Source organism: Aethalodelphis obliquidens, unplaced genomic scaffold, assembly GCF_003676395.1.
Source record: "Aethalodelphis obliquidens isolate GAN/ISIS:26980383/991018 unplaced genomic scaffold, ASM367639v1 scaffold56, whole genome shotgun sequence".
NCBI lineage: Eukaryota > Metazoa > Chordata > Mammalia > Artiodactyla > Delphinidae > Aethalodelphis > Aethalodelphis obliquidens.
In genome coordinates, this window is record NW_020838000.1 from 6615378 (window position 1) to 6684453 (window position 69076).

A 69076-nucleotide genomic window follows, 5' to 3' on the forward strand; every position below is an offset into this window, starting at 1 on the left:
CCAGGTGATTTTCTTCCTAGGTTTGTTATAAAGCAGGTGCAACCGGCTAGGCCAGAATAGCCATTGGGTTTCTGAGGGCCGAGGAGTAACGGCAAGTCTTGGTCAGAGCAGCCAGCCTGTCTAGATCTGTCATTGTGGAAAGCAGGCTGTGATCAAGGGAGCAATTGCTTCTTTGAGCTTTCAAATCCAGAGCCAGAAATGATGTGAACAGACGTGTGATGCTTTCTGGGACTTCACATGCAGGGTTGATGGCTTGCAAACTTGCAAACTTAGTAACAGATTCATTCCAATGAGTCATTCCCACTGAGGTGGGGGGAGAGGAGGGGAGAAACTCAGAGGAAGATGCCTCCTGGCTGGTCCCAAAGAAGGAACCCAGGATCCACCACAGAAGGTTAGAGAAGAGACATTCGCAGACTGTGTGTTCTCTTCCCTCAGTCACTCTAAAGGGCCTATGAAATAGGGCTTCAGGGCCACCAAAAGAAAGAAAAATCTCCTGCTTGTTTCCTGATGCCTAAAATTCTTTTAACTAGGAAGTCATCCTTTATCTCACAATTCTAGGTAGGAAGTAAGAACCCAGAGGCCTGCACATATACTATTCCAACTAAATGACATTCTAGAAAAGGCAAAACAATGGACAAAGTAGAAAGACCGATGGTTGCCAGAGGGTTGGAGAGAAAAAGGGACGGATGAATAGGTGTAGCACAGAGGATCTTTAGGGCCGTGAAACTATTTTGTATGATACCATAATGGTGGATACGTGTTATTATACATTTGTCAAAACCCATAGATTATGCAACGCAGAGAGTAAACCCTCATGTGAGCTATGGACTTTGGTTAACAAGAATGTATCAATATTGGCTCATCAACTGTCACAAATATACCGCACTAATGCAAGATGTTACTAACAGGGGAAAAGAGGGGGCAAGTGATAGAGCATACGGGAACTCTAGATAATTTCTGCTCAATTTTTCTAGAAACCTAAAACTGCTCTAAAAAATAAAGTCTATTAAAAAAAAAAAAAAAGAACCCAGAGACCTGCTTGGAGTAATAACGTCACCTTGAGAATAGATGGGTTTCCGTAAAAGTGTTAGCTAATCAATACACGAGGATGGAAAGCTGAAGGAGGGTAGGAATGTCTCCCGAAGAGTTGGGAAGGGAGCAGGGGAGAAGGGCTGGGATGCCCAAGGACACACCTCAGGGCTTCGCTCTGCAGGGACATATTTTTTTTTGGCTGCACCACATGGCATGCGGGATCTTAGTTCCCTGACCAGGGATCGAACCCTAACCCCCTACAGTGGAAGCGTGGAGTCTTAACCACTGGACCGCCAGGGAGGTCCCCGCAGGGACTTTCTTTACCTGTCACCGGGTGGAGGAAAATAGCAACTATGCGCGGGTGCCTTGAGGCGCTTCTGCTGTGTAAGTGCTGCCGCTGACAGCACTGCTCTCCTGAATTTCAAGTGTATTTGATTATATTGTTAATTTCCCACAAGGCGCATCATACCTAGGGGACCTTTTAATTGTTAAGATTTAGCTTAATAGAGGTATTCTGCAGGTCTTCTATTTCTTTGGCTTTCCTATTCACGGTCTAACCTTTCTTTCCATTTCCCTCTTTGCTTCCCTCCTGTATGCTTCATAGTAAATGTCTTCCCTCTTTTAAATTTAGTTTCATTTTTTTTTTCAAATCTTTTCTTCCCTCTACTCATTCTAATGTTTCTTCTCACTACTGGTTCTTATCTTTCCTTTCTTATATTTTCCCTGGGACATATAAAGCATGTTTCTCCCCTCCCTTTATCTCTTTTACTAATTATCACTGCAGAGAGATGATTAATAACCAAAGTTTGCTGGTTTTCAATATGCTCAGATTTTAGTCTGCTCACTCGCTCGCGCGTGCACTATCTCCCCGACATTTGCACACCCCCAGCTATAATTAAAGTTTACAACAGGCCAGTTAGAGACACTCCATAAATGTTCTTTATCTTTTGGCCACGTGGCTCGTGGGATCTTAGTTGCCTGACCAGGGATCGAACGTGTGCCCCCTGCAGTGGAAGCGCACTGGACCGCCAGGGAAGTCCCATAAATATTCTTATTTTAAAGAAGAGAAACTAATACGCAAGGGGTCTAGATAACATACATAAGAGGTGACTGGGACGGAAATCAAATCCAGCAAGTCTTCTATCTTTAACTCTTTTACCCTTTCTGCTTGAATCTGGCCACCTCCCTTTAAAATAAACAGAAACACTTGGAGTTGAAAGTAATTTTATATATTGGCTAGTAGAGTTGAACACGCTCATATTCACTCATATTAGCAAAATGATTCCTGAGCTGAAAGTCCTGGAATTTTAATATTGGCTTATTATACGTAATAAGCCCTCCTCCCCCACCACACACACACATCCTCACATCTTTTTTGGGGATAAATGTCCATAGTCTTAGATATTATAAAGATATTTTTAAAAATACAAACTGAAAAACACATAAATATTAGCCTGACTTTGAAAGGTTTTTTTTTTCCCCTAGATTGCAGAGATATTATGTAACATTGGTGTCAAGCTTTCCGAGGATGAATTTGAAAATGTATGGAATCTTGCATCAAAAAAACATCACGGAGGACAAGTTTGTGTTGAGACTATCAGAACTGTTCTGAGTGAGTTACAGTACGCAGACTGGACCAAGTGCAAAACAGCCATGTGATCTTTGTGGCGTTCATTCATTTACACCAAAGAATTGTTAAATCCGTGTTCATCTAAAATGTTCAGTCCATTCTGGTTTTAGATATTATAATTCAGCAATCACTGTGGTAGGGCTTATATGCCTGGATGCGTTGCTAATAAATTAGATCTTGGACTTTAAACTTTATTTTCTTGTTTCCTATAAAGCACCAAAGAATTTGCCGAGCACTTGGAGTTAACCTTTAAGCTCACCAAAGGCATGGCCCAGAATGATGCTGGAAGTTTGTCATGTTTAGTATGCTTAAGAATGCTATGCATTTGAGTGGGTGGCCTGATATTCAAAGTCTGGTTTGTGATACCAGGGTCACAAAATTTTGACTTCAACATTTTGTTATTTTTCTCTTTAGGTGTCACTGTGACACAACTGAAGCTTAATGGGCTTTTAAGTCTCTGTCAGCATCTGAGGAAAACAGACTTAATTACAAGGAGCAGAATTTTGGGAATAAAAACTTGAGTTCCAACAACTACACGATGTCTGGTGGCTTTTCACATCCTTTTATGGCCAGAAAAGCATATTGTCCTTGGAGTATCTGTAGAGGACACAGCTGACCACACTGTTAGATGTAGCTTTAGAGAGTTATTGTTGCAGATTGTGCTGAATCATTCCCTCCCTCCTGCCTCGGCTCTTTCTTTTGTTTTGTTTTGCGGTACGCGGGCCTCTCACTGTTGTGGCCTCTCGCGTTGCGGAGCACAGGCTCCGGATGCACAGGCTCAGCGGCCATGGCTCACGGGCCCAGCCGCTCCGCGGCATGTGGGATCTTCCCGGACCGGGGCACGAACCCGTGTCCCCTGCATCGGCAGGCGGACTCTCAACCACTGTGCCACCAGGGAAGCCCTTGCCTCGGTTCTTTGATATACAAATGTGATGCCAGGGCGGGATGAGATCCAGATGGTGATGGGGAAGTGGGAGCCCAGTCCAGCGTGTTCCTTTTGTGCATCAGAAGAGCCCCAGGGTGGGTTGAATCCATGACTGAAGCTTTCTCAGCAATATCACTTGATGAATTGAATGATCTATGTATTCTACCCCGTATTTCTCTGTGATAGACCTTAACATTTTGTTGTTTGGTTTTTGTCTGTTAGTCTAAAAAAATTACTCTTTAATTTAGATATTGTGGTTATTCTGTAGTCTACTGTTACTTTAAAAAAAAAAAGAACTAAGGTTCAAAAGATTGCTTTACCCAATCCCTAGGAAAAATTTTTATAATCCATTTATTTTATAGGTAATTTATGTGAAAAATTTTAACTTTTTATTTTGAAATGATTTTAGACTTACAGAAGATTTGCACAAGTAGCACAAAGAATTATGCAGGGGTGGGCTGGAGCCTGCTCTTACTGTCCACTGTGGTCAACTGTGGGCATTTCTTCCCAGCACTGTGTCCCCGACCCCATGTTGGTAGCCTGAAACCAGCTACAGTGAGAGTATTTACACTAAGCAAACCAACACATGCTACAGATCGGGGATCCCCGCCCTTCCCAAAGAACATTTACAAGCACTTCTACATCTATCTGTCTATCTATTTCCCTGTCTATCTATCTATCTATCTATCTATCTATCTATCTATCTATCTATTTACCTATCTTCCTATCTATCCATCCATCCATCCATCCACCTACCTACATACCCATCTATGTCTCTATCCATCCATCTACCTACCTATGTCTCTATCTATGTCCCTATCTATCTATCTATCTATCTATCTATCTATCTATCTATCTATCTGATCTATCATCTGTCTATTCACCCGCCTATTGACAGAGGCAGGCTCCTTGACTGAACTTTAGTCAGGCTCCTTTGAACCCTTTTCTCAATTAGGTTTTGACCTTGGGCTTCTGTGTCTGTCCTTCCTGGGCCTGCATTGCACAGTTTTAGCAAGAATCTTGCTAAGTCAGTTTACAGAGAATCCTCCCATCGTCGATATCTGATTACCCTCCATATCTGATGAAATTCTTCATCCCTGAAATATGATGTATTAACTTTGGCCTGCTTTTTTTTGATAGCTATTATAAAATGTTTATTATTAATTTGTATTTACTTCCTGAATTTTTTCGTTTGAATTTTATTTATTTTTTTATACAGCAGGTTCTTATTAGGCATCAATTTTATACACATCAGTGTATATATGTCAATCCCAATCACCCAATTCAGCACACCACCATCCCCACCCCGCCGTGGCGTTCCCCCCTTGGTGTCCATACATTTGTTCTCTACACCTGTGTCTCAACTTCTGCCCTGCAAACCGGTTCATCTGTACATTATTCTAGGTTCCACATATATGTGTTAATATACGATATTTGTTTTTCTCTTTCTGACTTACTTCACTCTGTATGACAGTCTCTAGATCCATCCACATCTCAACAAATGACTCAATTTCGTTCCTTTTTATGGCTGAGTAATATTCCATTGTATATATGTATCACATCTTCTTTATCCATTTGTCTGTCGATGGGCATTTAGGTTGCTTCCATGACCTGGCTATTGTAAATAGTGCTGCAATGAACATTGGGGTGCATGTGTCTTTTTGAATTATGGTTTTCTCTGGGTATATGCCCAGTAGTGGGATTGCTAGATCATATGGTAATTCTATTTTTAGTTTTTTAAGGAACCTCCATACTGTTCTTCACAGTGACTGTAACAATTTACATTCCCACCAACAGTGCAAGAGGGTTCCCTTTTCTCCACACCCTCTCCAGCATTTGTTGTTTGTAGATTTTCTGATGATTGCCCATTCTAACTCGTGTGAGGTGATACCTCATTGTAGTTTTCATTTGCATTTCTCTAATAAGTAGTGATGTTGAGCAGCTTTTCATGTGCTTCTTGGCCATCTGTATGTCTTCTTTGGAGAAATGTCTATTTAGGTCTTCTGCCCATTTTGGGATTGGATTGTTTGTTTCTTTAATATTGAGCTGCATGAGCTGTTTATACATTTTGGAGATTAACCCTTTGTCCGTTGATTCATTTGCAAATATTTTCTCCCATTCTGAGGGTTGTCTTTTCACCTTGCTTGTAGTTTCTTTTGCTGTGCAAAAGCTTTGAAGTTTCATTAGGTCCCATTTGTTTATTTTTGTTTTTATTTCCATTATTCTAGGAGGTGGATCAAAAAAGATCTTGCTGCGATTTATGTCAAAGAGTGTTCTTCCTATGTTTTCCTCTAAGAGTTTTATAGTGTCCTGTCTTACATTTAGGTCTCGAATCCATTTTGAGTTTATTTTTGTGTATAGTGTTAGAGAGTGTTCTAATTTCATCCTTTTACATGTAGCTGTCTAGTTTTCCCAGCACCACTTACTGAAGAGACTGTCTTTTCTCCATTGTATATCCTTGCCTCCTTTGTCATAGATTAGTTGACCATAGGTGCTTGGGTTTATCTCTGGGCATTCTATCTTGTTCCATTGATCTATATTTCAGTTTTTGTGCCAGTACCATATTGTCTTGATTACTGTAGCTTTGTAGTATAGTCTGAAGTCAGGGGGTCTGATTCCTCCAGCTCTGTTTTTTTCCCTCAAGACTGCTTTGTCTATTGTGTCTTTTGTGTCTCCATACAAATTTTAAGATTTTTTTGTTCTAGTTCCATAAAAAATGCCATTGGTAATTTGATAGGGATTGCATTGAATCTGTAGATTGCTTTGGGTAGTAGAGTCATTTTCACAATATTGATTCTTCCAATCCAAGAACATGGTATATCTCTCCATCTGTTGGTATAATCTTTTATTTCTTTCATCAGTGTCTTATAGTTTTCTGCATACAGGTCTTTTGTCTCCCTAGGTAGGTTTATTCCTAGGTATTTTATTCTTTTTGTTGCAATGGTAAATGGGAGTGTTTCCTTAATTTCTCTTTCAGATTTTTCATCATTAGTGTATAGGAATGCAAGAGATTTCTGTGCATTAACTTTGTATCCTGCAACTGTACCAAATTCATTGATTAGCTCTAGTAGTTTTCTGATGGCACTTTTACAATTCTCTATGTATGGTATCATGTAATCTGCAAACAGTGACAGTTTTACTTCTTCTTTTCCAATTTGTATTCCTTTTATTTCTTTTTCTTCTCTGATTGCCATGGCTAGGACTTCCAAAACTATGTTGAGTCATAGTGGTGAAAGTGGATATCCTTGCCTTTTCATGATCTTAGAGGAAATGCTTTCAGTTTTTCACCATTGAGAATGATGTTTGCTGTGGGTGTGTTGTATATGGCCTTTATTATGCTAAGGTTGGTTCCCTCTATGCCCAGGTTCTGGAGAGTTTTCATCATAAATGGGTGTTGAAATTTGTCAAAAGCTTTTGCTGCATCTATTGAGATGATCATATAGTTTTTATTCTTCAATTTGTTAATATGGTGTATCACAGTGATTAATTTGCATATATGGAAGAATCCTTGCATCCCTGGGATAAATCCCACTTGATCATGGTGTATCATGGTGTTTTAATGTGTTGCTGGATTCTGTTTGCTAGTATTTTGTTGAGGATTTTTGCATCTATATTCATCAGTGATATTGGTCTGTAATTTTCTTTTTTTATAGTATCTTTGCCTGGTCTTGGTATCAGGGTGATGGTGACCTCATAGAATGAGTTTGGGAGTGTTCCTTCCTCTGCAATTTTTTGGAAGAGTTTGAAAAGGAAGGGTGCTAGCTCTTGTCTAAATGTTTGATAGAATTCACCTGTGAAGCCATCTGGTCCTGGACTTTTGTTTGTGGGAAGATTTTCCTTTTTGCGGTACGCGGGCCTCTCACTGCTGTGGCCTCTCCTGCTGCAGAACACAGGCTCTGGACATGCTGGCCCAGCGGCCATGGCCCATGGGCCCAGCCGCTCCGTGGCACGTGGGATCCTCCCAGACCGGGGCACAAACCCGCGTCCCCCACATCGGCAGGCGGACTCCCAACCACTGCGCCACCAGGGAAGCCCTTGTTGGAAGATTTTTAATCATAGTTTCAATTTCATTACTTGTGATTGGTCAGTTCATATTTTCTATTTCTTCCTGGTTCAGTCTTGGAATGTTATACCTTTCTAAGACTTTGTCCATTTCTTCCAGCTTGTCCATTTTGTTGGCATAGAGTTGCTTATAGTAGTCTCTTAGGATGCTTTGTATTTCTGCAATGTCTGCTGTAACTTCTCCTTTTTCATTTCTAATTGTATTGATTTATCCTCTCCCTTTTTTTCTTGATGAGTCTGGCTAATGGTTTATCAATTTTGTTTATCTTCTCAAAGAACCAGCTTTTAGTTTCATTGATCTTTGCTATTGTTTTCTTTGTTTCTATTTCATTTATGTCTGTTCTGATCTTTATGACTTCTTTCCTTCTGCTAACTTTGGGTTTTGTTTGTTCCTCTTTAGTTCCTTTAGGTGTAAGGTTAGATTGTTTATTTGAGATCTTTCTTGTTTCTTGAGGTAGGCTTGTATAGCTATAAACTTCCCTCTTGGAACTGCTTTTGCTGCATCCCATAGGTTTTGAATCATCATGTTTTCATTGTCATTTGTCTCTAGGTATTTTTTGATTTCCTCTTTGATTTCTTCAGTGATCTCTCGGTTATTTAGTAATGTATCGTTTAGCCTCCATGTGTTTGTGTTTTTATCCCCTGTAATACATTTCTATCTCATAGCGTTGTGGTCAGAGAAGATGCTTGATGTGATTTCAATTTTCTTAAATTTACTGAGGCTTGATTTGTGACCCAAGATATGGTCTATCCTGGAGATTGTTCTGTGCACACTTGAGAAGAAAGTGTAATCTGCTGTTTTTGGATGCAATGTCGTATAAATATCAATTAAATCTATCTGGTCTATTGTGTCATTTAAAGCTTCTGTTTCGTTATTTATTTTCATTTTGGATGATCTGTCCATTGGTGTAAGTGAGGTGTTAAAGTCCCCCACTATTACTGTGTTACTGTCAATTTCCTCTTTTTTAGCTGTTAGCAGTTGCCTTATGTATCGAGGTGCTCCTATGTTGGATGCATATATATTTATATGTTATATCTTCTTCTTGGATTGATCCCTTGATCATTATGTGGTGTCCTTCTTTGTCTCTTGTAACATTCTTTATTTTAAAGTCTATTTTATCTGATATGAGTATTGCTACTCCAGCTTTCTTTTGATTTCCATTGGCATGGAATATCTTTTTACATCCCCTCACTTTCAGTCTATATGTGTCCCTAGGTCTGAAGTGGCTCTCTTGTAGACAGCATACATATGGGTCTTGTTTTTGTATCCATTCAGCAAGCCCGTGTCTTTTGGTTGGAGCATTTTATGCATTCATGTTGAAGGTAATTATCGATATGTATGTTCCTATGACCATTTTCTTAATTGTTTTGGGTTTGTTTTTGTAGGTCCTTTTCTTGTCTTGTGTTTCCCACTTAGAGAAGTTCCATTAGCATTTGTTGTAGAGCTGGTTTGGCGGTGCTGAATTCTCTTAGCTTTTGCTTGTCTGTAAAGCTTTTGATTTCTCTATTGAGTCTGAATGAGATCCTTGCCGGGTAGAGTAATCTCAGTTGTAGGTTCTTCCTTTTCACCACTTTAAGTATATCACGCCACTCCCTTCTGGCTTGTAGAGTTTCTGCTGAGAAATCAGCTGTTAACCTTATGGGAGTTCCCTTGTATGTTATTTGTCGTTTTTCCCTTGCTGCTTTCAATAATTTTTCTTTGTCTTTAATTTTTGCCAGTTTGATTACTATGTGTCTTGGCGTGTTTCTCCTTGGGTTTATCCTGTATGGGACTCTCTGCACTTCCTGGACTTGGGTGGCTATTTCGTTTCCCATGTTAGGGAAGTTTACGACTATAATCTCTTCAAATATTTTCTCTGGTCCTTTCTCTCTCTCTTGTCCTTCTGGGACCCCTATAATGAAAATGTTGCTGCATTTAATGTTGTCCCAGAGGTCTCTTAGGCTGTCTTCATTTCTTTTCATTCTTTTTTCTTTATTCTGTTCCACAGCCATGAATTCCATCATTCTGTCTTACAGGTCACTTTTCCGTTCTTCTGCCTCAGTTATTCTTCCACTGATTCCTTAATACCTTTCTTCATATGCAACCACTGAACTTCAGACGTGGCGTAAGTGGAGCTCTGGATTTAGCGAGGGTAGGAATTTCTCCTGGTGAATAAGATGGTGGGTGGGGGGGATATAGGAGCTGAGTGCATGCTAGGAAACGATTCTAGTGATTACCACGGAAACTAAGATGGGTAAAGAGGAAGTTCAGAAGTGAAATGGTAGTGAAAAATGGCAGGGTCAATGGATCGGACCATTCCAGTGGGTCAAGAATTGTGGAGAAGTATCACAAAAAAGAAGCTAGAAAAATAGGAGACGGTGATCAGAGAGTGGAAAGCTTGCACGTGAGATCCTGGAGATGGTAGGGTTGTTGGTAACAATGTTTGGGGTGTGACAATGGGCATGAGTGACTGAAATCGGTTGGAGAACAAGATCACTGAAGGAGAGGAGTTCAAACAATGGGAAGTCTGGTGTTAAGTAGGAGACCACCTACAGGGATGTTGACGTTACCAAAAAGGGTGACAGGGAAGGTGACAGAGAGAGAGTGACCCTGGTTACATATCCCTTTGAAATATGATGAAAGCTACGCACTATCATTTTAGAAAAGTGCACATACACATATATTTTTGGTGGTGTAATATTCAAATCCCCTGCCCCCTTCATGGATGGATCTCTAGACCAGGCTGAACATTAAAGTAGCTCTGCTCCAAAATTTTAAATTTATCCTTAGGTAGAGTTATTATTTCTCTCTCCCTCCCTTCCTTCCCTCCCATTTCCCTTCCTCCCTCTTTACCTGCCTTCCATGTGACTAACCATCACTTATGTGAACTTTGGTTAAGTACTCCTTTTGGAAGAATCCTGTTCCCCGAATGCAACAGCGAAGAACCGTGCTTCCCCATTTGCAACGGTAGGGGGCACCCTAACATTTCTAAACTTCGCGATGAGGTTCAGCCCGCAGTGCAGAAGAGCAGCAGCCCGTTCAATAATGCTTTCAGAAAAAAAGGAGAATGTCAAGCTGGAGGGAGGAGACTGTTTACCACTGCACTTTCTGAAATCCAGGGTGATCCTAGCAGTTTCTTCTTTCATTATTTAGTGGCAGTAGTTAGACTGGAAAGGAACATTTTCAATAGTAAGCTAGAGGGAAAGTCTGTTTGGATCATGAAGTTCCATCTCTTAGTGAAACAGGTACAGCATTGTGAAATATTCATGTGAAATATAAATAAATACCCAAATATATCACCACGTTTTCACCTAAATCATGTTTCTACAGAGTTCAGGATGGTCTTGTTAATAGTAAAATATGTTCAACTCATAAAAACTTTAAAAAGCCACTCTTTCCTAGCCCAGACAAATAAACTCAATAAATCTTCCTCACAAAATAGCTAACAAATGGAGGAACTTGTTGGAAATATTATGGGGACCAATAAAGGGTAATTTTATTTTTTGTAATAACCACTTATGAAAACTCACTGTGGCTTGATGTGAAGAGCTGGACTCCTTAGAGGTTAACACCCCAATCATAAACCAACAATGAGGGTAAACTTGAAGGGCATTTCTTCTATTATGAAACATTTACAATAATAACCTTGTAAAAAATAATGGGATCTTTTTAAAGCTCATTTATTTCCTGGCTAAGTGGCAATTTCCCATGACTCAAAATGCCAATACTTCCTCCTGAAACCCTAGGGATAATCCAATTCATGTATGTTCGTTAAAAAAAAATCTGGTTAAAATAAGCAGGTGATTCTGTTTTAATAACATTTGTCCTGCCAGAAATAAGACAGTCTCAGGTGCAAATAAATATATAAACAAACAGATTTTCTTTAAAGCACACGGGATCTCATATCATTTCCAAATTAGCCAATTAGCATAGTGCTATTGGAAGAGATAATTAAAAAGTACATTTAGACTCAGAAATGTTTCCTGAGAGTAATCTGGAGCGTACAGTCCTTATTCCACCTGTAAGTACTTTGGCTGATTTTCCACTCTGTAGATAGAGGTGAATACACCTTCATCTGGGCAGAGGGAAAGCCTTTTTCTCGCTCTCCTGGAGTAAGCTTACATATATCAATACTTCAAACCAATCAATAAACAATTATCTTTTAACAAAAGAACTCCCCATACCAACTCTCTAAGTTGTTTGAGGAGAGTTAACTACTACAGAATTTAAATTAAGACTAAAAGTGTTGTCTTTGTCCAAAGATCCAGCCTGTAATTTGTTCTGTTAGAAATATTTTCACAATTAGAATCCCTGGTAAGTTCATCGACTTTTGTAGTAAAGGATGTCTATCAGAAAAACTGAATTATTGAACTGTACGAGGTCACTTATATGTGGAATCTAGAAAAGACAACAAACTAGTGAATATAACAAAAAAGAAGCAGACTCACAGATATAGAGACCAAACCAGTGGTTATCGATGGGGAGAGGGAAGGGGGAGGGGCAATATCGGGGTTGAAAATTGGGGTACAAACTGTTGGGTGTAAGATAAGCTCAAGGATGTATTGTACAACACGGGGAAAATAGCCAATATTTGTACTAACTGTAAATGAGAAGTAACCTTTAAAAATCGTATAACAAATTTTAAAAGATAAAAAGAAAAACCGAATTATTGAGCTTTATAGGTGAAAGAATTTTGCTGGGGAGAGGTGGGGTTTGGGGAGGACAGAGGATGAACAGACAATCTGTATTTGATAGTCATTAAGCTGGTGCCTTTTAAATTTTAAAGTGCACATAAATCACCTATAGAGCCTGTTAAAATGCAAATTCTTATTCAGTAAGTTGGGGTAGGGCCTGAGACTCTGCATTTCTAATGTTTCCACGTGATAAAGTGTTGCTGGTTAGAGGTCACACTTGGAGTGACAAAGCGTTAAGCTTTCTGGCAATTCTGTGCCTTTGCTTTATGTGTACTAGCTGTCCACCATTCACCCTCCCTGTTGGTATAGCTCTTTTACTATTTACACGCCTGCTCTCTGCTCAGGCGTGCATGCATTCCTTCTCTTTGGGTAGCATTCACTTTATTTTTAAAAATAAAATTTTAATTTTAGAACAGTATTAGGTTTACAGAAAAATTGTGAAGATAGTTCCCCGCACTGATTCCCTTATTATTAACTTCTTAATAATTAATTAAGGTCCATTACAATGAATGAACCAATACTGATACAGTGTCATTAACTAAAATCCACACTTTATTCAGATCTCTTTGTTTTTACCTCATGTCCTTTTTCTGCCCCAGGATCCCACCCAGGACACCACATTCCACTTAGTTGTCATGTCTCCTTAGGCTCCTCTTGGCTATGATAATAGTTTCTCAGACATTACTTGTTTCTGATGACCTGGACAGTTTTGAGTAGTGCTAGTCAGGTATTTTGTAGAATATCCCTCAGTTGAGAATTGTCTGATTTTTTCCCCTCATGGTTAGACTGCAGTTATGTGTTCTGGGGGGAAGACCACAGAGGTAAAGGGTTATCCTCATCACATCACATCTAAGGAACATACCCTCAACATTATTTATCACTGTTGATGTTGGCCTTGATCACTTGGCTAAGGTAGTGTTTTCAAGTTTCTCTACTGTCAAGTTACTCCTTTTTCCCCTTTTCCATACTGTTTTCTATGGCAGGCAGTCCCCATGTGCAGCCCACACTTAAGTGGGAGGTTACGTTCTACCTCTCTGAGAGTGGAGTGTCTACATAAATTATTTGCGATTCTTCTGCATGGGAGATTTGTCTACCACCCCCCATTTATAGTCTATTTCATCATTTATTTATATCATAGATATTTATTCTATACTTTGGGTTATAACCCCATGCTATTTAATTTTGTTGCTCAAAACATTCCAGTGTGGTTTTTTGTTTGTTTGTTTTTAGCACTTTTGAATTTTCTGGCACTATAAGATGCTCCAGGCTCATCTTGTATATTTTCTGCCCCAGTCATAGAATTAGCCATTTCTCTAAGGAGCCCGAACCAGACCTTTTAGTAGAGAATGCTACGGGAAACCAAGTTCTGGGCACTAAGTGTGTTAGTTGCTACAGGGGTATCTTTGCTTCTGTGCCCTCTTGGCTGATAGAGCAAGCAAATATATGTGTGAATATTAATCCATGTATATACACATATCTGCAAATATTTCTATGTATAAATATTTGTATCTACATTAAGCTAAACAAGAGTTTATATTGATGTCTCTGACTCCATTTTTTTTTAACATCTTTATTGGAGTATAATTGCTTTACAATGGTGTGTTAGTTTCTGCTGTATAACAAAGTGAATCAGCTACACGTATACATATGTCCCCATATCTCCTCCCTCTTGCATCTCCCTCCCTCCCACCCTCCCTATCCGACCTCTCTACGTAGTCACAAAGCACCGAGCTGATCTCCCTGTGCTATGCAGCTGCTTCCCACTAGGTATCTATTTTACGTTTGGTAGTGTATATATGTCCATGCCACTCTCTCACTTTGTCCCAGCTTACCCTTCCCCCTCCCCGTATCCTCAAGTCCATTCTCTAGTAGGTCTGTGTCTTTATTCCCATCTTGCCCCTAGATTCTTCATGACCATTTTTAATTTTTTTTAGATTCCATATATATGTGTCAGCATACGGTATTTGTTTTTCTCTTTCTGGCTTACTTCACTCTGTATGACAGTCTCTAGGTCCATCCACCTCACTACAAATAACTCAATTTCGTTTCTTTTTATGGCTGAGTAATATTCCATTGTATATACGTGCCACATCTTCTTTATCCATTCATCTGTTGATGGACACTTAGGTTGCTTTCATGTCCTGGCTGTTGTAAATAGAGCTGCAATGAACACTGTGGCACGTGGATGTCTCCGACTCCATTACCGCATGGCTCATTCTAGACCTCGTTCCTTGCTTATCTATAACCACCCACTCCAACAATGAAAATCCAGGCTCCAACCTCCCGCCATCCACTGAGGGCCTGCTGGCGGGTGGGGCCATGTTGCTATGAGGCTGCCTGCATGCCCCAGAGCGGTGCGAGGCTAGTGCTGGTTTGCTGGTGGGCGAGTATGCCTCTGGCGCTAATAGGCTAGATGGTAGATTCCAAAATGGCATGCGCCAGTGCTGGCATCATTGCGGTAGAGTGAACTCCCCGACATGGCTGCCACCAGTGTCTTCATCCCCAGGGGGAGTCCCAGTTGCCTCCTGCCCCTCTGGCAGGATCTCCAAGGTCAGCAAGTGGGTCTGACCCAGGCTTCTTTCCAATTACTGCCTCTGCATTGGGACTCAGAACATGTGAGGTTTTGCATGTGCATGTGTATCTTATAGTACTCTGGCACCCAAACATAAGTGCTACTAGTTTTCAAAGCCAGACGTTTTGGTGGTTTGTCTTCCTGGTGCAGGACCCCTGGCCAGGGAGCCCAGTATGAGGCTGGGGCTGCTCACTTCTTGGGGAGAACGTCTGCAATTGTGATATTTCTCCTGTTTTGGGGTCACCCACTCAGGGGTGTGGGTCCTGACTAAACTGTGTCTCTGCCGCCACTACCCATCTCATTGTGGTTCCTTCTTTATATCTTCAGTTTTGGAAAATCTTTTCTGGTTGTTCTCATAGATAGTTGCTCTGTAAGTTGTAATTTTGGTGTGCCTGCAGAGGAGGTGAGTTCAGGGTCTTCCTACTCTGCCATCTTGGTCACACCCTCAATCGCATTTTTATTTTCAATCACATGTTTTAGTTGGATGTGGAAGTTTGCCTGACAAGTTGATAATTACTGTCACTCAGCATGTTGGCAATATTCACTGTATTTTAGTTTACATTGTTATTTTAGAAATAACTGCTTTCTGACTAATTATTGTTTATTTGTTGGCCATATGTCTTTTCTCTCTGCTTGCTTTCAAGACTTTCTGGTATTTTTTGCGTGACTCTATTTTGCTCAAAACTCATCTACTCCTTATATCTGGATTCACTTCTGACAAGAGAACGAAAAAGAAAAGCCAAGAGTTTCATATGCTTTATTCTCTCAAGTTAAAAAATAAAGAATAACCCGATTTAAATTTGGTGGAGATTTTTGCTGAATGAGACTGAAGTTTCAGAGATTAGGAACAGAGCTGAAATCTAGTTTTGGGCATGGGGACTGCAGTAACACTGTTTTCCTCCCATTACTAACACATGGACCTGATGGGTAAAATACAAGAACAACAGCAGAACTAAATCATACCTTTAAAAAAAGAGATGGAAATCTGTGGGTACTTCATTTAAAGCAAAGGTAATCTGAAGTTAGAGAAACATGTTTGCAGCACGATATCCTGATAACCTAGGCCTGTGTGGTATACACGTCAGAACTGAAGCTCTTTACACCCAGCCAGGGCTCTGTAAGGGCTGCTGTGGCAGACTGCATTCTCCAGAGATGGTCATAAGAATATTTCTCAGTCCACATGGTTTTGTAGAAATTTGCCCCTCCTTCATCAAAGGTGGAATCTAATTCCCCTTCCCTTGAATCTCTTATGTCTCACTTTTAACCAATAGAATTGGTCAGTGGAAGTGATGTTCCATGATTTCCAGGTCTCGGTCAGAAAAGGTGGTGCATCTTCCAGTTGCTGGTTGGAACACTCTTGCTGGGGGCCTGTGCTGCCATGGAAGCTGTCCAACTGCCCCGAGGCCACCGTGCCATGAAGAAGCCCAAATTATCGCATGTGGAGAGACCACCTGGAGAAGCCCTGGAACTACTCTTAGAGCGATGCCTGGCCAGCGCCCATCTGCTCCTGCTGGCCTCCACCCCACCTCCCCACCCCACTTCCAGCTCCAGTCACCTAGCACTGCAAATGCTTCAGAGATATTGAGCCAGAACTGCCCACAGAGCCAGTGTCAAATTTCTCACCCCCATGAGATAAGAAAATGATCATTTATGTTATTTTAAGTCACTTAAAATTTAGTGATTTGTTATGCAGCGTTAATGACTTGAACAGCTGTTCTTTTAGTGAAAGAGGGACTAAAGGGATCCTTTCCACAGACCCACTGATGTGGCAAGAACTCTCCTCTCTGTCTGGGGACTCTGGGCAAATAGTCTCTTTTGGGAAATTAAAGTCATAAGAAATCTCTCACCTTCTGAGGTTGTAAGGTATGAAAACAAATTAAATACGGATCATTGGGGATTTTTTCATTATATGGTAACTGGCTTTTAGGAAATAAAGCTAACATGGAATGAAGTAGAGCCAAGAGTCAGAGGGAGAGAGAGTCCTGAATACAATATTTGAGCACCTAGTTCCAGCTATGCTTGATTACAGTTACATGAGCCAATTTATTTTGTTTTTGCTTTAGTTTGTTTGAGTTTCATTACATTTAACTAAAGCATTCTGACTATTACAACTCCACTTTTCTAGACCAGTTCATATCCAAAGAGATAGGAAGGGGCAGCAAGTTAGCCAATGACGTAGACTCTTACACAGTGGCTTAAATGAATCACAGCTCCTGGATTCATGTTCTCTGTGACCCCTCCCACAGTGAGTCTGGGTGTGACCATATGACTATTGGTAAGTGTTTGCATTTGGGGGCTGGTCCTCTTGGAATTCTCTCTCGTAGAACCCAGCTGCCGTGCTGAATGGATGTCCAGGATATTCTGCTGCACGTGCAAGGCCATTTGGAGAATGCCTAGAGGATGAGATACATCACTGAGAGATAAACCACGGGGAGGAACACCAAGGCAGCTCAGCCCAGCTCCTAGCTGAATGTAGCCACAAGAGTGATCCAGCCAACAACACGTGGAACAGAAAAACCACCCAGCTGAGCTTAGTTAACGCACAGAATCATGAGAAATAATAAATTGTTAATTTTTTAACCAAGTTTTGGAGTAGCTTATTAGGCACCAAAAGAGAACTGAAAGAGCCAAGGATCAAAACACCCAGTCAGAGTAGATCTTACCCAGGTGCCCAAGAAAGAGTCCATGATATCCATCCACCCATATATCCATTCGTCATCTATCCATCCATCTATTCATCCAGATATCCATCCATCCATCAATGCATCCATCTACCCATTCATCCATCCATCATCTATCCATCCATCCATCCATCCATCCATCCATCTATCCATCCATCCATTCATCCATCATCCAAACAATGCAGCATTTAATAAATGTCTACTATATACTGGCCAAAAAAAAAGAGTCATAAATGGCAAGTAAATATGCATAATCACTATGTAAATAAGGGACTTTAGAATTCAATGTTTATTTCTTTCTGAAGATTTAGGGCTTCCCTGGTGGCTCAGTGGTTGAGAGTCCGCCTGCCGATGCAGGGGACACGAGTTCGTGCCCCTGTCCGGGAAGATCCCACATGCCATGGAGCGGCTGGGCCTGTGGGCCATGGCCGCTGGGCCTGCGCGTCCAAAGCCTGTGCTCCACAACGGGAGAGGCCACAACAGTGAGAGGCCTGCGTACCGCAAAAAAAAAAAAAAAAGAAGATTTAAAATGGTCTTGACTGTGAAGGAAATGGCTTCTGACTAATCAATACTTAAAACTAAATTTTCCAGCATATATATGGAGGTAGAAGCTGTGTTTTAAGGCCACATCCTCCCAAAGTGTATCACAATTACCTACATTTATGAACAAACAAGTTATTTTAAGGTTTAAAGGGAATACGTTTTCACTGCAATGAGAAACCAGCCATCATTTTCTGCTTTGAAATTCATTCCTTCACTAAGAGGCATTTGACTACCAGAGTTCAAATCTTATGTCCATCACTTTGTAGATTTATGACCTTGTGGGCAAGTATTAACCATTCCTAGCTATGAGTTCCCCATTTGTTAAAAGACACAATAGTAGCATCTACTGTTTGTGGTAAGCCCCAAGCAAATAACTATTATTATTATTTTTTGTGTGTGTGTGTGTGTGTGTGTGTTATGCGGGCCTCTCACTGTTGTGGTCTCTCCCGTTGTGGAGCACAGGCTCCGGACGCTCAGGCTCAGTGGCCATGGCTCACGGGCTTAGCCGCTCCGCGGTATGTGGGATCTTCCCGGACTGGGGCACGAACCCGTGACCCCTGCATCGGCAGGCAGACTCTCAACCACTGCGCCACCAGGGAAGCCCAATAACTATTATTATTATGCAAGATGATTCCTGGATCATCAACTCTGTCCTAGGAAACCCCTTCGCTTTTCTTTATTTGAAAGGAAATGGTAGTCATCTTTACTTCCTAACAGGAAAAACTAGTAAATAAATCCTTATTAGTATTAACTGACTCCATCCTTCCTTTTCACTCCATGCTTTGGGTAATAAAGATTTTAGTAAATAATGTTAAACTTGAAAAAATGCATTAATGTATTAAATGATTTTTATACCCATAAGCATTACCTTATTATATGATGTCTGAAGGAGGAGCTGGTGCAATTATCTGAATATGATTAGTTTTATAATGGAATGGGGAAGCAAGGAGGGAGAACTGGGCTCATTTTTTCCTTTTTGGAAGAATGCATAAAGCTGTGTTAACTGACAAAGGAGAGAACTTAGCTTTCAGGGGATTCGGGTTTGAGGAGTGAACAGTAAGTTCTAGCCAAGCTGGGAAACTTTGGGAGGTTCTAATCTGCAGAAAGTAGAAAGCCTCCATGTACCAAGAACATGGAAATCATGGCCCCAGTTTGGGCTTTGAATCTGCCACAGTTCTGTTCCCAGAACTGCATGAAGTAGCTCAAAGGGTGTATGAGCTGGAAAAATATTTAGAAGACTCTAGAATTGCCACGATGAAAAAAATATAGTCTCATGTCTCAGTCCTCACAGAGCTTACAGTTTAGAAAGGGAGGTAGATTTAACCACACATAGAAACAAAGCTGAAGTTACGCTGTGACGGGTGGGAAGACTGGAGCCATACAGAATACCAGGAAAGCCTCTAACTGGGGAATTTGAACCTCTGTATTTCATCGAAACTTAAGAGGCAGTTTTTATATGATGCATGGTTATTCTATGTACCACTGAGAAAAAACTCATCCACAAGGGAATTCCTAAAAGGGAACCTCCACATGAAGCTGGGATGCCCCCCGCAATAAAAGGGCAAGTAAGAAATAAATGATCTCACGGAAAGGGACAGCAAGGAAATTTACTTGTCTCAATGTCGGCACTGAGCTGATGGAGGAAAAGAAAACTCTCTCGAGAATTTCAACGTCAAGTTAGTGCTTAAGTGTTCTCCATCTGAATTCACATCAGTAATATGTCCCAAAACTCAAGGAGAGAATTTAAAGTGACTTCAGACTGGTAATTCCCTGAGATGACTGGCAGAGGCAAACTGTTGGAAGAATTGACTTGCATCCGGGCCAACAGTACTCACAAGACTCCACTCACTTGTAGGACACACTCTAATCTCAGAGAGGCTAAAGTATGAAGAAACTGGGATGGAGGTTGGGTCTCAAAGATTCACAGGCTCTACCTTGGTGAGGAGGTGGGAGGACATTCCAGTCACAGGCATGAGCACATGCAAAGGGCCCCAAGGAGAGGGAGGCTCAGGGAGGTCAGGGGACAGGAGGGCCGAGTGTGCAGAGCACAGATGCAGGGAACATGGTGGTGAGTCAGGCTGGAGAGGTGGGCTCAGGTGAGACCGCACAGGGCGTTGGAGCCACATGAAGGAGTTTTGTCCAGATCCAGAGAGAAATGGGGGAGACTAAAAGGTTTTTGGAGGGAGAGTTTGAGAGAATCACATTTGTGTTTAGAAACAATGATTTTGGCTTCAGTAAGAAAAATGGATTGAGGGTAGATGGAAGCTTAGTGGATGGTGCCTACAGTATAATGGTCCAGCGGTCCCCAACCTTTTTGGCACCAGGGACCGTTTTCGTGGAAGACAGTTTTTCCAAGGACTGTGGGTTGGGGATGCTTTCGGGGTGATTCAAGTGCATTACATTTATTGTGCACTTTATTTCTATTATTATTACATCAGCTCCACCTCAGATCATCAAGTATTAGATCCCAGGGGTTGGGGACCCCTGGTAACCTATGACTCTCCTCTTTGCAAGAAGGATAACCTGGAAAGACTGAGGCTCACTTTGGACTTAACTGACTGAACGGGAATAGTCCTCAGACATGGCGAGATCAGAGAGGTCTGCGGGTGATGGGGATCCTAGGGAAGGACCCTGGTGGACTCTGAAGGTGTGGCCTGGCTTTCTCATAATATATCTTACAACACATTATTTGCCTCTTTTTTGTTGTTGTTCTCAAGTGAACTGCCAAGAAACCGTAAGTGTTTTGAAAGAGATTTTCACAGAACAGATGATAATGTTTTCTTTAAATTCTCACCTGTCTTACTTTTTAATGAAAATTTCCTGAAATTCAGTAACTTGGGACTGGTTCTACAATCAGAGAAAGGCAGGGTGTATAGTCTCAGTGGATGAATTTGCTATGCTTGGTCTTTCTGCAGATGCCTTAACTCTGGCTTTTTATTATTTTATCTTTGAACTCTGAAGACAGTGTTAGGAAAATGACTTCCAACACTTATGAGATTTAAAATTTGTCCATTGTTTTACAATTTTGCTTTATAAATAAGCATAAAATTATATAAACAGGCATTAGTGGGATCATATCACACATATTGGGATTTTATTTAGTGAAATTATATTTTTCCTGTTTCCTTTTTCACTTGCTTTTCTCCATTCCTAGCCTTCCCAGTCCATGACTCTGTAACCCCCTCCCACCAGTAACCCATGAAATTTATTTGTTTAATTAAAACTTACGTAGTGCTAATAGGAACTGTGCATGTTTTAAGCACTTGACAAACTTTAGAGTCTGATGAACCTTGTGGGTTTCTTCTCAGAATAATGTTTTTTAAATGCATAAAAAAAATGCATGGGATTACAAAGAAAACCAATTATACTGAAAAAAATTATCAAATCTTTAAAATATTGTGATATTAAATATCATATTATTTAATAGCACATTAAATAAAAAGATCTAGTGTCAGGTCAAATAACTGGCATATTTCAAAGTAATGATGAGCATAAATAACATTTTGAGATACTTGGAACACCTCTGACATGATAGGAAAATATTTGTAATTGTATTTGTAACACAGTCACAGGTATAGCAAATAATACTGCAGTTTTTTGCCTATATTCAGAATTGAAGGAAGTGCTAAACTTCAGGTGGATGTTGTGGAAATCATTTTTTCTATTCAAGTTTGTGCATCAACCCCCGGTAAAGATATTAGTGCCTTTTCGGGGAGGAATGCCATTTCTACCAAATGAACAGAGTATCTTGTACTCTGTGTGTTCAGAGCTCATAAGAATGTAGTTTGGTATTCAGGGAAATAAAAGTTGATGTTTCCATGTTGGTAGAGGAACACATGGGAATTGCTTATACGTCGAAGCTAAAAAATGATAGAAATGAACTTATTTACAAAACAGAAATAAACTCACAGACACAGAAAACAAACTTATGGTTACCAAAGGGGAATGTGGGTAGGGGAGGGATAAAGGAGGAGTTTGGGATTAGCAGATACACACTAATATGTATGAAATAGATGTATAACACAGGGAACTATATTCAATATCTTATAAAAAACTATAATGGAAAATAATCTGAAAAAGAATATATATGTATATATATTTATATATAAAAATATAGATACACATATATAACTGAATCACTTTGCTGTACACCTGAAACTAACATAACATCGTAAATCAACTATACTTCAATAAAAAAAAAAAGAACCCCAGGTTTGTGGACAGACACCTGCACGTGGGCATCTAAAAGGGCATCTGGATGCATGTAAAGGAGGCCTGTGGTCTTCACTCCTTGTTCTCTTCTCAGACAAATTACTTTCCCAACTCAGTAAGGGCCACACAATTATAAAATCCACTCACTCAATTATAGAAACCATTTACCCAACTATAAAAACAATTCACCTGATTGTAAAACCCAGAAGCCTGGGAATCATCTTTAACTTTCTCCTTTCCCTCACCCTCATGTACAGCCCATCACCACCAGGGGCTGTCAGTGTTCCCTCTAAAATTTTCCCCCGATCCATTCATTTCTATCTCCATTGCCATTTCCCAATCCAATCTCCATCACCTCTGACTTAGCCTCTTGGATTCCACTTTTCTTTCTTTGAAACTTGTTCTCCATAATGATTTTATAACACATTCACTTATGGTCAATTAATCTATGACAAAGGAGGCAAGAATGTACAATGGAGAAAAGACAGTCTCCTCAACAAATGGTGCTGGGAAAACTGGACAGCTACATGTAAAAGAATGAATTTAGAACATTCTCTAATAGTATAAACAAAAATAAACTCAAAATGGATTAAAGACCTAAATGTAAGACCTGAAACCATACAACTTCTAGAAGAAACAAAGGAGAACACTCTTTGACATATACTGTAGCAATATTTTTTTTGTTTTCAAAGGCAAAAGAAACAAAAACAAGAATAAACAAATGGGACCTAATTAAACTTAAAAGCTTTTTCACAGCAAAGGAAAACATCAACAATATGAAAAGACAACCTACTGAATGGGAGAAAATATTTGCAAATGATATGACTGATAAGGGGCTAATATCCAAAATCTATAAACAGCTCACATAACTCGATATCAAAAAAACAAACAACCCAATTAAAAAATGGGCAGAAGAACTGAATAGACATTTTTCCAAAGAAGACATGCAGATGGCTAACAGGCATGTGAAAAGATGCTAATCATCAGAGAAATGCAAGAGAAAGACAAATACTCTATGATATCACTTATATGTGGAATCTAAAAAAAATGAAACAAACTAGTGAATACAGCAAGAAAGAAACAGACTCACAGATATAGAGAACAAACTAGTGGTTACCAGTGGGGAGAGGGAAGGGGGAGGGGACAAGATAAGGGGAGGGAATTAACAGGTACACACTACCATGTATAAAGTAAATAAGGATATATTGTACAACACAGGGAATACAGCCAATATTTTACAATAACTTTAAATGGACTATAACCTTTAAAAATTGTGAATCACTATGTTGTACACCTGAAATGTATATAATATTGTGAATCAACTATATGTCAATAAAACAAACAAACAAACAAAACTCACTTCAGGGTCACCCCTCAAAAATTAGAATAAAATCCAAACCCTTTAACATTGTGTAAAGGCCTCGCATGGTCTGACTCTTTCTTACCTTTCAGATCTAAGTGCTTCTTTCTCACTCTTGTTTGGCGCTCCAGCTATACTGGGCTCCTCTCTGGTTCTCAAACACACCAATCCTTTTGCTGCCTCCAGACATTTGCATGTGCTATCTCCTCTGCCTAAAATATGCTTTCCCTAGATCTTTGCATCACAGGACCCTTCTCACCCTTTGGGTCTTAGCTCAAGTAGTACCTTCTCACAATGGCCTTACCAAACTGCTCTGATGTGATGTCCACTTTTTAATTACTCTACTATGATTACTTTTAGATTTTAACATGCACACTTAAATGTATTGTTCTTTTTTTTTGAATTTTATTTTTTTATACAGCAGGTTCTTATTACTTATCCATTTTATACATATTAGTGTATACATGTGAATCCCAATCTCCCAATTCATCACACCACCACCCCCCCACCACTTTACCCCCTTGGTGTCCATACACTTGTTCTCTACATCTGTGTCTCAATTTCTGCCCTGCAAACCGGTTTATCTGTACCATTTTTCTAGGTTCCACATATATGTGTTAATACACAATATTTGTTTTTCTCTTTCTGACTTACTTCACTCTGTATGACAGTCTCTAGACTCATCCACATCTCTACAAATGACCCAATTTCATTCCTTTTTATGGCTGAGTAATATTCCATTGTATATATGTATCACATCTTCTTTATCCATTTGTCTGTTGATGGGCATTTAGGTTGCTTCCATGACCTGGCTATTGTAAATAGTGCTGCAATGAACATTGGGGTGCATGTGTCTTTTTCAATTATGGTTTTCTCTGGGTATATGCCCAGTAGTGGGATTGCTGGGTCATATGGTAATTCTATTTTTAGTTTTTTAAGGAACGTCCATACTGTTCTCCATAGTGGCTGTATCAATTTACATTCCCACCAATAGTGTAACAGGGTTCCCTTTCCTCCACATCCTCTCCAGCATTTGTTTGTAGATTTTCTGATGATGCCCATTCTAACTGGTGTGAGGTAATACCTCATTGTAGTTTTGATTTGCATTTCTCTAATAAGTAGTGATGTTGAGCAGCTTTTCATGTGCTTCTTGGCCATCTGTATGTCTTCGTTGGAGAAATATCTATTTAGGTCTTCTGCCCATTTTTTTGATTGGGTGTTTTGTTTTTCTAATATTGAGCTGCATGAGCTGTTTATATATTTTGCAGATTAATCCTTTGTCTGTTGATTCATTTGCAAATATTTTCTCCCATTCTGAGGGATGTTTTTTCACCTTGCTTGTAGTTTCTTTTGCTTTGCAAAAGCTTTTAAGTTTCAGTAGGTCCCATTTGTTCATTTTTAGTTTTATTTCCATTACTCTAGGAGGTGGATCAAAAAAGATCTTACTGTGATTTATGTCAAAGAGTGTTCTTCCTATGTTTTCCTCTAAGAGTTTTATAGTGTCCAGTCTTACGTTTAGGTCTCTAATCCATTTTGAGTTTATTTTTGTATATGGTGTTAGGGAGTGTTCTAATTTCATTCTTTTACATGTAGCTGTCCAGTTTTCCGAGCACCACTTATTGAAGAGACTGTCTTTTCTCCATTGTATATCCTTGCCTCCTTTGTCATAGATTAGTTGACCATAGGTGTGTGGGTTTATCTCTGGGATTTCTATCCTGTTCCCTTGATCTATATTTCTGTTTTTGTGCCAGTACCATATTGTCTTGATTACTGTAGCTTTGTAGTATAGTCTGAAGGCAGTGAGTCTGATTCCTCCAGCTCCGTTTTTTTCCCTCAAGACTGCTTTGGCTATTTGGGGTCTTTTGTGTCTCCATATTAAATGCATTGTTCTAATGTCTGCAGTTAAGTAGTATCTCTGTAGTCTTCCATTAAACAATACAAAAAATGTAGCATGCTTTTATGTCTTCTGCTTCCTCTCCTTTCTCCACCTCCCATCTTTTTTTTTTTTTTTTTTCCCCAGTACGCGGGCCTCTCACTGTTGTGGCCTCTCCCGTTGTAGAGCACAGGCTCCGGACACGCAGGCTCAGCGGCCATGGCTCACGGGCCCAGCCTCTCCGTGGCATGTGGAATCCTCCTGGACCGGGGCACGAACCTGTGTCCCCTGCATCGGCAGGCGGACTCTCAACCACTGTGCCACCAGGGAAGCCCCCCATCTTTTTTTTAAACACATTTTTATTTGCACATTTTATTTTGGTCATGCCCCATGAAATGTGGGATCTTATTTCTCCAACCAGGGATTGAACCCATGCCCCCTGCAGTGGAAGCGTGGAGTCTTAACCACTGGACCACCAGGGAAGTCCCTCTCCATCTCCCATCTTGATTTCAACTGGAATTCTAGTTTCAGATTATTTTGAATATTTTAACAAACAATTATTTAGACTTAAGAATAAATTTTTCTAATAGTTCATGCATTTATCTATTCCTTTGAGATTTATTTTCTTTTTTCTGAAGTTTGTTTTCTCATCATTCTTTCAGCATGGATCTGTGGGTAATAAATTGAGTTCTTGGATATAAAGGTGGATATATACATTTGTTAAAATTCATCAAACTCTATACTTAAAATCTGCACATTTCACTGCATGTAAGTTAGAAATATAGTATCGGAAAAAATTTAATAGATGAACCAGTGGATACCACTGAGAACCCAAGCTGAAGAAACTTCTCTTAGAAAACAGCACAAAGAGATAAAAAATGGAAAGTATGAATATGATGTCAGGAGAGAGAGAGAAAGAGAGAGAGAGAAAGAGAGAGGACAGATTTAGAAGGTGTAACATTCAATTAATGGGAGTTTTAGGAGAAAAGGTAGTCTCTTGGAATGAGAACTGGAATGAAGGATATACTCAGAGAAATAAAGGAAATTTCCTAGAACAGAAGACAGATGGAAAGGGCCAACTGAGCAATATAAATATGTACTTTATATCCATATTTAGGCACATAGCAGTTATTGAAGTTAAGAATAGCAAAGCTGACGTGGAAATACTTAGGTGTCAGACGTGGTTTTACCCACTGGACAGAATGTAGTATGGGCCATGTGTTCATCACCAATTTTTGAATATTTCCTGTGCACCAGGCATTGTGTCAGATGCTTAGTGATTTAGAAGCATGTGAGAGATGACCCTTGCCTTGAAGAAACTCTTTGTCTAGAAGGAGCAATAGACAGGTCAGTGGATAAGTGCAACCAAAGGCTGATAAATGGAAAAATGGAGCACACACATACACAGATGGGGCAGCACCAGGGGTTAATCAGCCTGGTAAGGGGAGAACAATGTCCTATCTAATTGAAGTGAGACATCTAGAAAGGAAAAATAACATGTAAAAAATTTTCTTTTCAGAATACAGTTCTTTAAATTGCTTTAGTAACAAGGTGTGGGTGTGAAAGGCTGGCAGTGGGGAAAACACAGGTGTGAGGTCTGTTAGCTGTAGTCTCTAGTTACTCAGGTTAACGTGCAGTTGCTGGAGTGCTGCTCAGAGGCCCAAGTGGGTTTTGGAAAGCTTTCAATCACAAGCAACCATGAAGGTAACCGCAGACGAAGGGAAAAGATCTAAACATCTCTGGGCTTCCGCTATATCTGTGAGGGAAAAAAAGGGAAGGACCAAAGAATTTATGTACGTAGAATTTTCATGGAAGAATACATTATTTCTTTTTTTTTAATTGAAATATAGTTAGTTGATTTACAATGTTGTGATAGTTTCAAGTATACAGCAAAATGATTCAGTTATACATATATATATAAATTTCAGACTCTTTTCCATTATAGGTTATTACAAGATATAGAATATAGTTCCCTGTGCCTTAAGTAGGTTCTTGTTATTTATCTATTTTTCATATAGTAGTTTGTATCTGTTAATCCCAAACTCCTACTAATTTATCCCTCTCCCTACCCTTTTCCCCTTTGGTAACCATAAGTTTGTTTTCTATGTCTGTGAGTCTATTTCTCTTTAGAATACACTATTTCTTCATAGAGTACTTGGATTTTACCTTTTATGGGTTCTATCTACAAAAGGGATAGAGAACAGGTGGGTAGGGTTGGTACTAAATGTGGAAAACCCTTTTCTGGCTGAAATCTGTAAGTAAGATGAGGTTTAGCTAAAATTTTCTTTGTTATTTGGCAGTTGATTTCTCAAAGAAAGATAACACTAATACTGAAGGTAATTTCAAGTTTCATAAAATAATTTAACTGGAGACAAATATCCCCAGATCTATTTATGCAAGGAGCCACAGGCAATAACTGAGTAAACTGCAGAATTTGGATGAAACAGAAACGAGACTATTCTATTGGCTGCAGCTCATTACATAGATCCTAGAAATGTTGGTCGTATCACTACTCATGCTTGTGAGAAAATGCTAAAGGGAACTGGATGTCTTAAATTCTACCTTTTAAAAATGGGTTCCCAGGCTTCCCTGGTGGTGCAGTGGTTAAGAATCTGCCTGCCAGTGTAGGTGACATGGGTTCGAGCCCTGGTCTGGGAAGATCCCACATGCTGTAGAGCAACTAAGCCTGTGCACCACAACTACTGATCCTGCGCTCTAGAGCCCACAAGCCACAACTACTGAAGCCTGTGCATAGCAACGAAAACCCAATGCAGCCAAATAGAAAGAAAGAAAGAAAAATAAAAGGCAAGTTAGAAATTAGAAAAAAACAAACACAAAAAGACAAAACAAAAGTTGCCTTTTCTTTTCGATATCTGAGATCATCTTAGCGTTCTTCCGAGTTTTCAACATCTGGATTTCTTTAAGCAGTTCGATGAGTTCTTCTTTCAAATTAGAATGAAATTTGTTGATGGCTTCCTTACAAATTCTGAGTCTATTTTTTGTTTATACTCTAAGGGGATGCTCTCAAATGCAGACAAAACAACATCTAACTCCATGATGTCACTGCTTTTCTTTTAAACACCAAATAGGTACACAGTCGGAAGTATCCAAATCTGTGACTTCACTTCTTGGTTTCTTCCTTTTGCCACAAAACATCTTTTTCTGAGTTTTCAGTTGACTTTCTGTTGCCAGGGTCTCTTTTTCAACAGAGAGCTCAGCACTAAGGGGTCCTATCTTTTTAGGCGTGACTGATTCAGCTGGTTTCTCTGAAAGTTCTGAAGATGCTGTAGCTGAAACAGCTTCATGTTGTCGTGTATTATCTTGTCTGCTGGTTTAACTTTTCTTCTTATATCACTTTCTTCAGTGCTTTCAGATTCATCACTAATGGGCTTGAGTTTTCTTCTTGGCTTTTTTGCACTAATTTTTACAGACTCGTTTTCACTTGCTTCAATTTCAGAAGCGTCCAAACTTCTTTGTGCTTCTTTTCCTTGAGGAGTTGAGGGGATAGATGATCCGCAGTGTTTGGAGAATTCTTCCTCATCAGCATATATAGAGTGCTGTGTAGAGGAGGGTATCTTTCGTGGAGTGTGTTCTTCCTACAGTGTTCTTTGAACATCTCGTACCAGAGCACCGCACTCACCCCGGCGGGGCCATCCCTGCCCACCACTCTCTCCAGTCCCCTTTTTAAGCTAAAGTATTTTGAAGCAAATACCAGAGAGTATGTTATTTTACCTGTAAATACTTCAGTAAAATCATGGCCATCTTATACAGAATGAACTAGTGGCTATCAGTGGGGAGAAGGAGGAGGGAAGGGGCAAGATAAGGGTAGTGGAAATAAAAAGGGTTATTATGGGATTATATTAAATTATGTGTGTGAAACTTTTGAAAATTGTAAAGCATCATAGAATTTAAAGAATTTTTCACTCAGTAAAAACTTCCATTTAGACTAGTAAAATAAGAAATCATCTTTCTTTCATGTCATACTTGTTGCAGATACTCAAATTATCATTAATACTCATCATTACTTTAAAATTATAGTCGTTATTGGAGCCAACACTAGATCTTGTTATTTAATGCATTAGTAATAAAGCACGTATTTCACCATATCATATTATTAAAATGATTTGACAATTGTGTTTATAACTGATTTTCTTTTTTTAAACAAAAACATTTTTTACTTATAAAATGTAAAGGGTTACACAAATTTAGAAGAATAACACATGTATACATATATATTTATCTTTTTCAAAGGAGAATTTGCATTATGACCTATTACTAAATGTTGTCTGAATAATGAGCTTTCATTGGCAAGGTTTAATCACTATTGTCGGTTTGGTTTAACATCAATATTACACCTTCTACTTTGAGTGATCATTTAGAGTAATATATAACTGATTTTCTTTGTAAATTTTTTTAAGTCTTGTATTTTAAAATATTAATATTTAATTAATATTTTTCTTAATAGTGTTGACCTTTTTTTTTTTTTTTTTTTTGCAGTACGTGGGCCTCTCACTGCTGTGGCCTCTCCCGTTGTGGAGCACAGGCTCCGGACGCGCAGGCTCAGTGGCCATGGTTCACGGGCCCAGCCACTCCGTGACATGTGGGATCTTCCCGGACTGGGGCATGAACCTGTGTCCCCTGCATCAGCAGGCGGACTCTCAACCACTGCGCCACCAGGTAAGTCCAATAGTGTTGACCTTTGTTCCAAGCTAGAATAAGGGTAGGGAGAAAAAGAAGATTTGTGGTTCCCTGGGGTTGGTGGTGGGAATGGAGATGAACACAAATGGCATGAGATTTCTTTTTGGAATGGTGGAAATGTTTCATATTAGATTGTGGTGATGGCTGTATAATTCTGTAATTTAATAAAAAGTATTGAGTTGTAGGTATAAAATGAGGGAATTTTGTGGTATGTAAATTACCCCTCAATAAAGCTGCTTTAACAAAAGAAAAAAAATCATTAAAATTATTAAAAATCATTTTAATAATCATCTATATAGGAATGAGAATAAAATAGATTATTATAGTTTACATGTATTAAGTTCTGTGTTCAGAGCTCTTTATTAAGCATTCTGTATTGTGTTGTGTCATCCTTTCAACATCCAATCAACTAGGCATAACTGTTCTCACTTTTCTGATGGGGAAAGTGAAGGTCCAAGAGGTGCAGTAATTTGCCAAAGATCACACAGCTAGGAAGTGATGCAACTAAGATTCAAAAATTTTTTTTTTTTGCCTATTCTGGATCTTGTGCCCTTAACCACTGTGTACAAATGCCTCACCACTACAACATACTTGACTTCTGAAAATAGACCCACCCTTGCATGCATGAATTAACTGCTTTGCATAAGACTATTTATTCTATTGTTTAGTGCCCTTAAATAAATTCCTTGTTGACTGAGAATTTGGGGGCAGAAGGAGAATTGGCTTTGGAGTCATACAGCTTTAGGTTAGTTAGGCATAATATTCCATCACTTTCTGGTTGTGAGACTTTGGGTGAGACTCCAGCTCTGAGTCTCAATGTTCTCACCAAATCCCATGAAGATTATATGAGACACGTGAAAGCTCTAGAGCAGCTCACTATATGGAGACTGGAACCCAGTATATGTCAGCACTCTGCTTCCACTATCGCTTCCACTATCTCTTCTTCCAACTCCTTCATCCCACTCTGAGTGTGCTTTTTCCTTCCCCTCCCACCATCTCTCTTCCATGCTATATTGTCAAGGCTACATTTATATCCACATATCCTAGGTTTCTTCATTTAGCATTTTTGGGGATTTAATTTCTACTTCTTTACCTTCTCCTATATACATTTAAAAACGCCCAAGCCTGGCTATTACCTTGTGTTAATTCTCATTGCATCTTTTTAATGTAGGCTATGTAACACACTTTCAGAAAGTCGGCAGGGTGTAAACAACCTATCTCATCATTTCGTATCACATTCCCTATGAGATTATGAAGTAGTATGTGCTGTATAAACCATGGCACATTTTGGTCATCACTGTGTTGTCAATTTCAATTAAGGCTGAGAACGTCTGGCGAATAGATGGGGGTGGCCAGGGGAGGGGAGGGGAGGGTCAGACAGGCTGGTGGTCACATGGGCAGCCTGGCATATTCTTAAAACTGATTTACAAGGCTGTTTTAATTACCTTGGCAACTCTCCGTGGGACACTCTCCAAGTTCCTCACATTAAAGTCTTCTCATCAGCAACCACCCAAATTATCGATGATTAAAATGCATAAACCACCCAGTTCTCTGCTGGGCTCATCATATGGATGAACTCTAAGGTTTTCATAGTCTGAAATGTCAAGCTGATTCTCTGGTTGCTATTGGAAACAGTTTAGATCTCTTAAAAACACTGAATAATCTCTCCAGGTCAATTCATATTCATATTGTGACTACTGAATAAATCAAATTGGGTTAAAGAATCTTTTATAGAGAATTAAAAGGGGCTTTTTGTCAGAAATTGGTACATTATTAGTTGGCACTGGGAGACATATAAAGAGGTAGACATCTAGGTTGTATTATTCAAATATATATAGAATTAAATGTAATTTTGACTTGGTTGAGACCTAGGGCATACAAATAAAAATAAGTAAGTGCATACAGATATACATATGCACATTTCCAGATACTTCTCATGCTCAAAAATAACCATATGCAAATTGTGATTTTAGGGTCTCTGAGGGAAGATCCAAGCTGAATATGGTAGTGGCCTTGCTATTATGAGACAGAGGTGTTGCAGAATAAATCAGAAATGGGGAAAGTTCCTAAAAGTTTATCTGAGGCAAAGCAAAGTGGAAATGGGACAAGACTGGCTTGGGAAATGTGGGCAGGAAGCAAGCCTGCTGGCCCATTTTGGCTCCAGGGAGGATTTTCTACCTGGGCATCGTTTCCTGGCTTCCTAAAAACACCCAGACAGATGAGATCTGGAATGCAGTTGAGTAATAGAGACGAGGAGGTAGGGGAAAGAGATGGCTTATTAGATGGCTGCATCACAAGCCGCCCCAAAACCTAGTGCCTTAAAACAACACCATTTATTGTGTAAAATTCTGTGGGTCAAGAAATCCTGGCAGGACTCAGCAGAGACAGCTTATCTCTACTCTGCACACTGCTGGCTGAGCTCACTCATGCAGCTGTGCTCGACCGGGGCTGGGAAGGCTCTAATGTCCAAGGTGGCTTCACTCATAACACTGGGAGCCTTGGTGCTGCCTGTCAGCTGGGTTGCTGCGGTTCACCTCCACTTTACCTTTCTCTCTCTCTTTTTAATTTTTATTTATTTATTTTAATATCTTTATTGGATTATAATTGCTTTACATTGTTGTGTTAGTTTCTGCTGTACAACAAAGTGAATCAGCTATATATATACCTATATCCTCTCCCTCATAAGCCTCCCTCCTCCCTCCCCATCCCACCCCTCTAGGTCATCACAAAGCACTGAGCTGATCTCCCTGCGCTATACAGCAGCTTCCCACTAGCTATCTATTTTACACGTGGTAGTGTATATATGTCAATGTTACTCTCTCAATTCATCCCACCCTCCCTTTCCCCCTCTGTGTCCACAAGTCTGTTCTCTACATCTGTGTTTCTATTCCTGTCCTTCCAATACCTCCCTGAATGCACTGCTCTCTTTTCTCTCTTTTTATAAATTGAAATATAGTTGATTTATAATATTATATTAGTTTAAAGTATATAGTGCTCCAGTACTTTTATAGATTATACTCTATTCCAATTATTATAAAATATGGCTATATTTCCTGTGCTGTACAATATATCCTTATAGCTTATGTATTTTATACATAGTATTTTGTACCTCTTAATCACCTACTCCTTTCGTGCCCCTGCCCCATCACTCTCCTTACTGGTAACCACTAGCTTGTTCTCTATATCTGTGAGTCTGCTTCTCTTCTGTATATTGATTTGCTTGTTTCATTTTTTAGATTCCACATATAAGTGATATCATACAGTATTTGTCTTTCTTTGACTTATTTCACTAAGCCTAATACCCTTTGGTCCATCTATGTTGCTGCAAATGGCAAAATTTTGCTCTTTTTTTGTGGCTGAGTAGTATTACATAGTATATATATACCACATCATCTTTATCCTTTCATCTGTTGATGGACACTTAGGTTGCTTCCATATCTTGGCAATTGTAAATAATGATGCTAGGAACATTGAGGTGCATGTATCTTTTCAAATTAGTGTTTTCATTTTCTTCAGATATATACCCAGGAGTGGAATTGCTGGATCACATGGTAGTTCTATTTTTAGTTTTTTGAGGAACTTCCATATTATTTCCCACAGTGGCTGCACCAGTTTCCACCAACAGTGTATGAGGATTCCTTTTTGCCACATCCTCACCAATATTTATTTGTGGTCTTTTTATTGATAGTTATTCTGACAGGTGTGAGATGATATCTCACTGTGGACTTGATTTGCAGTTCCCTGATGATTAGCAATGTTGAGCATCTTTTCATGTCTCTGCTGGCCAGCTGCATTTCCTCTATGGAAAAAAGTCTGTGCAGGTCTTCTGCCCATTTATTAGTCAGGTTTTTTTTTTTTTTTGATATTGAATTGTATGAGCTGTTTATAGATTTGGATATAGCACCTTATCAGTCACATCATTTGCAAATATGTTCTTCCATTCAGTAGGTTGTCTTTTTGTACTGTCAGTGGTTTCCTTTGCTGTGCAAAAGCTTTTAAGTTTAATTAGGTCTCATTTGTTTATTTTTGCTTTTGTTTCCTTTGCCTTAGGAGACAGATAAAAAAAAAACTTGCTAGATTTATGTTAACGTGTTCTGCCTATGTTTTCCTCTAGGTGTTTTATGGTTTCCAGTCTTACATTAGGTTCTTTAATCCATTTTGAGTTTATTTTTGTATATGGTCTAAGAAAATATTCCATGTTCATTCTTTTACATGTAGCTGTCCAGTTTTCCCAGCACCAATTATTGAAGAGACTGTCTTTTCTCCATTATATATTCTCATCTCTTTTGTTGTAGGTTAATTGGCCATAAATGTGTAGGTATATTTCTGGGCTCTCCATCCTGTTACATTGATTTATGTGTCTGTTTTTGTGCCAGTATCATACTGTTTTGATTACTGTAGCTTTGTATTATAGTCTGAAGTCAGGGAGTGTTATTCCTCCAGCTCTGCTGTTCTTTCTCAAGATTGTTTTTGCTATTTGGGTTTTTTTGCATTTCCATACAAATTTAAAATTTTTTGGTTCTAGTTTTGTGAAAAATGTCATTAGTATTTTGATAAGGATTGCACTGAATCTGTAGATTGTCTTGGGCAGTATGGTCATTTTAACATTAATTTTTCCAGTCCAAGAACACAGTGTATCTTTCCATCTGTATTGTCTTCAGTTTCTTTCATCCATGTCTTTTTTAAAAAATTTAAGTACAGCTGGTTTGCAATGTTGAGTTAGTTTCTGATGTACAGCAAAGTGATTCAGTTCATATATATATATATATATATATATATATATATATATAAAATATTATTTTCCACTATGGTTACCTGTGCTATACAGTAGGACCTTGTTGTTTATTTTATATATAGTAGTGTGTATCTGTTAGTCTCAAGCTCCTAATTTATCCCTCTCCCCACTTTCCCCTTTGGTAACCATAGTCTGTTCTCTATGTCTGTGAGTCTATTTCTGTTTTGTAAATAAGTTCATTTGTATCATTTTTTTAGATTCCACATATAAGTGATATCGTTTGATATTTGGTTTATCCCTGTTCCTGGCATGTAGCCATTTTGAAGTCCCAGCTGAAATATTTACTAGAGCCTTATACTTTCTGGTCTTGAATTCCTATTTTTGCCTCCTTGGCACTTGAGAGTGTTCAAAATTCTTCCTTCCTTTCAGCATCTTTTTGTTTAACCTCTTAGATTTTTGCTCCATTCAGTGTATGCATCCAACACAAGCCTTGGGTGGGACGTGTCACACTTCTCTCCATTTCTTTTCTCTTTATGAACCTGAGCACTCAATTATTAGCTGCCTTAGGAGGCGGCCCAAGTTCTAATCTTTCTAACTTTGTCAGGAGCTCCACGTTTGTAGTCCTCTTCCCAGATTTTTACACGACGCCAAGAATTTGCAAATGCTTTGAAGATAAAAATGGCTTTACTTGGCTTAACCTTTCTTGGCTTCTTCTGTCCTAATTGCCTTGTAGCTCTCTGAGCCTTCAAATAGATATTTTTTGGTACTGTATGCAATTTTTTCTAGTTGTTTTTGGAGGAAGAATTGCTCTTCCACAATCTACTCCTTCCTATCAAGAAGGTGAAGTCTCTCATGTACTTTTTGGTACATGAATTTTATCATTACATGAATATCTTCTGTGTTTTATCATTTCTACGAGTTTTTCTTTAAAGGCAGTTATCTTCTATGTATGTATATATGTGGTTTTGTGTGTGTGTGTGGGCTTGCATATGTTTTTAGTAGTGGAGGCTTTTCCATAGGGAAGTTTCATTTTCCTTTTTGCCAGAACTCCATTTTTGTATCAGTTTTTACCTTGGTTTCTGTGACTGGATTTTCTGTATGTATAGTGGTGCATATTGGATCTTCACCCATGGATAGAATAAGAGCTAATTTCTCTCAGGCTCTGTTTCCAACATGGCTGGAGGTGGGTGACTGATTTATGCTACAATTATGGACTGGTGGGTTGAGATTTTCTGATTTTCTTTTACTTAAGATAGACTGTTTTTCTTGTGTCTGGACTCAGTTGAGGAAATTACAGTTTGGCTCATGTGAACAAAATTGTGCAACAAATCATCATGTGTTAAAAAACAGAGTAACTCCATTGACAATTGATGAAGCAAATTTACAGCCATTATATGGAAATAGTGTTCCTTATAGAAAGTAATAAACTATCAGAACATTCTATCCACAAGAGACCTACAGGCTGAAAACAGAAATACATGACAGAATATTTAGTACAGAAATTAGTGAGGGGAATCGGGAAGATGGTGGAAGAGTAAGATGCGGAGATCACCTTCCTCCCCACAGATGCACCAGAAATACATCTACACGTGGAACAACTCCTACAGAACACCTACTAAACGCTGGCAGAAGACCTCAGACCTCCCAAAGGCAAGAAACTCCCAACGTACCTGGGTAGGGCAAAAGAAAAAAGAATAAACAGAGACAAAAGAATAGGGACGGGACCTGCACCAGTGGGAGGGAGCTGTGAAGGAGGAAACGTTTCCACACACTAGGAAGCCCCTTCGCGGGCGGAGACTGCGGGTGGCAGAGGGAGAAGCTTCGGAGCCGCGGAGGAGAGAACAGCAGCAGGGGTGCGGAGGGCAAAGTGGGGAGATTCCCGCACAGAGGATCGGTGCCGATCAGTACTCACCAGCCCGAGAGGCTTGTCTGCTCACCCGCCGGGGCGGGTGGGGCTGGGAGCTGAGGCTCGGGTTTCGGTCGGAGCGCAGGGAGAGGACTGGGGTTGGCAGCGTGAACACAGCCTGCAGGGGATTAGTGCGCCACGGCCAGCCGCAAGGGAGTCCGGGAAAAAGTCTGGAGCTGCCGAAGAGGCAAGAGACCTTTTCTTCCCTCTTTGTTTCCTGGTGCGCGAGGAGGGGGGATTAAGAGCGCTGCTTAAAGGAGCGCCAGAGACGGGCGCGAGCCGCGGCTATCAGCGCGGACCCCAGAGACGGGAATGAGACGCTAAGGCTGCTGCTGCAGCCACCAAGAAGCCTGTGTGCCAGAACAGGTCACTATCCACACCTCCCTTCCGGGAGTCTGTGCAGCCCGTCACTGCCAGGGTCCCGGGATCCAGGGACAACTTCCCTGGGAGAACGCACAGCGCACCTCAGGCTGGTGCAATGTCCCGCTGGCCTCTGCCGCCGCAGGCTCGCCCCGCATCCGCACCCCTCCCTCCCCCCGGCCTGAGTGAGCCAGAGTCCCCGAAGCAGCTGCTCCTTTAACCCCGTCCTGTCTGAGCGAAGAACAGACGCCCTCCCGCAACCTACACGCAGGGGCAGGGCCAAATCCAAAGCTGAGCCCTGGGAGCAGGCGAACAAAGAAGAGAAAGGGAAATCTCTCCCAGCAGCCTCAGAAGCAGCGGGTTAAAGCTCCACAATCAACTTGATGTACCTGCATCTGTGGAATACATGAATAGACAACGAATCATCCCAAAGAGAGGAGGTGGACTTTGAGAGCAAGATTTACTATTATTTCCCCTTTTCCTCTTTTTGTGAGTGTGCATGTGTATGCTTCTGTGTGAGATTTTGTCTGTATAGCTTTGCTGTCACCATTTGTCCTAGGGTTCTATCCATCCATTTTTTTGTTTGTTTTTTCTTAAAAGATTTTTTTTTAATAATTACTTTGTATTTTAATAACTTTATTTTATTTTATCTAACTTTATTTTATTTTATCCTCTTTCCTTTCTTTCCTTTTCTTTCTTTCTTCCTTCCATCCCTCCTTCTTTCCTTCCTTCCCTCCCTCCCTCCTTTCCTCCCTTCCTTCCTCCTTTCTTCTTCCTTTCTTTCTCCTTCCTTCCTTCCTCCCTCCCTCCCTCCCTCCCTCCCTCCCTCTCTCTCTCTCTCTCTCTCTCTTCTTTTTCTCCCTTTTATTTTCAGCCGTGTGGATGAAAGGCTCTTGGTGCTGCAGCCAGGAGTCACTGCTGTGCCTCTGAGGTGGGAGAGCCAACTTCAATACACTGGTCCACAAGAGACCTCCCAGCTCCACATAAGATCAAATGGCGAAAATCTCCCAGAGATCTCCATCTCAACACCAGCACCCAGTTTCACTCAATGACCAGCAAGCTCCAGTGCTGGACACCCTAGGCCAAACAACTAGCAAGACAGAAACACAGCCACATCCATTAGAAGAGAGTCTGCCTAAAATCATAATAAGTCCACAGACACCGCAAAACACACCACCAGACATGCACCTGCCCACCAGAAAGACAAGATCCAGCCTCATCCACCAGAACACAGGCACTAGTCCCCTCCACCAGGAAGCCTACACAACCCACTGAACCAACTTTAGCCACAGGGGACCGACACCAAAAACAATGGGAACTACGAACCTGCAGCCTGCAAAAAGGAGACCTCAAACACAGTAAGATAAGCAAAATGAGAAGACAGAAAAACATACAGCAGATGAAGGAGCAAAATAAAAACCCACCAGACCTAACAAATGAAGAGGAAATAGGCAGTCTACCTGAAAAAGAATTCAGAATAATGATAGTAAAGATGATCCAAAATCATGGAAATAGAATAGAGAAAATGCAAGAAACATTTAACAAGGACCTAGAAGAACTAAAGATGAAAGAAGCAACAATGAACAACACAATAAATGAAATTAAAAATACTCTAGATGGGATCAATAGCAGAATAACTGAGGCAGAAGAACGGATAAGTGACCTGGAAGATAAAATAGTGGAAATAACTACTGCAGAGCAGAATAAAGAAAAAAGAATAAAAGAACTGAGGACAGTCTCAGAGACCTCTGGGACAACATTAAACACACCAACATTCTAATTATAGGGATTCCAGAAGAAGAAGAGAAAAAGAAAGGGACTGAGAAAATATTTGAAGAGATTATAGTTGAAACCTTCCCAAATATGGGAAAGGAAATAGTTAAACAAGTCCAGGAAGCACAGAGAGTCCCATACAGTATAAATCCAAGGAGAAACATGCCAAGACACATATTAATCAAACTGTCAAAAATTAAATACAAAGAAAACATATTAAAAGCAGCAAGGGAAAAACAACAAATAACACACAAGGGAATCCCCATAAGGTTAACAGCTGATGTTTCAGCAGAAACTCTGCAAGCCAGAAGAGACTGGCAGGATATATTTAAAGTGATGAAGGAGAAAAACCTGCAATCAAGATTACTCTACCCAGCAAGGATCTCATTCAGATTTGATGGAGAAATTAAAACCTTTACAGACAAGCAAAAGCTGAGAAGTTCAGCACCATCAACCCAGCTTTACAACAAATGCTAAAGGACCTTCTCTAGGTAAGAAACACAAGAGAAAAAAAAGACCTACAATAACAAACCCAAAACAATTAAGAAAATGGGAATAGGAACATACATATCGGTAATTACCTTAAATGTAAATGGATTAAATGCTCCCACCAAAAGACACAGACTGGCTGAATGGATACAAAAACAAGACCCATATATATGCTGTCTACAAGAGACCCACTTCAGACCTAGAGACACATACAGACTGAAAGTGAGGGGATGGAAAAAGATATTCCATGCAAATGGAAACCAAAAGAAAGCTGGTGTAGCAATTCTCATATAAGAAAAATTAGACTTTAAAGTAAATACTATTAGAAGAGACCAAGAAGGACACTACATAATGATCAAGAGATCGATCCAAGAAGAAGATATAACAATTGTAAATACTTACGCACCCAACATAGGAGCACCTCAATACATGAGGCAAATACTAACAGCCATAAAAGGGGAAATCAACAGTTAACACATTCATGGTAGGGGACTTTAACACCCCACTTTTACCAATGGACAGATCATCCAAAATGAAAATAAATAAGGAAACACAAGCTTTAAATGATACATTAAACAAGATGCACTTAACTGATATTTATAGGACAGTCCATCCAAAAACAACAGAATACACATTTTTCTCAAGTGCTCATGAAACATTCTCCAGGATAGAACATATCTTGGGTCACAAATCAAGCTTTAGTAAATTTAAGAAAATTGAAATTGTATCAAGTATCTTTTCTGACCACAACGCTATGGGACTAGATATCAATTACAGGATAAGATCTGTAAAATATACAAACACATGGTGGCTAAACAATACACTACTTAATAACCAAGTGATCACTGAAGAAATCAAAGAGGAAATCAAAAACTACCTAGAAACAAATGACAATGCAGACACGACGACGCAAAACCTATGGGATGCAGCAAACGCAGTTCTAAGAGGGAAGTTTATAGCAATACAATCCTACCTTAAGAAACAGGAAACATCTCAAATAAACAACATAACCTTGCACGTAAATCAATTAGAGAAGGAACGAAAAACCCGCAAAGTTAGCAGAAGGAAAGAAATCATAAAGATCAGATCAGAAATAAATGAAAAAGAAATGAAGGAAACGATAGCAAAGATCAATAAAACTAAAACCTGGTTCTTTGAGAAGATAAACAAAATTGATAAACCATTAGCCAGACTCATCAAGAAAAAAACGGAAAAGACTCAAATCAATAGAATTAGAAATGAAAAAGGAGAAGTAACAACTGACACTGCAGAAATACAAATGATCATGAGAGATTACTACAAGCAACTCTATGCCAATAAAATGGACAACCTGGAAGAAATGGACAAATTCTTAGAAAAGCACAACCTGCGAAGACTGAATCAGGAAGAAATAGAAAATATAAACAGACCAATCACAAGCACTGAAATTGAAACTGTGATTAAAAATCTTCCAACAGGACCAGATGGCTTCACAGGCGAATTCTATCAAACATTTAGGGAAGAGCTAACACCTATCCTCAAACTCTTCCAAAATATAGCAGAGGGAGGAACACTCCCAAACTCATTCTACGAGGCCACCATCACCCTGATACCAAAACCAGACAAGGATGTCACAAAGAAAGAAAACTACAAGCCAATATCACTGATGAACATAGATGCAAAAATCCTCAACAAAATACTAGCAAACAGAATCCAACAGCACATTAAAAGGATCACACACCATGATCAAGTGGGGTTTATTCCAGGAATGCAAGGATTCTTCAATATACGCAAACCAATCAATGTGATACACCATCTTAACAAATTGAAGCAGAAAAACCATATGATCATCTCAATAGATGCAGAGAAAGCTTTCAACAAAATTCAACACCACATTTATGATAAAAACCCTCCAGAAAGTAGGCATAGAGGGAACTTTCTTCAACATAATAAAGGCCATATATGACAAACCCACAGCCAACATCATCCTCAATTGTGAAAAACTGAAAGCATTTCCACTAAGATCAGGAACAAGACAAGGTTGCCCACTCTCACCACTATTATTCAACATAGTTTTGGAAGTTTTAGCCACAGCAATCAGAGAAGAAAAGGAAATAAAAGGAATCCAAATTGGAAAAGAAGAAGTAAAGCTGTCACTGTTTGCAGATGACATTATACTATACATAGAGAATCCTAAAGATGCTACCAGAAAACTAAGTAGAGCTAATCAATGAATTTGGTAAAGTGCAGGATACAAAATTAATGCACAGAAATCTCAGGCATTCCTATACAGTAATGATGAAAAATCTGAAAGTGAAATAAAGAAAACACTCCCATTTACTAATGCAACAAAAAGAATAAAATACCTAGGAATAAACCTACCTAAGGAGACAAAAGACCTGTATGCAGAAAATAATAAGACACTGATGAAAGAAATTAAAGATGATACAAATAGATGGAGAGATATACCATGTTCTTGGATTGGAAGAATCAACATTGTGAGAATGACTCTACTACCCAAAGCAATCTACAGACTCAATGCAATCCCTATCAAACTACCACTGGCATTTTCCACAGAACTAGATCAAAAAATTTCACAACTTGTATGGAAACAAAAAAGACCCCGAATAGCCAAAGGAATCTTGAGAACAAAAAACAGAGCTGGAGGTATCAGGCTCCCTGACTTCAGACTATACTACAAAGCTATAGTAATCAAGACAGTATGGTACTGGCACAAAAACAGAAATATAGATCAATGGAACAGGATAGAAATCCCAGAGATAAACCCACACACATATGGACACCTTATCTTTGATAAAGGAGGCAGGAATGTACAATGGAGAAAGAACAGCCTCTTCAATAACTGGTGTTGGGAAAACTGGACAGGTACATGTAAAAGTATGAGATTAGATCACTCCCTAACACCATACACAAAAATAAGCTCAAAATGGATTAAAGACCTAAATGTAAGGCCAGAAACTATCAAACTCTTAGAGGAAAACATAGGGAGAATACTCTATGACATAAATCACAGTAAGGTCCTTTTTGACCCACCTCCCAGAGAAATGGAAATAAAAACAAAAATAAACAAATGAGACTTAATGAAACTTAAAAGCTTTTGCACAGCAAAGGAAACCATAAACAAGACCAAAAGACAACCCTCAGAATGGGAGAAAATATTTGCAAATGAAGCAACTCATAAAGGATTAATCTCCAATATTTACAAGCAGCTCATGCAGCTCAATAACAAAAAAAACAAACAACCCAATCCAAAAATGGGCTGAAGACATAAATAGACATTTCTCCAAAGAAGATATACAGATTGCCAACAAACACATGAAAGAATGTTCAACATCATTAATCATTAGAGAAATGCAAATCAAAACTACAATGAGATATCATCTCACACCAGTCAGAATGGCTATCATCAAAAAATCTAGAAACAATAAATGCTGGAGAGGGTGTGGAGGAAAGGGAACACTCTTGCACTGCTGGTGGGAATGTGAATTGGTACAGCCACTATGGAGAACAGTATGGAGGTTCCTTAAAAAACTACAAATAGGACTACCATATGACCCAGCAATCCCACTACTTGGCATATACCCTGAGAAAACCGTAATTCAAAAAGAGTCAGGTACCAAAATGTTCATTGCAGCTCTATTGACAATAGCCAGGAGATGGAAACAACCTAGATGTCCATCATTGGATGAATAGATAAAGAAGATGTGGCACATATATACAATGGAATATTACTCAGCCATAAAAAGAAATGTAATTGAGCTATTTGTAATGAGGTGGATGGACCTAGAGTCTGTCTTACAGAGTGAAGTAAGTCAGAAAGAGAAAGACAAATACCGTATGCTAACACATATATATGGAATTTAAGGGAAAAAAATGTCATGAAGAACCTAGGGGTAATACAGGAATAAAGACACAGACCTACTAGAGAATGGACTTGAGGATATGGGGAGCGGGAAGGGTAAGCTGTGACAAAGCGAGAGAGTGGCATGGACATTTATACGCTACCAAACGTAAAATAGATAGCTTGTGGGAAGCAGCCGCATAGCACAGGGAGATCAGCTCGGTGCTTTGTGACCACCTAGAGGGGTGGGATAGGGAGGGTGAGAGGGAGGGAGACGCAAGAGGGAAGAGAGATGGGAACGTGTGTATATGTATAACTGATTCACTTTGTTATAAAGCAGAAACTAGCACACCACTGTAAAGCAATTATAATCCAATAAAGATTAAAAAATAGAAATTAGTGAAAGTGGGGAAATTGAAAATAAATGTAATACACATCAACATTTCTAGCTTCAAGTCACTGTTGGAAGGGGAAGAGAAGGAAAATGGGCTTTAATATATTAAGTCCTTACTACGTGAAGGTACTTTACACATTTTATTTCATTTATTCCTCAAAACAATCTTATGAGGCAAAGGTTAGTTTTTCCATTTTACTGGTGAGGAAAATATGACTTAAAGAAGTAACTCATTTAAGGCCAAAGAGTGTGTAAATTAATTTTGATTTGATCAGTATATATTAAATGGAAACTGGGATACAAGGGTTGAAGAAGACATATCCCTGACCTTCATAAATGGATGAGATACCCTTTTGGCCTCTCTTGATGTACCTGCTCTCCTCTGCTATTTTGTGTGTAGTAATCTTTTTACTTTATTTTTTTATCTTTTTTTTTTTTAAAGATTCTTTTCTTGCAAGCTTACCCTCCTAGAACTTTATTTATTTGGTGGCACTGGGTCTTAGTTGCGGCAGGCAGGCTCCTTAGTTGTGGCTCGCTAGCTCCTTAGTTGTGGCATGCATGTGGAATCTAGTTCCCTGACCAGCGATCGAACCCAAGTCCCCTGCATTGGGAACATGGAGTCTTACCCACTGGACCACCAGAGAAGTCCCTGTAATAATCTTTTTAGATGTCTGTCTCCAACTCTGGGCCAAGAGTTCCTATAGGATAGTGACAGAAACACATCCATCTTTGTATCCCTAGTGCTAAATGAATTAACAGATAGCAATCGTTAAATCCAATGTTCAGATAGAGGTGGATCTTATAACAAAAGCCGTGCTGTTTCCTTAACCCATGGAGCCATGGAAAGAGGTAACATGCTGGGAAAATCTGCCTAATGAACTATGACAATGATATGTTCTTCAATGCATGAGCTGTATATCAGCAGGGATAGGATGAATCAGTGTTCACTTTGATTTTGGAAAGAGAGTTGGCTTTGATAATTTATATAAATAATTTCCCCCTTTACACCACATATCATTAGCTTTTACTGAATAACTGGAAATAAAAGTGACTGATAGTGATATAAATTGATATCTTCTCCAAGTTGTTTTGCTTTTAAATATATTTCTCTTGTTATTTAAAGCACAATGATTTACGATAGAAAAATGGCTAAATTCTTTAATCTCCTTTAAATAGTTTTGCCCATAAATATATCTCTTTTATTATTAAAAACACAGTAAATTCTAATGGATGGTTGGTATAGCTTCCCTAGGAAGGTGTGAAATTGCTTTATCAGATTAATTTAGTAAGACTCAGTTTTTGACAGCTTCTTCAGAAGGCTATAGCAGTAGATAACATACAGGCAAAGCTGTTATAACATAGGGAGCTAAATTATGGTGGTTTAAAATAGAATTTTGTTTATTCAAGTCTCACACAAGATTTTTGAGGTGAGTGTCCAGGTGAGGGCAGCTCAGCTCCACACAGGTGTCTTTCATCTCGTGGGTTCCTCCACATCCTCGGGCTTTGTGTTCATCTGCATGGTCAAGCAGAATCTCAGGCACAGTAGACTGGGAAGGAGGGGATGTCTAGGGCAAGTTATCTTTTCTCATAAGTAACTGAAGTGTAAGTTGCACACTTTACTTCTGCTCATGTTAAATTAGTGATAGCAGTTACGTGGCTACACTTAGCTTCAAGGGCGGTCAGACAATATTGTGTTAACTGGGTAACTCTTTCCTAAACTCTATTGCTGTAGAAGAACGGGAGAATGGATTGTAAGGCAATTAGCAGTCTCCACTGCTAATTGTAATCCTGGAATTGACAGGACAGAAAATGAAGTTTTGGGATGGGTTCTGGAAAATCTTTGGTATCTGTTACCCATAAATGACAATGTGCTAAGCAACTTTCAGAACTTTCATGCATTTTAATCCTGAGAAGAGTTACTTTAGCTTGTCTTGAAAAATCCCTATTCCAATTTGGGGTAGCAGACACAATATAATCTCCACCTCTTTTTTTCTGTGAATCACTCAGAGCTATATGACTTGCCCGTTGCCCAGGTGTCCAGTCAGTTGGTTGTGGATCCTAAAGCACAGATACAAGGAGTTTTGCTTTGCAAAGTATTGAAATGATGGCAGACATGAATGACTTTCTGAGACATTCAGGCTGGGGTGTGAGTTTATTTAATAGAAATTTATCAAGTGTTGCTCATTGAAGATGAACCTTTTGACACTGGCTGATATCAAACATTCTTGTTCAGCCATTTTATGTTCTTCAAGTGTTGTGCTAAATCTGCTTAAATGTGAGTTGATAGAATAGAGCCCTTTTGGGGCCCCTGTTGCATCTCAAGTGGTATTTATATTTTGTCCTAAGTTGGACAAATTATCATTATTGAAAATAACTTGTAGACAGAAAATATAAAAAGTTGTCTACTTAGCTAACCTGGCAATTCAGTGTGAATAGAAGATTTTGTTCTGTTGGTCTCTCCTCATTCCCTTCCCTTTCCCCTGCTTTTCCTTCCACACCAGCTTCAGATGCAACTTTGTTTTTTAGTCAAGCCCATTCTGTGCCATGGTGTGGGTTGGGGTGTCTGGAGTGCATGCTGATAATGGTGTTGATAGGAGAGACTCAACCATTTTATGGTTGGTCCTGGAACATTTTGGTATAAATAGGGGAATGAATCCTTTTTTACTTTTGTTTTTGAAAATGTTCTGGCTCTACTACAGCCTTGTTACTTAAAGAGTGGCCTCTGGACCAGCAGGATCAGCATCATCTGGGAACTTGTTAGAAACATGAAAGTTGAAACTCTACTTCAGACTTGCTCAATAAGAATCTGTGTGCTAACCACATCTCCAAATGATTCTACATACATTTAAGCTTGGGAAGCACTGTACTAGAAAATCAGATGTCTGATGAAGTTATCTAGCTCTTTATAGGACTTTAATAAGACTACCAAGATCCACACCTACCCTCCAGGGAAGTCTAATATCAGAGCAAGCCCTTACTACTCTAATATTTAGCTTACTTTTCCTTTATAGCATCTGGAGGTTTCCTTTTCTTTCCTGTAAACTTAAACAAAACAAAACAAAATGAAACCCAGTTCAGAGATGGTTATATTTTATGCAGCATTTCTAGACTTCTGTTGGCTGAGAAGAATTTAGATTATTTTAGTGCACTGGTTTTTGTTTTCTAAAAAAATTTTAACTGACCATAACAGTGCAAGACTAGAAATCAATGACAAGAAGGAAAAAAAGGGCTTCCCTGGTGGCGCAGTGGTTGAGAGTCCACCTGCCGATGCAGGGGACACGGGTTCGTGCCCCGGTCCGGGAAGATCCCACATGCCACGGAGTGGCTAGGCCCATAAGCCATGGCCACTAAGCCAGCACATCCGGAGCCTGTGCTCTGCAACGAGAGGGGCCACGACAGTGAGAGGCCCACAAAACGCAAAAAAAAAAAAAAAAAAAAAAAGAAGGAAAAAAAAAACTCTGCAAAAACCACAGAAACAGAGAGGCTAAACAACATGCTACTAAACAACCAATGGAACACTGAAGAAATCAAAGGGGAAATAAAAAAATACTGGAGACAAAAGAAAACAAAAACAAAATAACGAAAAACCTATGTCATAGCAAAAGCAGTTCTGAGAGGGAAGTTTATAGCAATATCAGGAAACAAGAAAAATATCAAATAAACAACCTAACCTTACACTTGAAGGAACTAAAGAAAGAAGAACAGCAAAACCCAAAGTTAGTGGAAGGAAAGAAATCATAAAGATCGAAATGGAAATAAATGAAATATAGACTAAAAAAACTGTAGAAAAGATCAGTAAAACTAAGAGCTGATTCTTTGAGAAGATAAACAAAATAAACATTTAACCAGACTCATCAAGAAAAAGAGATGGTCAAAATCAATAAAATCGGAAATGAAAAAGGAGAAGTTACAACTGACACCACAGAAATACAAAGGATCATAAGAGATTTCTATTAATAACTATATGCTGATAAAATGGTCAAGTTAGAAGAAATGGACAAATTCCTAGATAGGTATAATTTCCCGAGACTGAACCAGAAAGAAATAGAAAATATGAACCTTCAAATTACCAGTAATGAAATTGAATTGGTAATAAAACTCCCCCAAAACAAAAGTCTAGGTCCAGACAGCTTCACAGGTGAATTCTACCAAACATTTAAAGATGAGTTAACACCTATTCTCAAATTATTCCAAAAAGTTGAAGAGGAAGGAGCACTTCCAAACTCACTCTTTGTGGCCAGCATCACCCTGATACCAACCCAGACAAAGAAATCACAATAAAAGAAAATTACAGGCCAATATCACTGATGAATACAGATGGAAAAACTGCAGATGGAATCCAACAATACATTAAAAGCATTATACCCCATGATCATCTGGAATTTATTCCAGGGGTGCAAGGATATTTCATATCTACAAATCAATCAGTGTGATACACCACATTAACAAACTGAAGAAATGAAATCATATGATCATCCCAACACATGTAGAAAAAACTTTTGACAAAATTCAATATCCATTTATGATAAAAACTTTTAACAAAGTGGGTATAGAGGGAACATACCTCAATACAATAAAGGTCATATATGATAAACCCACAGCTAACATCATACTCAACAGTAAAAAGCTGAAAGCATTTTCTCAAATTCAGGAACAAGGATGACCATTCTCACCACTTTTATTCAACACAGTATTAGAAGTCCTAGCCTCAGCAATCAGACAAGAAAAAGAAATAAAAGGAATTCAAAATGGAAAGGAAGAAATAAAACCGTCATCATTTGCAGATGACATGATACTATATACAGAAAATCCTTATGCCACTAAAAATTATTAGAACTAATAAATAAATTTGGTAAAGTAGCAGGACAAAAAATTAACATATGGAATTACGTTACATCTCTATATATTAACAATGAACTAGCAGAAAGAGAAATTAAGCAAAGAATCCTATTTACAATGCCATCAGAAAGAATCAGATACCCAGGAATAAACCTACCTAAGGAGGTAAAAGACCTGTACTTGGAAAACTGTAAGACAGTGATGAAACTGACTCAAACAGATGGAAAGATATACTGTGTTCATGGATTGGAAGAACTAATATTGTTAAAATGATCATAATGCCCAAGGAAATCTACAGATTCAATATGACCCCTATGATAATAACAATGGCATTTGTCACAGAAGTAGCACAAATAATTTTAAAATTTGTATGGAAACAAAAACGATCTTGAAAAGTCAAAAAAACCTTGAGAAAAAGAACAGAGCTGGAGGTTTCATGCTCCGTGACTTCAGACTACAGTACAAAGTTACAGTCATCAAAACAGTATGGTACTGGCACAACGGCAGACACACAGACCAGTGGAACAGAATCGAGAGCCCAGAAATAAACCCACACACTTATGGTCAATTAATCTAGGGCAAAGGAGGCAAGAATATACATGAGGAAAAAAAGTCTCTTCAATAAGTGGTTCTGGGAAAACTGCACAGTTACATGCAAAAGAATGAAATTAGAACATTTTGTCACACAATATACAAAAATAAAGTTGAAGTAGGTAATGACCTAAATATGAGACTGGAAACCATAAAATTCCTAGAGGAAAACATAGGCAGAACATTCTTTGACATAAGTTGTAGCCATATATATATATAATCTGTCTACTAAGACAAAGGAAACAAGAGCAAAAATAAACAAATGGAACCTAATTAAACTCAAAAGCTTTTGGACAGCAAAGCAAAACATTGAAAATACAAAAAGACAACCTGCTGAATGGGAGAAAATATTTGCAGATGATATGACAAATGAGGGGTTAATATCCAAAATGTGTAAACAGTTCATGCAGTTCAATATCAAAAACCAATCTGATTAAATATGGACTGAAAATCTGAATATTTTTCCAAAGAAGACATACATGTGTTTAACACATACATGAGAAGATTCTCAATGTTGCTATCATCAGGGAAATGCAAATCAAAACCACAATGAGATATCATCCCACATCTGTCAGAATGGCTATCAACAAAACACACACACACACACACACACACACACACACACACACAAACAAATAACAAATGTTGGTGAGGATGTGAAGAAAAGGGAACCCTCATACACTGTTGGTGGGAATGTAAATTGGTGCCGCCACTGTGGAAAATAGTATGGCCATTTCTCAAAAAACTAAAAACAGAACTACCTTATGACCCAGCAATTCCACTCCTGGGTATATATCTAAAAATACTGAAAACACTAATATGAAAAGATACAGGCACCCTAATGTTCCTAGCAACATTATTTACAATAGCCAAGATGTGGAAGCAACCTAAGTGTCCATTAACAGATGAATGGATAAAGAAGTTGTGGTAAACATATACAATGGAATACTACTCAGCCGTTATAAATAATGAAAAATGCCACTTGCAGCAACATGGAGAAACCTCTCCTTGATAGCTGTGAAGTTTCTTGGATTATGTATTTCTACAGGGTAGACTATATCTGTCAAGGCGAGAATTTTTAACGAAGGGTACCTTTCAAAGGAAGTCTTTAAAATATCAGAGTTCCTTATGTCTGCAGATTGAGATTTTAGTTTATCTGGAACAGACCTTGTTTAGGAATATTTTAGTATGGCCATTTAGCTATTTTTTTTTTTCCTTTGATACCTCTCTCACTGGATTCCTTTTTTTTTTTAACATCTTTATTGGAGTATAATTGCTTTACAATGGTTTGTTAGTTTCTGCTTTATAACAAAATGAATCAGTTATACATATATCCTCATATCTCCTCCCTCTTGCATCCCCCTCCCACACACTCTAGGTGGTCACAAGGCACTCAGCTGATCTCTCTGTGCTATGTGGCTGCTTGCCACTAGCTATCTATTTTACATTTGGTAGTATATGTAAGTCCATGCCACTCTCTCACTTCAACCCAGCTTACCCTTCCCCCTCCCCGTGTCCTCAAGTCCATTCTCTACATCTGTGTCTTTATTCCTGTCCCACCCCTAGGTTCTTCATAACCTTTTTTTTTTTTAAGATTCCATATATTTCTGTTAGCATACAGTAGTTGTTTTTCTCTTTCTGAGTTACTTCACTCTGTATGACAGACCCTAGGTCCATCCACCTCACTACAAATAACACAATTTTGTTCCCTTTTATGGCTGAGTAATATTCCTTTGTATATATGTGCCACATTTTCTTTATTCATTCACCTGTCGATGGACACCTAGGTAGCTTCCAGGTCCTGGCTATTGTAAAAAGAGCTGCAACGAACATTGTGGTACATGACTCTTTTTGAATTATGGTTTTCTCAGGGTATATGCCCAGTAGTGGGATTGCTGGGTCGTATGGTAGTTCTACTTTTAGTTATTAAGGAACCTCCATACTGTTCTCCATAGTGGCTGTACCAATTCATATTCCCACCAACAGTGCAAGAGGGTTCCCTTTTCTCCACACCCTCTCCAGCATTTACTGTTTCTAGATTTTTTGATGATGGCCATTCTGACTGGTATGAGATAATATCGCATTGTAGTTTTGATTTGCATTTCTCTAATGATTAATGATGTTGAGCATTCCTTCATGTGTTTGTTGGCAATCTGTATATCTTCTTTGGCGAAATGTCTATTTAGGTCTTCTGCCCATTTTTGGATTGGGTGGTTTGTTTTTTGGATATTGAGCTGCATGAGCTGCTTGTAAATATTGGAGATTAATCCTTTGTGAGTTGCTACACTTGCAAATATTTTCTCCCATTCTGAGCGTTGTCTTTTCGTCTTGTTGATGGTTTCGTTTGCTGTGCAAAACCTTTGAAGTTTCATTACGTCCCATTTGTTTATTTTTGTTTTTATTTCCATTTCTCTAGGAGGTGAGTCAAAAAGGATCTTGCTGTGATTTATGTCATAGAGTGTTCTGCCTATGTTTTCCAGCCTAGTGTATGGCCTTACATTTAGGTCTTTAATCCATTATGAGTTTATTTTTGTGTATGGTGTTAGGGAGTGTTCTCATTTCATTCTTTTACATGTAGCTGTCCAGTTTTCCCAGCACCACTTATTAAACAGACTGTCTTTTCTCCATTGTATATTCTTGCCTCCTTTATCAAAGATAAGGTGACCATATGTGTGTGGGTTTATCTCTGGGATTTCTATCCTGTTCCATTGATCTATATTTGAGTTTTTGGGCCAGTACCATACTGTCTTGATTACTGTAGCTTCGTAGTATACTCTGAAGTCAGGGAGCCTGATTCCTCCAACTCCATTTTTCTTTCTCAAGATTGCATTGGCTATTCGGGGTCTTCTATGTTTCCATACAAATTGTGAAATTTTTTGTTCTAGTTCTGTGAAAAATTCCAGTGGTAGTTTGATAGGGATTGCATTGAGTCTGTAGATTGCTTTGGGTAGTATAATCATTTTCACAATATTGATTCTTCCAAACCAAGAACATGGTTATCTCAACAACTGTTTGTATCATCTTTAATTTCTTTCATCAGTGTCTTATAATTTTCTTCATACAGGTCTTTTGTCTCCTTAGGTAGGTTTATTCCTAGGTATTTTATTCCTTTTGTTGCAGTGGTAAATGGGAATGTTTTCTTAATTTCACTTTCAGATTTTTCATCATTAGTGTATAGGAATTCAAGAGATTCCTATGCATTAATTTTGTATCCTGCTACTTTACCAAATTCATTGATTAGCTCTAGTAGTTATCTGGTAGCATCTTTAGGATTCTCTATGTATAGTATAATGTCATCTGCAAACAGTGACAGCTTTACTTCTTCTTTTCCAATTTGGATTCCTTTTATTTCTTTTTTTTCTCTGATTTCTGTGGCTAAAACTTCCAAAACTATGTTGAATAATAGTGGTGAGAGTGGGCAACCTTGTCTTGTTCTTGATCCTAGTGGAAATGCTTTCAGTTTTTCCCCTTTGAGGATGATGTTGGCTGTGGGTTTGTCATATATGGCCCTTATTATGGTGAGGAAAGTTCCCTCTGTGCCTACTTTCTGCAGGGTTTTTATCATAAATGGGTGTTGAATTTTGTCGATAGCTTTTTCTGCATCTATTGAGATGATCATATGGTTTTTCTCCTTCAATTTGTTAATATGGTGTATCACGTTGATTGATTTGCGTATATTGAAGAATCCTTGCATTTCTGGGATAAACCCCACTTGATCATGGTGTATGATCCTTTTAATCTGCTGTTGGAGTCTGTTTGCTAGTATTTTGTTGACGATTTTTACATCTATATTCATCAGTGATATTGGCTTGTAGTTTTCTTGCTTTGTGACATCTCTGTCTGGTTTTGGTATCAGGGTGATGGTGGCCTCGTAAAATGAGTTTGGGAGTGTTCCTCCCTCTGCTATATTTTGGAAGAGTTTGATAAGGATAGGTGTTAGCTCTTCTCTAAATGTTTGATAGAATTTGCCTGTGAAGCCATCTGGTCTTGGGCTTTTGTCTGGTCAAAGATTTTTCATCACAATTTTAATTTCAGCGCTTGTGATTGGTCTGTTCATATTTTCTATTTCTTCCTGGTCCAGTCTCCGAAGGTTGTGCCTTTCTAAGAATTTGTCCATTTTGTCCAGTTTATTGGCATATAGTTGCTTGTAGTAATCTCTCATGATTCTTTGTATTTCTGCAGTGTTAGTTGTTACATTTCCTTTTTTATTTCTAATTCTGTTGATTTGAGTCTTCTCCCTTTTTTTCTTGATGAGTCTGGCTAATGGTTTATCGATTTTGTTTATCTTCTGAAAGAACCAGATTTTAGTTTTATTGATCTTTGCTATTGTTTCCTTCATTTCTGTTTCATTTATTTCTGATCTGATCTTTATGATTTCTTTCCTTCTGCTAACTTTGGGGTATTTGGTTCTTCTTTCTCTAATTGCTTTAGGTGTAAGGTTAGGTTGTTTATTCGAGATGTTTCTTGTTTCTTAAGGTAGGAATTTATTGCTGTAAACTTCCCTCTTAGAACTGCTTTTGCTACATCCCGTAGGTTTTGGGTCGTCGTGTTTTCATTGTCATTTGCTTCTAGGTATTTTTTGATTTCCTCTCTGATTTCTTCAGTGATCTCTTGGTTGGTTATTAAGTATTGTATAGTTTAGCCTCCATGTGTTTGTATTTTTTACAGATTTTTTCCTGTAATTGATATCTAGCCTCATAACTTTGTGGTCAGAAGAGATACTTGATAGGATTTCAATTTTCTTAAATTTACCAAGGCTTGATTTGTGACTCAAGATATGATCTATCCTAGAGAATGTTCCACGAGCACTTGAGAAGAATGTGTATTCTGTTGTTTTTGGATAGAATGTCCTATAAATATCAATTAAGTCCATCTTGTTTAATGTATCATTTAAAGCTTGTGTTTCCTTATTTATTTTCATTTTGGATGATCTGTTGATGGGTGAAAGTGGGGTGTTTAATCCCCTACTATGAATGTGTCACTGTTGATTTCTCCTTTTATTGCTGTTAGTATTTGCCTTATGTATTGAGGTGCTCCCATGTTGGATGCATAAATATTTACAATTGTTATATCTTCTTCTTGGATTGATCCCTTGATCATTATGTAGTGTCCTTCTTTGTCTCTTGTAATAGTCTTTGTTTTAAAGTCTATTTTGTCTGATATGAGATTTGCTACTCCAGCTTTCTTTTGGTTTCCATTTGCATGGAATATCTTTTTCCATCCCCTCACTTTCAGTCTGTATGAGTCCCTAGGTCTGAAGTGGGTTTCTTGTAGACAGCATATATATGGGTCTCGTTTTGGTATCCATTCAGCCAGTCTATGTCTTTCGGTTTGAGCATTTAATCCATTTACATTTAAGGTAATTACTGATATGCATGTTCCTATTACCATTTTCTTAATTGTTTTGGGTTTGTTATTGTAGGTCTTTTCCTTCTCTTGTGTTTCTTGCCTAGAGAAGTTCCTTTAGCATTTGTTTTAAAGCTGGTTTGGTGGTGCTGAATTCTCTTAGCTTTTGCTTGTCTGTAAAGGTTTTAATTTCTCTATCAAATCTGAATGAGATCCTTGCTGGGTAGAGTAATCTTGGTTGTAGGTTTTTCCCTTTCATCACTTTAAATATGTCCTGTCACTCCCTTCTGGCTTGCAGAGTTTCTGCTGAAGAATCAGCTGTTAATCTTATGGGGATTCCCTTGTATGTTACTTGCTTTTTCCTTTGCTGCTTTTTTTTCTTTGTATTTAATTTTTGATAGTTTGATTAATATGTGTCTTGGTGTGTTTCTCCTTGGATTTATCCCTTATGGGACTCTCTGTGCTTCCTGGACTTGATTAACTGTTTCCTTTCCCATATTAGGGAAGTTTTCAACTATAATCTCTTCAAATATTTTCTCAGTCTCTTTTTCTATTCTTCTTCTGCGACCCCTATAATTCGAATGTTGATGCGTTGAATATTGTCCCTGACGTCTCTGAGACTGTCCTGAATTCTTTTCTTTCTTTTTTCTTTATTCTGCTATGCAATAGTTATTTACACCATTTTATCTTCCAGATCACTTATCCGTTCTTCTGCCTCATTTATTCTATTGATCCCTTCTAGAGAATTTTTAATTTCATTTACTGTGGTGTTCATCATTGTTTATTTGCTCTTCAGTTCTTCTAGGTCCTTGTTAAACGTTTCTTGTATTTTCTCCATTCTATTTCCAAGATTATGGATCATCTTTAGTATCATTATTCTGAATTCTTTTTCAGGTAGACTGCCTATTTCCTCTTCATTTGTTAGGTCTGGTGGGTTTTTACCTTGCTCCTTCATCTGCTGTATGTTTCTCTGTCTTCTCATTTTGCTTATCTTATTGTGTTTGGGGTCTCCTTTTCTCAGGCTGCAGGTTCATAGTTCTTCTTGTTTTTGGTGTCTGCCCTCAGTGGCTAAGGTTGGTTCAGTGGGTTGTGTAGGTTTCCTGGTGGAGGGGACTAGTGCCTGGGTTCTGGTGGATGAGGCTGGATCTTGTCTTTCTGGTTTGCAGGTCCACCTCTCGTGGTGTGTTTTGGGGTGTCTGTGACCTTATTATGATTTTAGGCAGTCTCTCTGCTAATGGGTGGGGTTGTGTTCCTGTCTTGTTAGTTGTTCGGTGTAGGGTGTCCAGCACTGTATCATGCTGGTCGTTGAGTGGAGCTGGGTCTTGGTGTTGAGATGGAGATCTCTCGGAGATTTTCCCTGTTTGGTATTACGTGGAGCTGGGAGGTCTCTGATGGACCAATGTCCTGAACTTGTCTCTCCCACCTCAGAGACACAGCCCTGATGCGTTTTTCTTCTATTTATTTTGAGTGAATTATAGGCCCTCCCCGCTCTGATACTCACTAGGGTTTAAGCATGATCCTCTGCACATAATTTAAAAATCAAAACACCAACTGGCGGATTTAAGCAAACCCCCTATTTTTAGAACAGTATTAAAAATAATTGCAGATTTTATTTTTGGCCACACAGCCAAGCAGCAACAGAGGAGGCTCCTGGGCGTTCCTCCATCCCTCAGTGCAGAGCTGGGCTGACCATTTCCTTGCTCGGGCAGCTGCCTCTCCTCTGCTCATCTTTCAAATTTCCCTTTCTACAGGAAGTTTAGCTAGCCAACCATAGGCAAAGTTATTTTCCTTTATCTCTGTACACTATAGCATCTTCAATAAAGCTGTCTTTATTGGTTTAATCCATGTTGAATGTAGTTTATAAAGGGAAAGGACAAGTACCTTTGTATAGCATATACAGACAAAGCATCAGTCCATGGGGTCCATAAGAAGGGCAGGGCAGACAATACTTTTCCCTGGGAACAGTAGCTCTAATTCCAGGAAAGGTTCTCAGCTGAAGTCTGTGCAGCCAGAAGCACCCTCCTCCAGCCCCAATCTCAGCCCCTGCTTCAGCTGGGTTCCCATTTCCCATGCCTCCCGACTTCCTTAACCCCTGATGAAGAGCCCCAGGAGCTAAGGCTAAGAAGATCATGTCCTTAGGGCATGCATCCCATGTTTGGGAGAAGAAATATACACCACTGAACACGGAGCACATGGGAGATGGAAGTGACACCATGGTGCAGGGAGGGGGAGAGGCAGGCACCCCAAGAGGTGGAAGGGCCTGGCCCCCAGCCAGACCTGAAGATGGCGCTGCTTCCAGGTGTTCTTAGCAAAAGAAGAAACTCCTACAACCTAAGGGGAGGAGTTGTCCCATTTATACACAACATTGTAAACATATATGGTCCTGTTGTTACATGTGATTCAGTTTGGTGTTTGCAAGTCTGTCTGTCCATCTGTCAGGCTGGGGGCTGGATCTCAGGAGCCTTGCTGGGCTACCTCCCCTTCCTACTGCCCCCACCTTCCTACCCCAGGAATGGAACCTGGAACAGGTATGGTCCCCCATCTTGGTGGGATCTGGCAGGCAGGGCCTGAGCCTCTGCCTCTACTCTGGCTCCAGAGTCCTTGATGAGTGCATGTATGTACGTGGAGAACCTGAGTGGAAGTGTGTACAAGGGGGAGGTCACGTCATGGGGGACGGGGGGGCGGAGAGGGGGGCTGTTGGAGGCAAGGCCTGCCTGGGGTGGCTGGCTCACGAGTGGATTCTCCATGGGTCTCTGGGTGGAGATTCTCAGCAACCAGGGTCCGCAGTCAGCACCCCTCACAGCACACAAGCTAACCCTGGATGGTCTTCAGGGGCATCAAGTATGAGTCCATGCCGACAAGGCACTTGTAATGGTCCCCACAGGATAGCCGCCGTCCAAGCTCCCTGACCCGGCAGGGCCTCAGACATGGTCACAGCTACATCTTCGGTTGCTATTCCTTGCCGGTCTTCTGCACGGCCTCCTGCGTGCTGCTCTCACCGCTGCTGGTAGAAGGCATCTCTTTCCTCGCCTGTTTAGAGAACTCGGGCGTGGTGCATGTGCTGGGAGGGCCGTTTAGGACTGCCCCCTGGAGGAGTGTGCCTCTCTCCTCGGCTTCACCTGGCTCCTCGCCTGTGCAGAGGATGGCATCAGCCTCCATGTACCATGGCTTCCCAAGCTCCAGAATGTCATCCACATCCAAGTCAGCATCCCTGTCCCGACTCTCTTGGCCGCGGTACGTGAGGAAGCCAGAGCCTGGAAAACCACCTCCCAGGAGAGTGGTGGCCCGCCTCCACCTCCGCGGGCTCCACTCATGCCCCAGGGTGGTGCTGTTCTCATGCTCCACGTCCAGGGTATCAGTCGATCCAGGGCATCATTCACAGCCATGCAGGAGCCTCTGCCCTTTGTCTTGCTTCCTCCGTTTCATTTTCCCAATCAGAGCATTCAGTAGGGGCTGCGGGAAGGCCTACTTCCTCCTTCCTGCCGGCCCCCCGCCTGCTAAGTCATTGGTTCAGACACTCAGCAGAGCCGCCAGGGGGCTTCTCTAGCGGGACTCCGTGGCCGGGTATGCGGGCGGATTCCCCCTGGCTGCCTGGTGGCGGCGGCAGTCATGATGACTCCTCTACAGTATTTTGTATATGGTTCCATTAGGGATCTTAACCCATATTAGTAGTTTATCTAGATACCTGTTTCCTCCCTACACCATGAACACCTGGAGGACAGGAAATGCACTCTATTTCTGTTTCTCTATTGCCTATAACATCCAGAGGCACAGAGGTCGGTCTTGATAAATAAACCCATGTTACTGAATAATGAAATTCATTTCAAAACTTAGGGTGAAGCAAAGGGTTGAATCTTTCAGATAAACTGGTGTATTTCCTTCTAATAATAATGAAGGATACATACCTCATTCTCTGTCAGAAACTCAGAGCAAATTTCTGGTGAGCATTTCTATAGCTCCTCAGTATTCCCTTGTTTGCTTGTAGCTGCCCTTGGTCCTATTTTAATCATCTTTGATCTTTTTTTTTTTAAATAAATTTATTTATTTATTTTTGGCTGTGTTGGGTCTTCGTTGCTGCATGTGGGCTTTCTCTAGTTGCGGTGAGAGGGGGCTACTATTTGTTGCAGTGCATGGGCTTCTCATTGCAGTGGCTTCTTCTTGTTTCGGAGCACGGGTTCTAGGTGTGCAGGCTGCAGTAGTTGGGGTGCTCATGGTCTAGAGTGAAGGCTCAGTAGTTGTGGTGCACAGGCTTAGTTGCTCCGTGGCATGTGGGATCCTCCCGGACCAGGGCTCGAACCCGTGTCCGCTGCATTGGCAGACAGATTCCCAACCACTGTGCCACCAGGGAGGTCCCATCATCTTCAGTCTTATTCTGCCTGTGTTTTATTATAAGCAATCCCAAGTGTTTTTAAAGATGTAAAGACCTAAGTAAAAACCAAAGAACACCATGAGTCTGTGTTACTGACAAGGGCCCTTGGATCCTTTAATCAGTAGAAACTGATAAGAGGCCAGATGAGAATTTCAGGTAAGGCTTTATTGAGGCTACTTCTGTAGCTCCAAGGAGCAAAAACAAGAAACAGGTGTCTTTACTGTTCCCTGAGAGAAGCTCTGTGGGTCCTTAAATGGGATAATAGAAGGGGCAGGTCCATGGGTCCACAGGAGGCCCACCTTAGGCAGTCTGCTCACCTCTGTGGTGGTGCCGTGTGCAGGAATCATGCCACAGTACCCTGTTTTTTCTCCTGGCACCTCAGAAATGGCAGTTGGTTTGTGGCCTTTTTGTATCCTATTGTGCATAATTACCCCAACTGCACATGCGTGTAGTTATTTTTAGTCATTCATAGTTTCTTTGTATTTTGTTACTGGAGGAGACCTTTGTCCTGGTGCAAGCACTCTGGTAAAGAATCCCAGGTCCCAGCCTATCTCAGCTGGATTCAAGGGGTTGCCCTTAGCAGCATCTTGGGACCAGAAGGGAAGGGAACCAATGCCCTTAATGTTTCTGAAGAAGGGGAGAACATTCTTTTTTTTTTTAATCCATCAGAGTTAGAGAGGAATCTCCCTGAGCAATTTGTTAAGTCCTTAACTAGGACCAGTTTAAGGAAAGGTATTGAGATTCTCTGACCTGCTGGATGTGTTAGTACATTATACAGTCAAATTTGGAATATGTGATCCACATATTTTCCAGAAGGCTTTGAATTCCAACAATGCCTAAAACATTTACCAGCAATTTTTAGACCATAAGGCAGTTTTTTAAAACTGTAAGGCAATTTTAAACTGGAAATACAATTGACTTTCTAAATGCCGAGGGGAAGAAAAAAACTAGTGAATTAGAAACTGAACTGAAGTCAATTCTCTAATCTTTATTTCTTCTTCTTATACCCATCTACTTATCCACATCTATTTTCTCTCCCCACATGTTCCCTTTTCTATTACTCTAAGTCTAACATGCAGCTTTCAGTTTTTTAATACTTTTTTTGGAGTGACTCAGGAACACATGAGCTTTCTCTCCCTACTCCAGAAACTTCCACACCATTGCCTGTAAGCCCCATGGAAGCTTGAACTGCTTGATTCTTCATTTACCTTCTAGTTTAGGATATGTGTGGCTCAGAGGACCCAGAGAAAGAAGGGCCTTCATCTTCAAAGTTCCAAGATAATAATGTAATTATATGATGAATTCAAGTCTTTGAAAGTCTATGCCTGGAATCTAACTGCATCCTGAGTTCCCAAAAAACAAATTTGTGTCATCTGATCATTCTTTCCTTCTATTCACCATGAAACTTTTCTCCTTGTCCCTCCTAGTCTGAAAAAACACTTGTTTTGCTTAAATATTACACAAACATGTTTCACTGGGCAGAAAGAGGAGTGCAGAGGTCAGGAGGGAGGGTCCTCTAAGGTAACTAAGAAGCTCCTTAGAGTTTCCCATGTCTTTATTATAGAGCTGCCGGAGCTTTGATAGAAGTTACCTGCATGGCTGCAGGTACAACCCTACCTTTATAGACTAGCATGTCTTCTACTCCCTGGGACAGCCTGAAGGTCTTCCCACGACTTAACTGCCTTCCTATACCTTATATCTCAGGCCAGAGGAGAGTAAACTATAGCTCATGGGCCAAATTTTATGTTCTTTTTTTTTTAAATGACACTCCTGTTTAATGCTTTCAATGTTTAATTCTGATTTTATATTAACATTGTAACTCTTGCTTTTTTATTTTTTAAAATAAATTTATTTTATTTATTTATTTATTTTTAGCTGTGTTGGGTCTTCGTTGCTGCGCGTGGGCTTTCTCTATTTGTGGTGAGCAGGGGCTACTCTTCGTTGCAGGGTGCGGGCTTCTCATTGCGGTGGATTCTCTTGTTGCAGGGCACAGACCCTAGGTGCGCGGTGTTCAGTAGTTGTGGCTCATGGGCTCAGTAGTTGTGGCTCGCAGGCTCTAGAGCACAGGCTCAGTAGTTGTGGCACACGGGCTTAGTTGCTCTGCTGCATGTGGGATCTTCCCAGACCAGGGCTCGAACCCACGTCCCCTGCATTGGCAGGTGTATTCTTAACCACTGTGTCACCAAGGAAGCCCAAATTTTATGTTTTTATATAGTTTACAAATTAAGAATGGCTTTTACATTTTTAAATGGTTGACGAAAAACTAAAAGAAGAAGAATATTTTGTGACGCATGAAAACTTATGTGAAATTCCAATTCTGAAATATATATATTTTACATATTATCCACAGTTGCTTTCATGCTACAAGGCAGAATTGAGTAGTTGTGACAGAGACTATGGACCTCACAAGTTCTAAGATATTTACTTGTTTGCTCTTTATAGAAAATACTTGCTGACTCTGTTTCTCTCTGCTCCTGTATTCCCTTGTCTGTGTAGGCTGTTTCTAAGTTGTTCCAGGACCCCTTGGATGTATAGGCCCATCCGTTCACTGTTTCCACTGGAAAAAAAAACATTCCCATCAAATTTTTACATATATTTTGAGGATCTTTACTGAATTTTGGGGAAGGGACGTAGGAAGGGATCACAGGCATATTGCACATCTTGCCACTTTTCTTGCTATTGCACCTTTTTCTACTTCTTCCTTTCCCCCCTCTCCATCTGGCTTCACCGAGAATTTCCTCCAGGTCACTTCCACACACTCTGAGGTTCCCTGCAGGTCTCAGCATCTATCCCAGGCAGGCTTATTGAGGAGTGACTTCCAAACAAAGGTAGTACTGTCCCTGAAAAAGAATTCTAGTGAACATAATTTTCTCCATTTCATTACTTTGGGAGAACAATAGTTCTGTAGAGATTTAGCTGAGGCTCAGAGCCTTTGCTAGGTGCTAATGACTTTGCTTTCTAAGACTCTTAAGCTAGATCTCAGTTGGATCCCAAGTCTCTTTATGGACCACTTTGTCCATGCATTCTTTCCAACCTCAGATCTCTGGATGGTCTTTCAGCTTTAATCCTCTTGCCTGTATCAGTGAAAGAAGAGATCAGAGGCTGTTCTTTCAGGCACTTTCAGCTACTTAAACCCATAATTATAGAAGTCTGATTTTTATTGTACAATGCTTAGCAATTTAGTTTTTAATCAAAACATCACACTCAGAACTTTAGTTGGAATGGTGGGTCAGTGATCTATTGTTACATGGAAGGATTGCTTAGTGAGTAGCTGGGATTATTAAAATATACAGCAGTGTCAGAAATTCTGGCTGGAGTCCTGATTGAGAGTGATTAGAGGTTATTTATCAAACTCTTCTGAAAGCTATTCTTTGTTCTCCTGATCATGGTTTTAGAAGAGAGTTCTTCTTGGGAGCATAGTTACAGACAGTAAAATATGTATGTGAAATACATATTTTATTTAATAACATTTTATTTCTTTCAGCATACAGATAGAGAAATATAGGAAAAATATTTGCATATCACATTTCTGATCAAGATAGAGTCATAAATTCTTCTCCAAACATGTTGGAATGATATATAAAATATAAAAGACCCTATGTGGGCTCGTAATCTAGAGGAACATCTCTCTGGGCAGAAAATCAAAGGTGTGATTGAGGTTCAAAGTATAGGTTTTCTGGGCTTCGGGTTACATGTATATAGGGACTGTATAGGGCCCACTGTTTAATGTCCCCTGTTCTGGAAATGAGGCATAAAGAGGCTATTGTGGGCTTATGGCTAATTTGTGAGCCTGAGGAGTTGGGATTCAGCCTCACCAATATCAACCGAGCAAGTCTCCCACTGGCTCAGTGACTGAACTGGATTTGTTATATTTCCCCAAATCACTCTGGGATAAGGACTTTGAATCATCAATATAAGTCCACCTGAGATGGAGAGGAGAGAGAGAGAAAGAGAGAGAAGGCAAAAGATCCCATTCAACAAATCTGAGACTCAAATTCTACAACAAATCAAGCAATTTTAAGCCAACAGCGAAGATAAAATAAATCAACAATCAGATGAAAAAATTAGTGTAGATAAAAATAATAACACAACAAATCCCAAAGCTATAAAGCAGATTGACAATTTTGACTATATAAAGATAAAAGGAAATTTGCATTGCAAAAGTCACTGCATTTACTGATGGCGACAGGAATTTACTGCTTAAGAAGACTCATAGGATCCCAAATGACAATGGCTTTCAAATCTACAGTTTATTTTAGGAAAATGATGTAATATAGCAACAACATTAAAATAAGGATATGCATCACGGCCAAGGGCAGCCTGGAGAGGCTAGGTGCAAACTTCAACCATACTCTGTCTGGAGGGCTGTACCAGGATGTACTTTATCTCTCAGATCAGGAACCACTGATGTATGGTGGCTTCCTTCCTTCCACAAAATATCTCAGAACCAGGGAGCCCCCAAAGGAGCCTCAGATGGGGCTTATTCTTACCTTGCTGGTCACTTAGGCATATTCCTTCCATGTAAGAGCTTAAGTCAGAGCTCCTCTAGGAGTCTTAGTGAGGCTGGGTACAAATCATCAGTCTCACTGCTAACAATCAACAATGCTAACAAGCTGGTATAAACTACTATGCCAAAACTCACCTAAAACTCATGGTTTCAAAGCAACACTATTAATCAGTTCATTTCATTTCTTGATCAATGCTGTGCATGTGTTTCAACCAAACAGTTCAGGCTAATTCCAGACCTGCAGGAAGTAATCCTTGCAACACAGCCACCATAAACAAAGTCAAAAGACAAGTGACAAACTAGGAAAAGGAAGTGCAGTTTACACTGTAGAAAAAAGGTCAATTTCCCTAATATATAAAGAATTTCTACAAATCAATAATGAAAAGACTATCAGCCCAATTGAAAAACAGTCAAAGGATATGAAGAGACACCTTACAGAAATGAAAAAATTCTTAAACATAAGAAAATAAGTATACGAAAAAGTGTTCAATCTTGTTCATGATAAGGAAATGCTTATTGAAACTACTGAAATGCCATTTCTCACCTATCGTTGGCAAATATCAGAAAGTTTGAGTACACATTGTGTTGGCAAGGCTATCAGCCAACCACTCTCCTCACAGCTGGTGGGTCCTTTCTTTCTTTCTTTCTTTCTCTTTCTTTCTCCCTTCCTTCCTTCCTCCCTTCCTCCCTCCCTCCCTCCCTTCTCTTTCCCTTTCTTTCTTTCCTTTTCTTTCCTTCCTTTCCTTCCTTTCGATATTTTTGCTTGTTTGATGTGGACCATTTCCAAAGTCTTTATTGAACTTGCTAGAATATTGACTCTTTTATGTTTTGGTCTTTTGGCCGCGAGTCATGTGGGATCCTAGCTCCCCAACCAGGGATCGAACCTGCACCCCCTGAATTGGAAGGTGACGTCCCAACCACAGGACCACCAGGGAAGTCCCAAAGTGAGTCCTTTCTTGAAAGGGTATCTGAGAATCACATTTCATTGTCTACTGTGGTAAGACAACTTTGATGGAGGATTTTTATATCCACAAGCCCTTATATCAGGAATGATTTTTCTTAAGGTATAAATCAGTCAGTGTCTTCCCATTGTACCCAGCCGACACCTTAATGTCTCTACTCCTTGTTCCTTGCATTCCAGGTATCTTTCACCTGGGATGCAAGAAATAACAATGCAAATAAAAATTGATATGATAAGGTAGTCTACCTAATTAACTAATGACTAAAAAGAAAGCCTCTCAATTTTAGAAAGTTTAAAAGATGAAAAAAATATATATTCTGGATAAAAGTTATAAGATTCAACTCTGCTATTGTCATGTATAACAAAAGCAGCCACAGGACAATATGTAAACAAATGGGTGTGGCTGTATGCCAATAAAAGTTCATTTATGAACAGGATTTATTTATGGATTTAACAAATCCATAAATGTATGGATTTAACACATGGGCCATTGTTTGCTTATACCCCAAAGATATAAAGTAATAATTTCATTTGGGAAATTCTAGTCAGTGGAAGTTTAGAGGAGGGAGAACTTGCATTTAGCTAGCAAACATCTAAGAGGACTTCACGAGGATGATGATACCTAATATGGAACCTTAGCACTGGGTGAAATCTCAGCTTGGGGGTATCGTAGGGAGAAAGGTGAGGGTGAGGCAGGAGGGATGCTCTTGTTGGAGGAAAATATGTCAGCAAAAGCACAGTGGAGTTGGTTAACAAGAGGGTGTGTAGTAGCAACTCACTGGTTTAAGAATAGTATATATTAAGTGGACTAAAAGGGATATAGGTGGGAAGGCATGTTTGGGCAAGACCAAGAAAGGTTCAATCAGGCAGAGGAGAATGTGTTTATTATGTAGTCACCTTGGCCACCCAAGTGGCCAAGTGATGGTGGGCCACTGAGTCAGAGATTGGCATGGTCAGTCATGCCTTAGGAAGTCTGGCGCTCTGAGGGCCTGAAGCTTAAATAATTAGGGGGGTGCTCTTCAAGAATGAATTTGACATTAGGTAGAGGACCTTGGAAGGGGCTCATGTGAGTGTTGGGTTCTGAAATCTAAGTTTCACTAGCCTCCTAGAACATCCACCTGTGCAGGAGATATTAAATGGGGTGGCTACAATACTAGTCTTGGTAAGAAATAACAAGAATTGGACATGTAAATGGCAGAGGGAATTGGGAAGATGGGACAAACATCAGACTCTTTTGAGGTAAAAGTGTAGGGCTTGGCAACTGGGAAGCTAAAAATAGACAGATTTACAGCATCTGCTGGAGGCAAAGAAGAGGAGGAGACAAAGATAGAGCTGAGATTTACAGTTTATAAGGGATAAAAAAGGTGGTGATGACATAAACAGAAAAAGATAACACAAAAGGAGGTGCAGGTTTTCCAAGGAAGAGAATGCACTCAATTTTGAACAGAGTGAGTTTAAGATTAACTAGGTGAAAATGTTCAGCTGGCCATTGAAAACGTGAAAAAAGAGTTGGGAAAGAAGTCTGAATTTAGGGGTCACCGACATCAACATGAGTGTTGTGAGAGAATGAGATTATCCAGAGAGAGGATGCAGAGAGATCAGAAGTCTTTGGATGGAGCTGCCTCCTTATTTGGCAGAGGTTGAAATGGAAAAATTCTGCCTGTAGAACTCATATGCTATCTGGATGTCCTTATTTGCTTTCTGACTGCCATTTTTTTTAGTAGATTATTTGGAATGAATCTACTTTTTTTAGATTCCTCATTCTATGAATTTATTTTAAATAATGGGTGATATCCAGTGGGGTAACTAATGAAGAATATAGAGGAGGGCCACACATAACAGCATTGACAGTATCAGAGTTTGGGAAAGAGTCCCTGAATCACTTTTCTTTTTTAAGAGTTATTCTCCATTTATAGTTATTATAAAATATTGGCTATATTTCCTGTGTTTTACAATATACCCTTGTAGCTTATTTTATACATAATAGCTTGTATTTCTTACTCCCCCATCCCTATATTTCCCCTCCCCCCTTCCTTCTCCCCAGTGGTAACCACTAGTTTGTTCTCTATACCTGCGAGTCTGCTTTTTTGTTTTTTTATATTCACTAGTTTGTTGTATTTTTTAGATTCCACATATAAGTGATATCATACAGTATTTGTCTTTCTCTGACTTATTTCACTTAGCATAACGCTCTCCAAGTCCGTGTTGCTGCAAATGGCAAAATTTCATTCTTTTTTATGGAATGAAACTACTTTTTATGTGTCTTTATTATCTATTAGAAGTTATAGGTATTGCCCTGAAAGTTAATATTTAAATAAATTATTTATATTCATTCTGACTTTAAGCACCTATTTCTTAAGACGACATTTACTGTGTTTTTTAGTCTTCTTTCATGAAGCTACGGAAGTTTGTGAAGTATATGCCCCCACCTCCTGACAGATAACCTTTAAATCTGTCTTACTTCCCTAGTATTTACAAGTACTCTACCTCAGAAGGGGTCAAACCTCTAGAACTGGAAGGAAAGAACTCTTCAGAGGCACGTAATTATAAATAACAGTTATGCTCTTTTACTGTAATTACTGTTCCATTTTAGAGCTTCCATCTGTCCCTTCATGATTCCTTCTGACACTAACAGGATCTAAGAAGTTTGGTGCAAGCTTCTGGGAAAAATACATACACTTCTTGAGAACGTTTAATTACCTGGTCTCAAATGGTTGGCACAAGAAACCAGGATATTTGTTATGTTGATATCTATCCGATTAGTCGACTTTCTTTAAGAAACATAGTTATATACACATCATATTTTATTATACACATCTATTATATTTTATTATACACATCATATTTCTCTATTGTCTTACTGATATTTTTCATGGGTTCTCCCAGTAATTACTTTTGGTGAGTATTTTGAGCAGCATATTCCCCTTCTCAGCATTCTTGGGATTATTTGAACCATGGGAGAAGTACCTTTGCCGGAGAGTTTATTAGAAAAATACTATAAAGCTGTGGTTTCCAGCCTGGTTCATTAACAGAATCACCTGGGAGACTCAAATACACCAATTTACATTATCTGCAGCCATCAATACTTTATGCTTTTTCTTGGGTTGGCATGCAATACTTTCCTTCTTCTTTCTCTCTTTATGTTTTACTGAGATATTTAATCTATTCCCATAGCTCAAAATATTACCTCTATTCTGATGATCCACAGATTTACATCTCTAGTCCAGTATGATTCACTTGTCTCAAATTTAACATGTCCTGAACTCATGATTCTCCACTCCACCCAACCTGTTTTTTCTCCATCTTTTCCTTATCAGAGAATAGCCACCATCTATGCAGATATGCAGGAAGCACCCTTGATTCTTCTCTCTTCCACACCCCACTCCAGCTCTATGCCAATCCATTACCAATTCCTGTAGATTCTTTTTTTAATATTTCATAACTGTTCATGGTAACATCTCAATTATCCAACACTATCTAGAAATGATATATTCAAGGAGCTTAAGTTTCCACATAAGCAAATACGAAACCCTTTAAACCCCAACCGTAACTATTTAACTACAGTTTGACAGAAATCATTCCAACATCCACATGTAACATCCATTCTAACATGTATGTTTTCAGGCACTCTTACGTTAACATATTTAATGATTTACTAAAGACCTACAGTCATTATTATGTATAACATACTTTGATATTGCTGTAATAGATTCACACACCACTGCTACTACTAATAACAATAGTGGCGGCAACAACGTTTGTTGAATGTCATATGATATGCCAGATGCTATTCTAAGCACTTTACATTTATTAATTTATTTAGTTTTCATAGCAACCATATGTAGAGTAAGCCCCACTTTACAGATGAAGAAACTAAAACACAGAAATGTTAAGCAACATGCCCAAGATTACAATGGGAGAGCTCCTGATTTAAATATAGGTATAAGGGGCTTCCCTGGTGGTGCAGTGGTTAAGAATCCGCCTGCAAGTGCAGGGGACATGGGTTTGAGCCCTGGCCCAGGAAGATCCTACATGCCGCAGAGCAACTAAGCCCGTGTGCCACAAATACTGAAGCCTGCATGCCTAGAGCCCGTGCTCCGCGACAAGAGAAGCCACCGCAATGACAAGCCTGCACGCCACAAGGAAGAGTAGCCCCCAGTCGCCGCAACTAGAGAAAGCCTGAGCACAGCAACGAAGACTCAATGCAGCCAAAAATAAATACATAAATCTAAAAAATTAAAAAAAAATAGGTATAAGGGCAAATGGCAAATACATGGCCATAAAGTATAATTTCAAGACAAAGTCCGGAAACCTCTATTTGAAAAGGATAAGGATACTGGCTATTCCCTTGTCAATCTTCCTCTCTCTCTCTCTCTCTCTCTCTCTCTCTCTCTCACACACACACACACACTCACTCACACACACACACACACACACACACACACACACACACACACACGAGTTCACCTGTCCTGTCACTGATACGCATTTTTGTCGGCATGAGGCTGTCTTCACGAGTCAGACTCCCCACTGGCACTGAGCTACTCACTGTTGCTTCCACTCTCCTGTGAGAACATCTACTGCTCTCCTTCCACGTTTTTGCCTTTCCCCTCTGCTGTCGCCACTGGGCCCTCCAGCACCACAGTGCAGAGCTTACTGTCTACTATATTCTATTCTCCCTTTCCCCCACCCCCCATTCTCAC

General features: G+C 39.5%; 1 protein-coding gene and 1 pseudogene across 1 annotated transcript in view; one reads left to right on the forward strand and one right to left on the reverse strand.

The window, feature by feature from the left end:
- EFHB (EF-hand domain family member B) overlaps positions 1-2851 on the forward strand; it is a 49195-nt gene extending 46344 nt beyond the window's left edge. Inside the window, exon 13 of the mRNA XM_027086482.1 lies at positions 2518-2851. Coding sequence (XP_026942283.1) covers positions 2518-2691 — 174 coding nt within the window. The 3' untranslated portion in view covers positions 2692-2851. The remainder of the gene's footprint in view (positions 1-2517) is intronic.
- Positions 2852-28794: 25943 nt separating this feature from the next.
- On the reverse strand, positions 28795-57977 carry LOC113609337 (E3 ubiquitin-protein ligase RNF220 pseudogene; annotated as a pseudogene).
- Positions 57978-69076: the final 11099 nt, after the last annotated feature.